Source organism: Lactuca sativa, chromosome 8, assembly GCF_002870075.4.
Source record: "Lactuca sativa cultivar Salinas chromosome 8, Lsat_Salinas_v11, whole genome shotgun sequence".
NCBI classification, from domain to species: Eukaryota; Viridiplantae; Streptophyta; class Magnoliopsida; order Asterales; family Asteraceae; genus Lactuca; species Lactuca sativa.
This window is the reverse complement of record NC_056630.2, coordinates 153601990-153674078: the sequence shown is the minus strand read 5'-3', so window position 1 is coordinate 153674078 and position 72089 is coordinate 153601990. Positions and strand designations below refer to the sequence as shown.

At 36.9% G+C, this 72089-nt stretch overlaps 2 protein-coding genes and 2 pseudogenes across 2 annotated transcripts; all 4 read right to left on the bottom strand.

Annotated features, from left to right (window-relative positions):
* Positions 1-6366: 6366 nt before the first annotated feature.
* LOC122195425 (carbamoyl-phosphate synthase small chain, chloroplastic-like) lies at positions 6367-8683 on the bottom strand (annotated as a pseudogene).
* Positions 8684-13634: 4951 nt separating this feature from the next.
* LOC111900125 (glutamate receptor 1.2) lies at positions 13635-21420 on the bottom strand. The gene is made up of 5 exons (XM_023895998.2): positions 21089-21420; positions 19760-20979; positions 19350-19638; positions 18875-19251; positions 13635-13951 (listed from the first exon to the last, which is right to left on the bottom strand). Exons 1-5 carry the CDS (start codon positions 21384-21386, stop codon positions 13652-13654), a joined length of 2484 nt encoding a protein of 827 aa, XP_023751766.2. The 5' UTR covers positions 21387-21420; the 3' UTR covers positions 13635-13651.
* A 6882-nt stretch (positions 21421-28302) lies between these two features.
* LOC122195424 (glutamate receptor 1.4-like) lies at positions 28303-63512 on the bottom strand (annotated as a pseudogene).
* A 4589-nt stretch (positions 63513-68101) lies between these two features.
* On the bottom strand, positions 68102-71439 carry LOC111900122 (uncharacterized). The gene is made up of 9 exons (XM_023895995.3): positions 70943-71439; positions 70159-70308; positions 69803-70017; positions 69574-69644; positions 69317-69476; positions 68990-69167; positions 68625-68783; positions 68455-68543; positions 68102-68363 (listed from the first exon to the last, which is right to left on the bottom strand). The coding sequence occupies exons 1-9, from the start codon at positions 71280-71282 to the stop codon at positions 68268-68270; spliced, it is 1458 nt and encodes a 485-aa protein (XP_023751763.1). The 5' UTR covers positions 71283-71439; the 3' UTR covers positions 68102-68267.
* Positions 71440-72089: the final 650 nt, after the last annotated feature.

The following is a 72089-nucleotide window of genomic DNA, read 5'->3' as shown; positions in this document are numbered from 1 at the left end:
CTGGAACATCGGATCGAAGTCTGAAGCTGACTGGGACCTTCGTCCCCTACATCGAACCGAGTCCGAAGCTGACTAGGACATCTAACCGAAGTCCGAAGCTGACTGAGACATCGGACCAAAGTCCGAAGCTGGCTGGGACCTACGTCCCCTACATCGGACCGGAGCCCGAAGCTGACTGGACCTCTGTCCCTTACATCGGACCGAAGTCCGAAGCTGACTGAACATAGCATAAACATATCAACTGGCATAAACACATAAATCCTGTCTGAACCACGAAGGCATCAAACATACTAATCTACTACATCGGATCGAGGCCCGAAGCTGACTGCTAGCTAAGCGGGCCGGTATTGTGGCCTTAGACCCGTTCCTACTGAAAGGAAACTCACCTCGTGAACTGGCTACTGCATGAATGGCTCTGGAAGCTAACTGCTGCTGCTCCGGTATCTCCCCGGCTACAAGTCCATAAACACACTCAATCAAATACTAAACACTACATTGGGGTAAAATGACTCTTTTACCCTTGGTCAAAGTCAACCCACAGTTGACCTGACTCGCCGAGTTGGGCCGCCAACTCGCCGAGTTGGGCCGCCAACTCGCCGAGTCTCTAGTTCTCATTTCACAACCCCACTCGTGGCTACTCGTCGAGTATGGCATCGACTCGACGAGTACTCTCTCGATCCAAGAACTCAGACAATCTGCATCCGACTCGCCGAGTCATATGAACAACTCGACGAGCTGTTCTTGAGCTTAAGAAGATTGCCTTGGACTCGCCGAGTTGTATGAACAACTCGTCGAGTCCCTCCATTACTGAGTCTGCTCTCCAACTCACTGAGTCCACTCTAGTACTCACAGGCTTCCACTCGACAACACTCAGAAAGGGAAAAAAAACGGGACTCGCGACTTGACTCGCCGAGTCGTTCTTCCGACTCGCCGAGTCACATCCATGCAACTACCCTAAACTCGATTCTGCTTGAATCCAGCGCATACAAATGATAGATCTGAGTCCAATAAGCTGATCCACCACATAAAGTTTCCAACTTTACGTGTGCCTACACATGAAAAAGGAGATATATGCTAAAAAGGCACTTAAAAGAGTAGATCTAGGGTTCTTATGCAAGGCATCTCCAAAAAGGCAACAGATTCGGGCTCTACAACTCCTAAATGAACAGATCTAGGGATATCTCGTCTCATAAAGGCATCCATACAACTATAGGGCTTAGAAAATGCATCAAACTAGCCCTAGAAGATTTCTAATGGAGATTTAAAGCATAAAACAGAAGGAACCCGAGAAATACCTCAATGAACTCTGATTTTGCCCTTGGATCTTTACTCCACACCTCTTCTCCTTGCTCCTTTCTTCTTTTTCTTCTTCAAGCCTTCAAAATCCACACAAAAGCACTTAAAACCAACAAGGGATGGATTAGGGTTTTCTCACAGCTCTCTAAGGGTGAAGGAGGCGAGTTTGGGGCACAAAGCATTGCTTAAATAGTGAGCAACCCGGGGATTTAGGGTTTCTTCCAGACAGGCAGACTCGCCGAGTCCCGAATATGGACTCGTCGAGTCGCCAACTAACACGTGCACGAAAACTCGACCTTACTCGATGAGTCAGGCCATAGACTCGCCGAGTCCCTCAATAAAACTTCTAAATAAAAAACCACGAAAGCATCATACCAAAGACGGGGCGATACACTTTTATCGTGAGAGTGATGGGCGCATGTCACCTTTCCAATTAACCACAAAGTACAATTGAAATGTTCAACAACCTTCTCACTCTTCTCAAGAGGTTTGTTTCTTAAATGCCAACAAATTTAACCATATACATGCCTCAATGTTGGAGAAATTATAAGTGGAAGAGTGAATCGAATTGAGTCTTTTGGTTTGCCTATTGAAATTGATCAATCTAAATTAGTAAGTTGATGTGTTTATTATATTATATAATATAATAATCCTACATTCATTTCATTGAAAGTATAAATATTAAATAACATTTTTCTATGCATGTAAAAAAAATAAATATCCAATTTGCTAGGCATGTAGTGATTTGTCTAATATACCCTTGCCTTTTCATTTGACAGGTTGATGAAGAGAGACAAAGAATCTCTTTAGGAATGAAGGGATCATATTTCAATAATCAAACACAAGAAATTCATAATTCTGATTCAGATTCAGATTCGGAATCAGACAATCTTATTCCAACCGCGACCCCGGAATCACTGATTCCATTCTGAAACGGGAATCATCCAGCATTAGCTAAAGTGGAATCCAGGGCTTCTGTTCTTCCTCTTGAAGTCACTTTAGATGAAGAAGCGGATGAGTCACCCATGGAGGAAGAACAAGCTCAAATTCCAGAGCCTCTTGATGAAAAAAAAACCTAAAAAGAATGAAAACAAAAGTAAACGAACAAAAAAGAAAGAAACAGATGAAAGGTATTCACATAGGTTAATATTTAATAATTAATAATTAATAATCTCTCACTACAAACAGGGAAATATCGTAATTTTAACTTTTTTGTAACAGGGAAAGCAAAATTCGGGCTGCAGAGGAGAGACTACTGCAGAAAGATATTCCAAGAACAACTGATGATTATGAGAAGCTGATAAGAAGCTCCCCAAATAGTAGCTTTATCATAGTTGATTACAAAAATTATATAAATTTACAGTTTTGTTGATTGTTGTTTAGGGCGTTAAGGACAATTAATATAAGAGAAGAGTCAGAGAAGCTGCATGTTTGGGTTGCATACTTTAACTTAGAAAACAAATATGGGTTCCCACCAGAGGATGCAGTGGTAAAAATATTTCAAATGACATTGAAATTTTTATTTAAGAACTATATGCTTAGAGCTTCTAGTTAAGAAGATGAAGGTGCCTTAGTTATTGTTGTTGATTCTATTTTTTTACTTATATGGTTATGATTTATATATATTTGTTGGATTTTGTAGTTTTTATTTAAGAAGTATCTTAAATTTGAGAAGTCACATGGGGATGAGGATAAAGCTGAATATGTTAAGGCGGAGGCTCTTAAGTTTATTAAGAAGTTCTGGTAGAGATGAGGAAATACTAGCACAACATGTTCCCAAAACAAGAGTAATGCGGGTATACTCTAGAATGGCAAAACAGTCATTTGAGAAAAGTGGCTACAAGTTTGTCAGAGGAGAGAGAAATGAGAATAAAAAGAAAGGAGTGTTGTGAGGTCAGGTATGTGTGAGGTGTAAGAATTGTAGTGTGGCTCTCAGTATCATTCGTGATAGAGAGAAGGGGACATTCCCTGGTTTATGATTTTGGTTGCTTAGAAATACAATCATTCAGTTATCTTCTTTATTTTATCAAGCATTCATTACTTTCCATTGATCTATTATTTCTTTACGCTACAAATCTTCTCTCTCTGTTTTACTACCTATCAAGTTATCTTACTTTTTTTGTTAAGCATGTCATATGTACAAAAAGGGAAAATACATCAGTAGTTTTTTTTGAATATAATAACTTACTATCTCATTTGATTCAGGGGTATATCTATAATATCATAAATACTTTATATGATATATTTTTTTTATGGTGATTTATCAGAAACATATATTTTTTTGTGACAAATACAGAGCATTTTACTAAAATTCCAACAGATAGCACTAGCCGAAAAAGTGGAAGATAGGAGAAGGAAGGCTTATATGGGTTAGTCTGGACTTTACTCTAACCCAACTCAACAGGTAACAAAGAAAAGGATATTTATGTCTTTTCACAACACAAACATCTCCATGTTTATTACTCTAACCCAACTCAACCCATAATTCTAGAAGTAGTTATTTTGCTATTTTGGTTGTTTAGCTTGGATACGAAGAACTTCATTTGCTAATATGAAGCTTTCTGGTTATCTTTCCATTTGAATACAATCCATTCTTGTCAATACAACTATGTGCTTGTTTGTTTACAGTTATGGTCTTGTACGTGTTCCGTTATGTAGTGACCTTTCAAAGGGTTTATCACATAGGATTCAACCATGGTATATTTATACTTTTATAGACGTTAATACAATATCTTTGAAAATACCCCTACATAGATTATTTGTAGTTTGAGTTGATTCATAAAAATGTTTGAAGAAATTTCTTCAACTTTTATGAAATAATGCTTCATGTTTATGTGTTTTCAATTTCATCAGTATTTTAGTTTCTAATCATTATTTGTTTCATTCCTACTACCTTTTTAAATGCACAATAATATATTTTTTAATTATTATTTATGAAGGGGAATAGCAAGGCACTGCAATTACCTTGGAGATCTGTTATTGGCACTATCCTTTAGCTTACCCTGTGGGATTAGGTAAATTTTCAACAATTTAAATTTATTTATTTATTATACCATTCTACTTAAATTTAAATTTATTTGTTTTGACTTGAAAACTCAACTACTGTATATGATATTATAATATGAAGCATGTGATTGCCGTTCTCCAGTTCCATATTTTTATCCAATTTATCTTCTGATTCTACTGATCTGGCGAGAGAGAAGAGACGAATCCAGATGTGCACAGAAATACAAAGATGTGTGGGCAGAATATCGCAAGGTTGTTCCATGGACAACTAGTGTTCTTTGTGGGTATGTGTTTGAACTTTGATGCAACAAAATTTGAGGTTTTATTTCTTATTTGCAATTTGTATGTTTTGTTGATTTTAGTGGATAAAGACCTTGTAGTTTGTTTCGTGTATTTTGTACATCAGGTAAAGTTGATGGAAGAAAGGAATATGAAGCCACTTGATTCAAATCTTGCAGCATTATCAGCAAGATGCAGTAAAGACTTGGAGTTGAATTTGGCTAAGTCATTCTTGAGTGAGATGGGCCAATGTACAACTGTTTATCCATATAATTAGCTGCTTGGAGCATTAGTCTTAAAGAATTATGAAAGGCAACATGCAACTTTACTTAGTTAGAATTTGATGTACAAAGTAGATTAGATGCAAATTTAGATATTATAAGAAATAGAATTGTAAGACATTAAATTTTATGCAATGGATTGTATTTTTTGTATATGATATTTTATTTCTATTATGAGACATTAAATGCAAATTTAATTTAAAAATTAATAAATATATAAATATATTTTTTTAGAACATTTAAAATTATGATACGCAAAAATCTGTATCATCTTCATTTATGACATGGCCTTTTTGACAGGGGCTTCCTTGATACGCATTGTGTGTCATAAACACGCGCGTCGTAAGGTTACGACATGCAAATGCGTGTCGTCTGCCTTTATGACAAGGCCTTCCTTGATAAGCATTGCGTGTCATAACCACACGTCATAAATGCGCGTCGTAAATGCGCGTCGTCTCTCTTTATGACAGGGCCTTTCTTGACGCGCATTTGCGAGTCGTCTGAGCATTTTACGACGCGCAATGAGCCTCGTAAAAGGCTGTTTTTCTAGTAGTGAAACTTATTGCTCGTTACCAATTATTAACTTAATAGAACGATTGGGTGCCCTAAAAGTTAATTAACTGCACAAAAATTCAATTCATGAAAGCGGCCAATCAAACACAAATCTAATTTAAGGGTGCTAGTTTAAACAAAAACATAATCACTAGAATAGAATCACAAATCAAACATCAAATCATATGCTTCAAGTCAAGCAATCAACATGTTTTGAACAAGAACTAGAAACTAGGGTTTCTTAGCCACACATGGCTAAGAACAAATCAAACAAGAATAAAGATGGAAATAATGTGCAATTACAACTTACAAATACTAGAAATAATGTTTCCAAATGATTACTAATCAAACCCTTGCAAAAACCTTCGAAATCCCCTCTCAAAATATGGTCTGATTTGATGTGTGTTTGTAAAAATGGCCCTCAACCCGTAATATGAAAGATAGGAAAAACTGCCAAAAATTGGTTTTTCGGTCGAACACGGCCCGTGTTGATTTGCACTCAACTGACACGGCCCGTGCTCAGCATGGTCAACAGCACTCAACAGGTAAAACGCTCAGACGACACGCAAATGCGTGTCAAGGAAGGCCTTGTCATAATGAGAGACGACACGGTTTTGTGCGTCGTCTATTTACGAAGCGCATTTACGATGCGCAATTACAACACGCATTTATGGTGCGCGTTTACAACATGCATTGCGTGTCAATGAAGGCCCTGTCATAAAAGAAGATGAAATACATTTGCATGTCATAAACTTACGACGTGCATTTAGGACACGCATTACGTATCATTAAAGTCCCTGTCATAAAAGAAGATGACACGCATTTGCATGTCATAAACTATAGCAACCATTTACGATATACATTTTCGACACGTCTTTACAATACTCATTTACGCATAATACAAAAATATGGAAACAAATATATCCAAAACAATCAATTTCATCCAATAACATCATGTCAAAAAATTGTAATACACTTCTTCTGTTTCCACATGATACCTGTTTTCATCATCAACACATTAGTATTCAAAAAGGCTTCAAGCATCATCAATCTATGTTATAAAATATTAAAATTTAATACAAATGTAGTAAAATACCTTTCGCCAAGAATCCAGGCTTCAATACAGCCCATACTTGTATAAAATATTAAAACAAGAATCCGGGTTTCATAAATAAGATGTAATTCCTTTCCATTCCATTCAACCCACCAAACATGCTTGGATTTTATTGAAAGATTAGCATCAAAAAGTGTGAAACCAACCTGATCTAGATTCAAGAACAAGAAAAATAGTAACCACATAAGCCATTGTAGCACCCTACTTTCATTTTTTTTATTGTGCCATTGTACTTCTAGTTTTTTTTCCTTAGTATCTGAATGACATTGTTATAATAGGGTATTTTAAGTACAACCTTGTGATAGGAAAAAATGAAAGTAGGGTGACATAATACACAAAGCAATACAAGTACAATGATAAGGAATTATTTTTAGTTGTTATTTTGCAAGGTCTTAATTTGTAAAAGTTGTTGCAACTTGCGAATGATAAGAAAGAAAGGCATGGAATATTACCAAGGTCTGAATCGTGGGGTCCAGGAGAAGCTTCCAGATGGTATTGAAGAGATGAGCTTTTGTTGAGGGAAGGCAAGACCTGCACAGATTCCATCATTCAGATTCACATGAGTCACTTCCACTCCATTTATAATTGTGATTTACATGATGCATGCAAGCTAACGCACATGAGCCTAGTTAATTCAGATTCAGATGATGCAGTTTACCTTTTTTTTGTCAGCTTCACAGTCAGAGAAATAAAAATAAAATACGCACACAAACTAAACCACATACAAGAAATAAAGTGAAAGTTGAGATTCAAAGTTGTAATGTTTTTTATGGATTTTATTGTATTGTATGGTACAAAAAAACAAGTCTACGAAAATACCTAAAATAACCCTTGACTTTTGGTTATTACATGTAGTACAATACATAAGATAGATACGAAACAACATCACTTCAAAATGGATCTTAACTTTAAGTGTATCTTCTTCTTCTGTGTCCTGCAACAACACACACAACAGAACAAATAACAGATTTAAGTGTTTACAACACAAAAAACAAAACTTTCCATATTCAATATATATAATTATATCCATCCTACAACAAAAAGGTAGAGAGATTAGAGAATAGAGATTACTTAGTGTTAGGATGTTTATTGTTTCGACAGAACATGCTGCCACATCCGCATCGAAACGCCTTCACGGGATGTGTCTTGTCATCAAAATCAATGCCATAATCCTGCATCATATTCATATTCAATGCAATAAAAAGCAACGTTGTGTTTTATAGCAAGTATTTTTTTTTTATATCTACCCAAATAAATTTAAAGTAAAGTCTTGTAATAGAGAAAATGCTATAATAAACAAATCGATGAAATTAATTGCTTAACATAAACAATAGAGTGGGATCCAGAATTCCCAAGAACTAAATATCTAACTCACCCATGTCAACTCTTCTAGGGCTTTCACCTTTCTTGTACGTAGTGAAGAAGGCAAGCTGCAATTACCACAAAAAGATTCACTTACTCCAACATCGATAATAGTAGTATATATAACAATAAGTAAAATAAACATTTAAAAAGTGTGTTAATTTACATACATGATAGTAGTGAATCTGAATTGACTGCACAACTTCCATCATTCAGATCAACCGCATAATTGTGATTCTGCAACAAATGTATCCCCCCCATTAATTAATAATATTTATTAATAAAAATAATTATACTGTATATAATACCTGGGCACTAATCTCAACAATTCTATTTCTGAGGTTACGAACCAGATGATCTCCTCCATGATGACCAAACTTCATTTTATATGTCTTCCCACCCAAGGCCTGACCAAGCAACTGATGTCCCATGCAAATCACAAAAACAGGATCATTTCCGATAATAGCCTTCACTGTCTCAACAGCATAAGGTACAACAGAAGGATCACCTGGTCCATTGCTGAAAAGTACCCCATCTGGTTTCATTTTAAGAGTCTCAGATGCTGGCCATGTTGAAGGAACAACCGTGATTTTACACCAGTAAGATGCCAATCACCTCAATATATTGTGCTTGATTCCAAAGTCATATGCCACAACCTTCATTTTCATTTTTAAACAGGGATTTAATAAATTGTTGTGTTTGGATGTCATTATAGTGATTGGGTCCATTTATAAAAGAAACTCACATGAAAAGTGTCACCATGTCTTTTGTTGGAGTTACGATCCCATTCCATATCGGTTGTTTCTTCTTTTTCTTATCAAGTCATGTATGGAAAAAATACCCGGTTGAGAAATGATGTATAGTATAGAAAATACATAACATCTGTTTCTTTTCTAAACCAATTAAACCATCTAAATAAGATTAGATGACCATTTTACCCTTACATTTCAACAAAAAAAATTCACAATATTCTTTAACATTAAGAATATTATCAATTTTAGCATGAGAGAGTTGGGAGGAAAAAGAAGAAGGGAAATGAGTTATTGATTGGTGCCTTAATACATTAATCTAGTTTTTTTTTTTCCTTTATAGATTAATTGCTTAACCCCTTAATTAAAATCATTAAGTGAAAAAGAAACAACTCCGTAGACAAGACACACTGCCAGCTGAAAAAGTTATAGAGAACTCTTGACCTAATATTATACATTCTCAAAGAGAGATAACTTAATTTATGAATGCAACTCAACATAAAAATTAGTAATTATGGTTTCGGGGCTTACAAAAATTGATACATTGGAATTTTTTTGAGGGTTGTGTTTATGGGAAAAAAAGTTGAAAGTCTTTCTTAGCTAACACCATATGCAGCCTGGAAAAGTAGAAAGACACAAGTCAGTCAACTAAAAGTTTTAGGATAATTATTTATGCTCCAATTATCTCTTCACACAAAAAGATTGATCAAAAGTTAAAGAAGCGTACTTTTATTCGCAATTCTACTTCTTCGAAAGCATACAATTGAAATGGCATGTGTATCATAGTGATGTTAAATTAGCCTTTCTAAATGGCGAGGTAGAAGAAGAGGTGTATGTCCCTCATCGTTGTTAGGAAAATCTGAAACACTTTAAGAGCACACTTAGAGGATTGGACTACACTACCTAACTTACACTAGGACACATATTGCATTTCCATTCAACAAAGTTTCAAGGTTATTGGAAGTGTTGACTTTGGGATTTGGCAGACAATATATAATTATAATATAGTATACATTAATAATATATAACTTTTAAAATACCTTCTGTTTTTGTGCATTGAATCTCAAAGAAGCTAGAGAATCTGAAGCTAGCTTATAATCTACACTATCATGAATGTCTTCAAGCAAGTATGTTGTTACATGATGTGTTCTGCCTTGTGCATGAATAACAGGGCAGTCACCAAAGTAATGAGAAAATAGTTGTGAATCGACTGTTGCTGACCTGGAAAACAAATTAAATTATCAATAAAAATATTCATGAGTTATGACATTTTGTAAGTTTCGGCATATATGTGATCATACATACATAAGGATAACTTTCAGATTTTGTGTGCTTTGAGCAGATTGCTTCTCTATAAAACTCTTCAAAATAATTAGTAGAAAATCACCCTGTTTAGGAAATAAAATTTTAAAAAAAATTAGACAGAAGAAGTTATAATCTTACTAACTCACCAAATAAATGATATACAAAATTATAATCTCACTAACTCACCAAGAGAGAACGTTCATGCACTTCATCAGCTATGACATGAGTTATATCAACAAAGTTTTAAGGTATTTTACAAGTTATATATTATTAATGTATACTATATTATAAATTAGCCTTTCAAGGTATTTTACAAGTATCAGACTTTAGATTATTTGCTTCTTACAAGAGACGCTAGAAATTAAATCCATACCTGCAGAAAAAGCCAAAGAGAAATGAAATGGAATTCAATGACAAAAACTGAATTGTATTTAAACATATATTATGATGGAATCAAAAGGATTCCGATGGAATTCAATTCCGTCCATTTAGCAACCAAACAAACATGCCATGGGATGGAATCTGGAATTCCCTTCCATCCATTACCATTAGTCAACCAAACATGCCATGAACCAGATGACCTCTAAGTATCTTTATTTAATATGAAATCAAATAAATTTATAGCAATAACCAAAACCAAAAGCAACTTTTTTTTATTCAAGAATCAAGACACCTTGTGTGCTAGACCACTATGAAAAAGCTTCCATGTAACATGAAGCTTCCATGGTATCATACCACCCGTACCAATGCAAGGTTGCTTATCAAGCGTGTCAATCCAAAACCTTCAACAACAAAAAAAAACTATACGATTTAGATTTTATCATTATTTACATTTTTGTTGAAGCATTCCATAAATTCAAAATCTTTTACATAAAACATTTAAGAATCTTATATCATTGTTCTTAAAGGTACGTTTGTTACAAATAACATGATTAGAATTTGGACCAACTTTCTAAGGCTATTTTTATTGATGAGTCGTTTTTATACATGATTTAGAAAGAAATAATAAAAAAGGGGACTTACAAAGGTCCAATTTTTAGCTTAATTATCAAGAAGACCATCTTTAACAACTACGTCAACACCAACTCCGGAATGGAAGAGTTCTCTTCACTGTCTATGAAAACAGCAACCACACTGGATTTAAGTTTTGGCTTTGTCTGCCCAAGCTTCTTCATGAGCTCGTCTAGCTGTAGCGAACAACTCAGGTGTAGGGGTGTCAATCCCCGTATAGATTTATACACAACTGCCTTGCTCTCCCACCAGGAGACTCTAGTTATAATTACAGGACTTAGAGTGTATGCTAGGTAGGTACGGTAAAGATAGAGTGTATCATTAGAGCATTAACAGGTTTACGTGAACTATGACTCCTTTCTTGTATCATGGAATAATTACACTTTTTGGAAATTTTTGACATGAATTTTATGAAACGTGTTTTATGAGTTTCATGACATGCTATTTACGACAAGCAAACTTTCTGTGAAAAGTTTGTTTTGCATTCACTTTTGTGTAACTATTTATAAATCTTCATATAAATAATCAATGATAAATATGTCTAGTAGTAAACATATCAACAAATTCTTGGGTTTTAAACCATCCAAAAATAGTGATGACAAGTTTGCGACTATTTTACTAATAAAATTATTGAAGTAAAATATCAGACTTTGTAGTTTGTTTAACACCTTTGTACCGTTTTGAAAATTTTGAAACACAAAATATTTTATTTTGGTTCGACTCTAATAAGTCACGATTTTTATAACACCACAATTGATAACCTTAATATTTTATTCAAACATTTATGTAAATTTCGAAATGTGAACATGCATGTCCATGAGTTAAACATACATAGACATGCACATTGTTATCTTTTCGACATAATTGAGTGATTAAACCATGACCACGAATTTTATGTAACAAAAATGTAAACAAACATATACATCACAATTTTATATTACTAACGTATGATAAAAACTTGTTTACCTAAGACTTTGTTCCATTTTCAACACATAACTATGATGCATGCAAGTATCCAATGGATAAACTTATTCTTGCATATATGAAGCTTGTAAATCACGATTTAATGGTGTGTTAGCAAGAGGTATTCAACATCATAAGCACAAATCTCCACATAAACATGTTGGTGCATGCAAATATACAATGGGTAAACGAAACTTGACTTGTATCCCCCCCCTCGAAAAGCATGAAAAACACGAACAACATGCGGGTATGAAGCTTGCCTTGGTGATTTCGTGTGGTAGTAGGAAGGAAATTGAAGAAGATGTTGAGCCTAGCCTTGCACAACTTGAAGAACACTCGAATGTTGCTAGTGTTCTAAGGATTCTAACACAAAAAAATGGTGTGTAAACAAGGAGTTTGTAGCATAAAGACATTTAGAAATACAAGAGACACATGATTTGCTTACCAATTGACTAGGATTTTATTGAAGTAAAACACCCCCTTGTGATGGCTCACGAAATTTAGAGAGGAAAATGTGAGTGAGTTCTTGAGTGTAAAGTGAGTGGGAAGATTTTTGGTGTGTGTGTGAGGGGTCTTTGGCCGATCTTAAAGAAGAGAGAGGGAAAAGTTGGCTTGTTTGCATGGTGAATAATTAGATGCATGGTTTCGGTGTACGGAATGTAAAAGCATGCATAGTGTAGTTGTTTGTTGGGCTATGTAATGTAAAGCAATTAGGTGGCACTCTTTTGTGCAATTTCTTTTTCCTTTTTTTTGTTTGTTTGACTTGTGCCAAAACCGATTTTTCCTCATTTAGAGGAGGGGTTTTCGGTTATAGGGTGGCCGAAAACACCCCTCCATGAGGTTTTCGGTCCTTGTGGTGTGGCTTTCGGTTTCACTATGCCCCAAATAAAAGAGTTTTCGGCCAAAGGAAGGCCCAAAGAAAAAGGTTTTCGGTTCTTGAGTGTGTATGGGCTTTTGGGCTTAATTTGGCCCAATAAAAGGGTTTTCGTTCCAATAAGGCCCAAAGAAAAGGGTTTTTGGCCTAGGGTATTTGGGCCGAGAACTCTAGCAAAGGCCCAAAAACTTGTTTTTGTTTAGCTATTAGATCGATTTGGGCTTTCATGAGGTTATTACTACTTGAATCTTAGTATATGCATGCATGTACATATAACATTGCCATTTTTTTTTTTGGATTTCAATAGTTTAATGCAACAAGGTTACACAAGGAATTTGTTTGTACATGAATCACAATCTCAACCCTAAATTTTCTAGTTATGACAAACAAAACCTAGGATTAATTTGAAAAATAAGTAAGAATGCTATTCACATGGTGGTTGGTAGTATTTTTTGGTATATTTGGAGGTTTCGAAATGATAAAGTTTTTGCTGGTGGAAAGTTGTAAACAAGAGAAATTTTAGATTCTATGCGTGAGTTATCTTTTTATGGTTTACTAATACAAATAAGAATTGCTCTATTACTAATAAAAATAAGAATTGCTCTTTTACTAATAGAAATAAAAATTGCTCTATTCGTTGTTGGCTGTAATGTCCTTTAAACTCTTTGTAACCTTCTATTCTCACTAGTTTCTTGTTAGAATTTTTTTATATTAATTTGGTTGTTTAAAAAAAACCGAATGTTGAGCAACAATGTCAAAATTATTAATGGAAGTGAATGGCATAAACAAACGAGGCGATTCAAACACAAAAACTCCCCCCCCCCCCCCCCCAAATCCCCAAATCAACTTAAGAATTTCTTCAACCCAAAAGATCACCTTCTAAATCAACAATAGCTAAATCAAACCTCTCCATGAAATTGAGAAAAAGTAGCCAAAGTAAAGAGATGAAAAGGGTTAATGTAGAAGCAGTTGCATTGATAATAAAAAGACCACTGAAGCTATCAAGCTTCAAGTCTTTGGGCATCGTAGAATTTCGGGATGGAAGAGATAACTGATTCTTAAACCATTTGTTCTCCAAACTTCCCAGAGTTCCATCTAGTCGTATCCTGGCTATTTCTCTTGACACTTCTTCAATAAGAGGCGAACCCTTTTGGAAGATCTGAATAAGATACATGTCAACATATATGTGTATGATAGTATGAAACACGCTTGTAATTCATGTTCTACTAAGGAAAATGTAAAGTTATGTTTAGAATACCATTTAAGAAAAATGCTCGAAGTATTTTTAATATATCTGAATACTAAGTAAAAAATATAGTAATTTTATGGAATTGACGACAAAAAAAAGACGCAATTATTTTGTTACGATAATATTGGAAAACAATGCTCGGGTGCAGTTTCCAATACAATCTGGAGTACTAAAAAAAATAAAGATGTTGCAATATTTATGAACTTGGCTTGAGAAAAATATCGTGTAAAATAGGATTCTATTTATCGACCCGACCTAGTTTACCTTAATTCTCTTTTTAGACAAAATTGCAGAAATAGTACCTATGATATGTGGAAAATTATCATTTTGGTCCAACAAGTTTTAGAGTTGCACCAATAGTCCAAAATAAGTTTATTGTTGTAATTTGGTCCATTTTTCATGAAAAATACTTAAATTGATGAATTTATCCTTCTTATTTTGTTTTTCATTTTTCTTTTTATACAACAATAAAAAAAAGTAAAAAAGAAATATAAACACCACCTAACCCAACACCCCTCCCCTTCTCTTTTCCAGCTATAAACTTTTCCCCATTCTTCAAATTATTGCCTTCCAGTAAACACCACCACCAATCAACACCATTGCCACCCATCCCATAACCATTCTCGCTGGAAACAACCACCAACATCTGGAACCATGGTGTAGATATGGATCAGTTTGTGGTGATCTTCATCACGATGTAGAGAGACAAAAAAACAACGATCTGGTAATCCTAGCGTCGTCGTTAGCACCGTCATCTTAATCAGAAGCCCTATCGCCGCTATCATTTATTTTCAGATGATGTAACCCTAGCGCCACCATTATATATTTTAAGGTGGAACCACCACCACCACCAACATCTGGAATCATGTCGTAGATCAACCCAGATAGGTACAAACTCGTGTATTTGCACAACTCTAATGGTCGTGAGTGCTCGAGGGGTGATCCAAATCTCTGACGATGGTCTAGATCTCCAACGAAGGTGAAGGCGACTGCCAGCGAAGTGAAAGAGATTAATGGGAAGTGGGTTTACAAACGGTGGTGTCATCATTAGATTCGTAGTTTGCAAATGACTGATGATGAAAAAACCCTAATTTTCTAGATCTCGATTCGTTTTCTCTGTAGTAGGAATCAATTATTTGGAGTCGTTGTTTCTAGAAGGGTTTCCTGATCGAAGGTTGGTGGTGGCGTAGGCGGTGGGGCTGAAGATGAAAACCCAAATCTGATTGTTCATTGGGTTTGAAAGATTTTCTGATCGGAGGGTTTCTTTAACTGTGATGGCTGTATAGACTACGGATGAAAATGGGTCCAAACCCGGAAAACCCAGAACCGGTTAACGGGATTTTATAGAACCGAAAACCGGACCGGTATATAGGAACCGGTTCCGGTTCCGTTCCGGGTATGGTTCCGGGTAAAGTGGGTCTATAATCGGAAAACCCGGAAACATCAAAATGGGTAGGTTGGAACCGGATAAAGTGAGTTTAGAACCGGAAAACCCGAAAAAACCGGAATTTTTTGGTAATTACTTACTACTTAGTGGGTTGAACTTTGAAAATTTTCATATTAGTATCCAGACTTTGGGGGACTATAGCTTATTGAATACCAAACCACAATTAACAAAATTAGAGTCTAAAATACACTCTGGAAAAACCCGCATGTCAATCCGACTTTAAACGAATGAGATATGTTTGTGTTAATATTTTCATATAATACAAAGTACAAAAATAAATAGCTGAAAAGTTGAAAATTTTCAGTTTTGATATCCCGACTTCGGAGTACTGTAAATCATTGAATTTTAAACCAAAAATGACAAAATTATAGTCTAAAATCATGTATAAACTGTAATCTAGAAGTTGAAAAAAACGACATATCAATCCGACTTCAAACGAATTAGATATGCATGTTTTAAAACTTTCACCGAATACAAAAAAACTAAAAAACTAAAAACTTACAACTTTGATATCTCGACTTTTGAGGACTGTAAGTCAATGAATATAAAACTAAAAATGACAAATTTATAGTCTAGAATCATGTACAAACTCTAAACTACATGTTGGAAAAAACCGTATGTCAGTTGGAGTTGAAACGAATAACATATGCATTTTGTAAACGTTTCACAAAAACCGGTTCCGGTCCTAAAAGTGGTTCCGGTTCCAAAAACCGATTCCGGTTTTTAGACCCGGTTTACCCAGACTTGATGGACCCAAACCCGGATTACCCGGAACCCAGATAAAGCCAATTTTTAAACCCGAAACCGGACCCGGTTCTATATATTCCGGTTCTAACGGTTCCGGTTCTGGTCCGGTTCCAGTTCCGGTCTAGTTTTCCGGTTCTAAATCTCATCACTAGTATAGACTAACGACAGTGGTGGCATTCATATCTTTCGATGTTGGTAGTGGCGTTCATAAGTTTTAGCGATTCACCACCTTCGTTGGAGCCGGAGGTCCGATATAAGAGTATGTAATGTAAAGAGAGATAGAAGGGTGAGGATGATAACACGATTTTTTTTATAGTTATTGTAATTTAGAAAAATAGAAAATAAAAATAAAAATGGCAAAGTCATCATTTTAAAAAATATTCAAAGCAAGCTGGACCAATCTCGCAACAAAATCAAAGTTTTTGAGCAATGGTGTAACTCCAAAATTTTTTAGACCAAAGTGACAATTTTCGACATACCATATGGATAATTTTGCAATTTTTTCCTCCTTTTAACACGTATCATCTTAACTGGAAATATAGAATACATAATCATGTAACGACTAATGGCACAAACTTTACAAAGTTTATTGCATTCAAAATTTAAAAAAATTGTCCATACGGTTTGTCGAAAATTGCCAATTTCGTCCAGAGAGTTGTCGACTAATACTACCGGTCCAAAACATTGATTTTGTTGCAAATTGCTAAGGTTCCGTCAGAGATATAAGAGTTTTCCGTAGGCGATGCCGAAGAAAAAAAAAGATGAAAGATAGAAAAACAGACGAAGTAAAGGAAGAATGACAGCTATGGCAATGGTTTTCGACATGTAACGATGGCTTCCGACAGACAATAGTGGTTTCCGGTAGATGGCGGTGGTTTCTGACATAATGGAGTAAGAGAGTGATGGGTATTATGTATGTTAAACAGATGGCGGGTGTGTATGGTATTAGATGTGAGTTTATTTTTATTTTTATTTTCTATGTTTTTTTTAATTAAAAATTAGAAAAATAATTAAGAAAAAGAGAAAATCATATTGATAGGAGCAAATACATCATTATAAAAAATCATTATAAAAAGTTTTACAATTTTCTAGACCAAAACAATAGCAAAATAAAAGTTTTGGACCAGTAATATTAGTCCAAAACATTATGATAAAAAAATGGCAATTTTTGATAATACCTTTATTACAATTCTTTTTATTACATATTAGGGTGTAAAACTTGTATATTACACAGGTTGATCAATAAAAATAAAATATTAAAATGTAAATAATAAATAATTTTTAAAATAAAATTTTAAAATAAAAAATTAAGAAACATATTAATTGCAATTTATTATAATATTTATTACATTTAATACTTTACATATATAACTATAAGATTATGTGACTTTTTGATTTAAAAAATTGAAAAAAACCATAAATTGACATGTGAATATTATTTATTTAAAAAATATCACAAAATGACAAAATGACAAGTGTTAAAACTTTTTAAAGATTGACATGTGGCAAAAAAACCTTCATGTAGTAGAGAGGATTTTAAAATAATCTAAAGGTTTTGTTTATAGTTAGAATTCCAACCAAACCTAATCTAAGTTTAACCAGAAAAACCAATTTATCTTTTTTTTTTGGCATCCAAAAAAGAATAGTAAATAAGTTCGATTGAAAACATGGTTCAATAGATCCAACAAACCAATCAATAGGGCCAACAAAAAAAAAGTAATGGTGGGACAAAACCCAATCTAAAACTGGTTTAAAATAAAAAAGTTCAGAAGTAGAAGAGCATATTTATAATTGATGTCTGATCTTTTGTTTAACCGGTATGTAGGTAGTTTCATGCGTCTTAGGCTGAGGTGGCGTGGCTCCCCACGCATGAACATCGCCCCAGGGATGGGTGGTTTGCGTGCGACGTGAGGCGGAAGACGGATGCTTTGATTGGTCAATTCAATTTTGGAGTCTGTTGGAGGCAATACTAAAAAAAAAGATCTTTACAAATTGTTGGAGGTGTTCTGAATGGAGGAAGCGACCTCGCTTAATCTAGGAAGAAGACATATTTTTCAACAATTCTCAACTTTGGTCCCTCGGGTTTGGATCAAAAGCAGAACAAATTTCTTTTCAAATTTTTTTCTTAAAAGTGGTTTATAAAATTTACAAATTCCATCTTAGACTTTTATATTCCTATTACTATTATTATTATTATTGGTATTATGATTATTTATGTTTTTATCAATTAGGTTTTTTATTTAATTTAATTTAAAAAAATATATTTTGATCATTTTCTATGTCTAGTAGGTTGGTTGTGAAGCTGACAGGAAGCAGATGTGCCAACACTTTTCAGTGGGTGGGTGTGACCACTCCCCAAAGCCTCATGTTGGAGGCGATAGGCGACTCCCACATTCCCAAAAAATCTAAATACCATCTTTTTTTAATGGCTGTTACTCTAATTCTAAACTAAAATTGGCTTTTCTAATAATAAAAACCAACACATTAGCATTTAAAATTTCCCTTGCATTTCCTGAGATCTATTTCCTTGACGAAACTCAACCTTCCTACTTTACTAGTCTAACGTCATAAATTATTATATATATGTAAGTTTATGTAAACTAGTGCAAGTGATGAAGAGGAAGGGGTGTTTTACTTACGAAGGCAAAACCAGAAGTGATTGGTTGAGAAGAGACCAAGGCATAGTCACCAGGGTACTTGCTAAGAAACATCTTGATGTATGGAATTTCATCAACAATGGCATCAGCTTCACCATCTTTCGATAAAGCATGAGCATAATCCTCATATGAGTAGTATGCCCTTCGGTAGTTATCTTCAAAGTGCAGGTTGCTGACAGTCACTCCTCTCATAAAAGAGCCTCCATGAAACCCCACAATTCCTCCCTTGGACGCTGATTCAAATTGCTCTACTGTCAACAGTGACGTCAGTGTTGCAGTGTAGCTCGTGAACATGACTAGCACTACGAGTAACCAGACAAACATTACAAATTTTGACCGACTCCTCGAGAACTTCTCTCCTACAATACAAACGCAAATTAATCATCGTGAGATCTTGATTAAGTTCTATCTCAGAGAGTAAAAATTAACATTTCAGAGAGAAAGAGGGAGATCGAACTTTGAGCAAAGAAGATGGTCAATAGGATGGTCCAGAATACTGTTCCAATTTTCTGATCGGAATTTGGATTCATACGTTCAACAGCCCAAACAACAAAGACAGTGTAGAAAAGAGAAGAAATAGTAGTTATCCATAGACGAAGTTCCATCGGCTGCAAGAAGAACCACTTGTCATTTTTCTTGATTCTTGCTAGTGTTCCTACACCCAAGTCAGTGTAAGTTGCTGTAAAGTCAACATACACAGATCTGTTGGCCAAGATTGTTGAATCACCCACGACTGCATCAATTTCCTGTCCGGAAGCAAATCCATATATATACTACCAAATTAGATGTCTTAATTAATTTCCAAGTAAATCATATGTTTCGATCGTGTTAAATTTGCATTCATGAGAAACAAACATATATATGTACCTCATTATACACCTTCTGTACAAGATTGTCGTAACTTGCATTCTCAAATACAACGAACGTGTAAGGCACTTGATATGGCAATGCACGAATGCAAGTATTAAATACATCTATGGAGAACCCAGTGGCAGTTGTAACATTGTTCTCAACGTCATGATCTACATCCATGAAGTACTTAAAGTTTTTTATCTTCAACACACCAATTTTTAACCTTTTACTGGAAGTTGCTCGTAACACCCAACCTTTTGGAGCAGTTGTAGACCCTCCGGGCCAGACAACAGCTTCAGAGCCTAGACTAGGATATAAACGATCGATGTTAATATGTGGGTGTGCTCTCCTGATTCCTTCTGATAATGTCCAATATCCTACTCTCCTCTCACCATTGTCGACTGCATTCATAATCTCATATCCATTGGACATTACTTTTCCTTTACTAAGCTGAAAATCACCACTTACGCCCTTAAATCTGATTTTCAAAACTTCATGTAAGAGCATAGAACCATTATGTGGGACTCCAACCTTCTCTACAGACTCGGCAAGTGCCCAAATTATATCGTATGCCCATAAGGCAGGCACAGGCACTTCTTTTGTTACTGAGGTGGAGTTCTTTCTGTGAAAGAAATCGTGCAGCCTGTCTGATGGTGGAACATACGACCTAAAACCTAGTGCCCCTTGTGACGACTCAACGACAGTAAAGTTCGTTGATCGCAAGAGGTCAACTGTTTTTTCAGTTAAAATCCATGCATATCCTTCACTAACCATTCCAAACCTTTTTGCATTTAAGATAAGGCTAGATGCTAGTGAAGGTGACACATGTAGGATAATTACAGTTGCATGAAAAGTCATGATCTTACGTAACTCTTGGGTGATTTCATCATGGGTGGCTGAGGCAGAAATCGCACATCTGTAACTGATACGAATGTTTTTATCTTGGAATGACTCAGCCAGATACCTTAAGATCTCCATGCCATCATCGGTGTCCTCATGAATAAAGATAACATCCATCCAATTATATGATTTCACAAGAGCAGCAATGCTTTTGGCCATACTGTATTCATCTTGTTTGATTTGGAACAAGAATGGGTGTTCCCTTGAGGACGGACTAGCAAAAGAAAATATAGGAACTGCAGCTTTATCAGCAGCCAAGGACAATAACTTCGACGGAAGATGCGTTTCTGGGCCTATGATAGCTTGCACCTTCGCTTTTTTCAGCAGATTATATGCTGCTCACGCAAGTAAAGAAACAAATAAAAAAATAAACATAAATTAATATATAGTCTATGTCTATATCAAAATGAGAGTTGAACGAAGTAAACTAGATAGAGAGCGTACCAGATGAAAGAGCTTTATCTGGGTCTCCCTCGGAGTCCCTAGTGTGAATAACTATCCTTGTTTTGTAACTGTGACGAAGAGCATAAAAATCAGATATCGCCATGGTAATGCAGCTGTGAATGGCCTTCCCCATTGGTGACTCCATATCTAGAATGATTCCCACGCCTATTAATAAATCATTATTTATGTTCATGTTTTGGTTTTGTGATGAATTGGAGTGTGCACATAATGCATGGTTTAAAAAGCACGACAGTATTAGAAGGCAAAGGCTAATCTTGTTGTGCTCGCTGTGAACCATATTTGCTGGTAGTTTCTTGTTATGAACTACTTGTACATCTATATCATAAGCATACAATGCACAAAATGCACTAATAACGTATGTGTACTTATAATAGCAACAAGGTAGCATTTTGAGCTCTTCCAACATATGATAATAAGTTGACAATTAGAACATGCAAAGGGAATCTGGAAGCAGTCCAAGTCAATCTAGTCAGAGAAAGTATTAGGGTTTTCTTTTGTTAAAATCAGCCCACTTGATAATATCTTAACGCATCTGGCTGGGAAAAGATAATACCAAAAGAATAAACGACATGAAATCAGAGCAACTTGGTATAATCAATAGGGTTGGCAGACTATTAGAAGTCATTTATTATCCTTATGCGTCACCATAAAGCTTTTCAGTTCAGGTCACAGACGTGGATCATATGTTATGAATTCATTGAAATACTCCTCCTACACGTAAAAGCATAAGAAAATTAATTACATGAAATAACTTGGATATCTCTTCGGTGCTTGTTCAAATGGCTTAATATGTATGTATATAAACGGAACCATATACTACGACTCTACAAGAATCAAGAGTGTGAAACAATAACCCCACTAGTTACCGGCCGCTATCTTATAAAAATGATCAACACTTGAAGAAGCCGTAGTTACTATAGAAAACCAAGCACACACCCATATTAAGACACCTCATATTTTACGTTCCAATACCAAGTCTAAGATTCATAACTCAGTATATATATATATATATATATATATATATATATATATATATATATATATATATATATATATATATATATATATATATATATATATATATATATATATATATATATATATATATATATATATATATATATATATATATATATATATATATATGTTATTTTGAGGAAATCCCAACCATTTAAACAACCCAACCTCGGTGGATCTAGAATTTCTTTAACAGTCAAAAACATTGTTAACCGTCAAAAAAAAAAACTCTTGAAACCGTTTTTCCATTATAAGTAAAAAGTGAATTTGTGGATCTAAATCAATATCCAAAAGACTACGATTATAAAACTAGCAGCAGTGTTGGTTAAGATAGAGATAGTTCCCTGACAATAACATCATTGACCCTTGAACTAAGCATGCCAACTCATTTCAGCTTATCGAGCTGACATTTTATCCATATATAAATGAGTGTCTTCATAATGCCATACCACATTCCCATTTAAGATATATAATTAATAAAGTCTCTAACTTAATCGAGTATAGCATGATAAAGTACTTACTAAATTGACACCACTCTTTTAACAAGTCATAAGTTGTTAGATATGTACTAAATTTGGTGTTATTATTATTATTATTATTATTATTATTATTATTATTATTATGGCTCTATTTATTGTTAGGCATTTTTCTCTATAAAGGCACACTCATGTATAAAATGAAAGATAATTAACCAATGAGAAAGCAAGGAGATAAGTAACATGGTATCAAAGCAGGTTTTTACCTCTCTCAAAATTAACCTTGATCGAGCAATCTCTTCCCTCTTAGTTGGCACTCACATATTTGACAGTTAGTTGTTTAGTTGGTTAGAAAAGAAAGGGTCCGGCTTGATCGCAGCGTATACACCCGTGTTTTCCATAATATATGATTTTAGAAATGAACTCTGATAATTGTTTATTTTGAAATATTTTTCAATGTTTAGATGAAATTATACTAGTGTTTTGAATATAATAAAAATAAAATTTTTACCATTGATTTTTAGGATGTTACACACACTCCCGCGTTAAATATATAATCAATTCTCAACCACCTTTTAATTTACTAAAATGCAGCTAACGATTCGTATGCAAAGTTTTTTTTTTTTTTTTTTTTTTTTTTTTTTTTTTTTTTTTTTGCAATCAATGAACATGGAATGAAGAAAGTTTTGTCCCATTTTGGTAGATTTGGCGCACTTTTAGAAATCATGTTAATATGAAGTTCATAAATCCCAACATAGGTACACCAAGGAAAGTAAAACATAGACACCTCAGTATTGTTCGTTTATCAAAAAAAGGCATTGGTGCGCATTCATTGAAGCTATACAATCTGAAGCATTCAAGGTTACAAAATTGATCTAAATTAATGTTAATTATGATCATGATAAGCAATTTCGTTATAAATCATTTGATGACATTCTTTTATTTAATACTCTATGTCGAAGGCCATGTCTGATAAGGGGAAAGTCGCATGAACAAATTCCCATTACCCATATATATATACTTGCAACTTAATTGTCTGATTTCTTCATCAGTTAACCATTCTTAATTTTAATAGGTGAATGATAAAGTAATTGGTGTGGATGAACTTCCCCACAGTCTTTAATGTGGAGGAAATGACGGAAAAATAAAGAGAGAAAATATGATCAAGAAGAAATGAAGCTTTTTACATAAGAGTTGGTATGTAGTGTCAAAGCAACAACTTCTATATTTTTAGTTGGTGTTTGTTAATTCTAACTGATAAAGAACAAAAAAAAATACTATATTTATTGGACATACATTTTTTCCAAATCAATCATGAAACCGCAATTGAAAAAGGAAAAACCATTTTTGAACCAACCACAGATGCCCTCTCACTGGTCTTTCACAAATATCATGGTGGATTTGTAAAAAGGGTTAGCACGGGAGTCACTCCAACCAGATATTGGTATCTACCTTGAGCCAGATCCTCATCAAAAGAAACAATTGCTTTCCTTCAACAAAGCCTATACGAGTAAATAAAAACAAATTAACATCTGAGGTGGCAAGTTGAGTATCTGATGAGGTTGGCGCCTCTTATCTTAATCATACGGACTCTCCAATAACTACTACTCTACCTCCAACAAAGGCTTCTATAGAAAAGGTAATTAAATGATTTTTTTAAGATAGTTTAAATATAATGGGTTCCTACTTAATGCTTTCATTGCATATTGTCATCCCAAAAAAGGAAAAAAAAATTATGTGGGTGCATCAGGATCTCAAATACCCCAAAATAGGCCGAATACCATGTAAGTTAATAAATAAAATAATATGTTTTGTACACTTCTTTTCTAATATTTTTAACTGTCTTTCGTAGACTAAACATGGTAAACTATTTTCAAGAAAGTCTAAATGACAGTGAAGAAAATGTTACATCTAAATATGAGGAGCCACAAGCTGTGAATTCAACAAAAAAAGGGATACCAACACCTCAACCCAAGACACTGCAACAACATAAAAAAAAAGTACGTATATTCGACATGTTTACATAGATATACATGTTAGTTTATTAAACTTATGACTTTATACCTTTATTAATAATATGTGCATCTATATGTAAAGAATAAAATGTTCATTGTAGTGTCTGACCGTAGAAACAACATTGTGAAGGGTCATGTCATCTATTTTACCGATGAAAACCTGCAAATACATGGAAAACCACTGACGGCTAATTACTATAGAGTTTTTGTGGATGAAGCAATAAAGTCATCCAATTGTGTGCCAAACGGAGAGAAACATCTGTTAACAGTTAATGATGCAATATGTTGTTTTGTGAATTGGAAAAAAAAATTGTAACCCTTGATCCTTAGGTATTATTTTCATAGTTTATATTCACTAATTATACATTATAATTTTTTTTAAAACGATTTTGTTAGTTAATTACATACACTAATTGTGCATGTTTGTTTTAATGCATGTTTAACACTTATTTTAATTTATGTTCTTATAGAATTCGGATATACATATAGTTGAAGTAAATAATGGAATACAGCCTAAGAAAATACAACCCAAGAAATAATAGTCTATGAATTACTGTCAAGCAACCACGCTAATGAGTGCAACACCTACTTTTAATTGAAGTAGAGTTTAGTTTATCATTCTATGTACGTATTTTATGTAATAAATTTTCAATTATTATTAATAAAAAAAATAGTATTTTATTACATTATATTTTATATTTCCGTTTTTGCGCATCAAAGTAATGAAAGGTGGTGAATATAAGTAATTAAATTAAAAAAAAAAAAACTATTCAACAATATAAATAATAAAAAACATAATGTAACGGGTTAAACATGTCGATGTGTATAAATAATAGTAATGATAAACCATTAAACATGTTAGTAAAGATAATTAAAACTTAATTACATTTGTGTCTCTAATAGTCAACAATGAATACAATAATATGTATAAACGGTCACCATAAGTAAACATTTATCAATCTATATAAAAAACCACATCACTATTACTATTGTATGCTCACCATTTAATTGTTTGTGAGTAAGTAAACGTGCACAATATTCACGAACATGTCACTAAAATAGATCAATAATTATAATAAAATAAATAACATTTTCATATAGATCATTTTTTGTGACATCTTAAACTTCTATTTGTCGGTGTATGTAAATAATAGTAATAGTAAACAATTAAACATGTTAGAAAAGATAATTTATCCTAACAGCTTAATTACATTTGTGTTTCAAAAAGTCAATAATGGTCACGATAATATTTAAACGGTCAGCGTAAGTAAGCATTTATCACTTTATATGAAAAAACACATCACTATAATTATTTTATGCTCACCGTTTAATTGTTTGTGAGTGAGTAAACGTTCACAATATTCACGATATAATATTAAACATGTCACTAAAAGTGATCAATAATTATAATAAAAGAAATAATATATTAGTAGAGATCATTTTTTGTGATGTCTTAAACTTTTATTTTTCGATGTACGTAAACAATAGTAATGATAAACTATTAAAGATGTTATGAAAGATAATTTATCATTATTGCTTGGTTACATTTGTGTCTCTAAAAGTTAACAATAGTCACGATAATATTTATAAACCGTCATCGTAAGTAAACATTTATCACTCTATATGAAAAAAAAACACACCATTATAACTATTTTATGTTCACCATTTGATTGCTTGTGAGTGGGTAAATGTTCTCAATATTCACGATATGATATTAAACATGTCCCTAAAAGTGATCAACAATCATAATAAAAGAAATAGCATATTAGGATAGATCATTTTTAGCAACGTCTTAAACTTTTATTTGTCGGTATATGTAAACAATAGTAATGATAAACTATTAAACATGTCTGGAAAGATAATTTATCATTATAACTTAATTACATTTGTGTCTCCAAAAGTAACAATGGTCGCGATAATATTTATATATAGTCACAGTAAGCAAACATTTATCATTTTATATGAAAAAACACATAACTATAAATATTTTATGCTCGCCGTTTAATTGCTTGTGAGTAAGTAAACATTCATAATATTTATGATATAATATTAAACATGTCATTAATAATGATCAATAATCTTAATAAAAAAAATAATACGTTAGTATAGATCTCTTTTGGTAACGTCTTAAACTTTTATTTGTCATTGTATGTAAATAATAGTAATGATAAACAATTAAACATGTTACGAAAGATAACTTATCCTTACAACTTAATTACATTTGTGTCTGTAAAAGTCAACAATTACCGCGACAATATTTATAAACGGTCGCCGCAAGTAACATTTATCACTATATGAAAAAAACACATTACTATAGGTATATTACTAATGACTATTCAAAATAAGATGGATATATCTTCAAAAATACCCTACCATATAATGACGAGTTTGGCCTATAATAACGGGTTTTCGTAGGTTATACTCACCATAATTGAACGACAACATAACTTATCTTCAATGACGCAGCATTTTCTCTCATGTTTACAAAAAAATACCAATATAAAATGTCTATAATATAGGTTTTTTATGTAGATAAAGCCCAATTTTGTACTAGTGTAAGTAAGAGGCTAAATGGTGTTTTATATTAATTATATATGTTTTTAAAAGTTTAAATTTATTGTAAAAGTTGGGACGTTACATCAACCAATGCATTACCTTGAATTTGATACATACAACAACTTGACTTCATACATATTTAATAAACCTTTGCATCAAAAAAATGTACCTAGAAAAACGTTTCCGTTCCCACCCACCTTAACTACTGCTATATTCTAAAGTCTTTTTATGGTTGTAAGCAAACCCGAAATTACCACCATTTCCCTAAGGCACATTGGAGGGTCAACCCACCCAAGGAACCCACATCTCCCCCACCATAACTAAACAACTCTAAAATTGCCTACTTGGGTTTGGGTTACAATCGATCCAAGAAGTAACCTTGATTGCTTGAGCTTCACATCTGCAAATTACCAGTTTCTTAAGTTTTGCACAGAGGAAGAAGTATTCAAGAAGAGGAGGAAGCATATGGTTTAGAAGTTAAGGCCTTTGCAAGCTTATAAAGAAGGGAGGTCAACTATAATGGCGAAAATACCCTCATGTGCGGAGCATGTAAGGGCAGTTAAAGGCTCCAATCTGAAGGAGTAAGCCAAAATGACCAACCATTAAAAGTTATTAAATCATATGGACCAACGTTGATAACCTAAAAAGTTAAGGATTGAACTCGATTTTTTTCAAAACCGTAAGAACCATTTTTGAAATTTTTTCTAAATAATATTAGGATGGTTAATTTATAATTTTTAAATGTTCTAAACTAGTTATTTATTTATTATTTAATTTTCCAAAAATTCTATTTTTACCATTTGGCAAAATTTCCAAGCCTGAAAGGGATGTTAGATGAGACATGTTGGTGAAAATATAACAGGCCCGACTAATTGAATGGTGACCAACACTGCCGGAAATAAAAATGGAAATGAATGGTATAAACACACAACACAATTACAAAAAAGTGAAAACAAACAAACAAACAAACAAACTTATATTAGTCATCAAATCAACGGAATTGGTTGATAATATTTTGGAACTCTCTTAAACTACGAATTAGGTCAAATAAAGTGACCAAAATGGTTAGAGTAGAAATGCCTACACTAATAACAAAAAGACCATCATTTTTATCAAGTGTCAAGGCCAACTAAGGCATTGTAGAATTTCTGGATGGAAGAGGTATCCGATTCTCATACCACTTGTTCTCCAAACTACCTAGCGCTCCGTCTAATCTTATCCTTGCAATTTCCCTCGACATGTCTTCAACAAGTGGCGAACCTTTTTGGAATATCTGAAAAAGATACATTTCAACCATGGCGTATATAACAATATGACATACGATTCTAATTCATGTGCTATTAATAAAAATGTAAAGTTATGTTTAGCATATGGTTTAAGAAAAATGTTTTAAAGTGTTATTATGTACATCTATGAAACATTCTTTGCTATAAAGGGACAAAAAGGGAATATCATGCATAGGTGAAAGTGATGAAGACGAAGGGGTACTTACAAAGCCAAAACTAGAAGTGATAGGTTGAGAAGAGACCAAGGCATAAGCACTAGGGTACCTACTAAGAAACATCTTGATGTATGGAATTTCATCAACAATGGCATCAACATCACCATATCTTTTAATAAAGCATGAGCATAAGCCTCGTATGAGTAGTATGGACGGTGGTTCCAATTTTCAAAGTGCATATATTGTTGACTGTCACTCCTTTCATAAAATCGCCTCCATGAAACCACACAATTCCTCTCTTTGATGCCGATTCAAATTGCTCTACAGTCAACAATGTAGTAAAAAATTCACCGTAGCTCGCGAACAAGACAAGCATCACGATGGACCAGAACGAACATTACAAATTTTGATGGATTACTCGAAAACCTATCTTCTACAATACAAACGTCAATCATTGTGGGATCTTGACTAAATTAGTATTTCGGAGAGTAAAAGCCTCTTAGAGAGAAAGAAAGAATGAGTACTTTGAGAAAATAAGATGGAAAATAGGAAGGACATCCGGGATACTCTTCCAAGTGAAATTTCAGAATCTGGATTTGTAAGTTCAATAGCCGAAACAACCAAGGCATTGAAGATGAGAGAAAAAATAACAGCTAGCCATAAACGAAAATCCTACAGCGGCTTCAAGAAGAACCACATACTCATGTCTTTTTTCTTGATTCTTGCTAGTGCTCCTACACCCAAATCAATGTAAGTCGCTATAAAGTCAACATACTCAGATCTGTTCGCCAACATTGTTGAATCACCAATTACTGCATCAATTTCCTGTCCAGAAGCAAAGCCATAGACTACAAAGTTAGATGTCTTTCCAAGTAAATTATATCTTCCATGCTTTAAACAAATTTAAATACATATACCTCATTGTAGACCTTCTGTACAAGATCGTCAATACTCACGTTATCAAATGAAATGAATGTGTATGGCACTTCATATGGTAACGCACGAATGCAAGTATAGAATACATCTGCGGAACCCGGTGGCAGTTGTAACATTTTTCTCAACATCATGATCTACATCCATGAAGTACTTAAAGTTGTTTATATTTTGAACACCAAATTTTAACCATTTAGTCGGAGTTGCTCGTAACACCCAACCTTTTGGAGCAGCTATAGACCCTCCGGGCCAAATAACAACTTCAGAACTTAGACTAGGATATATTGATATAAATGGTGGATGTTAATCTGTGGGTATGCTCTCCTGATTCCTTGTGAATATGTCCAATATCCTACTCTCCTCTCACAGTTGTCTACAACATTCTTAATCTCATATCCAATGGATATTACTTTTCCTTCACTAAGCTGAAAATCACCACTTATACCACTACTAGAAAACAGGGTGTTTTCTTACGAAATTAGTGATGGAATTTTTCCGTTGGAAATTAGTGACGGAATTCTGACAGAATTGTAACAAACATAAAAACCCTAATTTTAGTGACGGAATACTGACTATTTAATGACGGAAATAATTTCCGTCGGAAATCCGTTAGTAAATACCGACGGAATATCGACGGATTGTAAACAATATTCTATACTTGGGCTGTCCATCGCTATTTCGTCGGTAATCACCGACGGATTTCCGACGGAAATGCTTTTTTAGAAAATAAATCCACTTTTTTATAGTAATATTCTATAAATAGTTCAATTATTAATATTAGTATTACTAGTTGTATAATACTTTATTTTTATAAATAAAACTATATATATATATATATATATATATATATATATATATATATATATATATATATATATAGCAATGTACTAATAATAACATACTATACTTTTTATTCATTATACTTTTCTTATTAATTATAACCAATAACAAAAATACTTATACTATAATAATGGATAAAAAAGTGTAGTATGTTGTTATTATGAGTACTTTGATTTCTATAAAGGGTAAAAAAGTCAAAGTATGTTGTTATTTTGTGTATGTTTCTATAATGGACAAAAAGTATAGTATGTTGTGATTATGAGTATTTGATTGCTATAATGGGTAAAAAAAAGTCAAAGTATATTGTTATTATGAATACGTTGTTATAATGGACAAAAAGTATAGTATGTTGTTATTATGGATTAAAATGATTGTTATAATGGATAAAAAAAACTCAAAGTAAGTTGTTATTATGAGTACGTTGCTATAATGGACAAAAAGTATAACATGATATAATGAGTACTTTGATTGCTATAATGGATAAAAAAATGAAAATATGTTGTTATTATAAGTACATTGCTATAATGGTTTTATTAACTATTTATGCTTGTCTTACCATTTTTAGATAGAAAGATTGCGCAATGAAATGGCTAGCATACGTGAAACTGAAGCACAAAGAGAAGCACAGGACGCACAAAGGGAATTGGAAATGGAGGAGATGCGAAAAAAGCATGCCTTGCTTGAAGCACAAATGATGGATTTTTGCAAGAAAAACAATTTCTCCGAAAACCTGCCACAAGGAAATTAGTTTATGTTTCTAATCTAAAAATTGGTAATCGTATTTTGTGACACCTTTTAGTTATGTTCAAGCAATTGGTAATCGCATCCGGAGTATGATGTTTAATTAGATATTTTGGAATACTAATTAGTGTATTGTTAGACGGTTAATTAAATATGGTAATCGTATGTGGTGTGATCGTATTTAGTGACACTTTATCGTACTTCATTTTTATATATTCACTTTAGCTTACTTTTTGCATTTATGTGGAAAAAAATTGGATTTTTTTATTTTTAATTATTTTTTTATTTTAAAAAATCATTTTACCAACGGAGTAGTCATGGAATAGTCACAAACGAAAAGGTAAGAAATTCTGTCAATAATCCGTCACCAAAAACAATCCGTCGGTAACCCGTCACTTACGATTCCGTCGGTAATCCGTCACTTATGGTTTCGTTGGTAATCTGTCACTAAAACTATCCGTCGGTAATTATGTTTCAGTCTGTAATCCGTGACTAAAACTATCCGTCGGTAACCGTTACAAAGAATTTTCCGTCGGTAATCCGACACAAATAGTATCCGTCGGTATTGCGTCGTTAATTTGGTCAAAGAGGTCCAACAAATGGCTGGTCGGAAATTCCATCGGTATTCCGTCACAAATAATTACCCACAGGGCTTTTTACGACAAACCGGTTTCTATCAGAATTCCATTGGAAATCTTGTTTAGCGACGGATATGGCCGTTGGAAATCGCCCAATTTTCTAGTAGTGCACCCTTAAATCTGATTTTTAAAGCTTCATGTAAAAGCATAGAGCCATTATGTGGGACTCCAACCTTCTCTACAGACTCCGCAAGTGCCCAAATTGTATCGTATGCCCATAAGGCGGGCACTGGCACTTCTTTTGTAATTGAGGTGAAATTATTTGTGTAAAAGAAATTGTGCCATTTTGTTGTTAAGCTATGCAGTCTGCCTGATGGTGGAACTTACGACCTAAAACCTAGTGCGCCTTGTGATGACTCAATGACAGTAAAGTTTGTTGATCGCAAGAGGTCAACTGTTTTTTCAGTTAAAATCCATGCATATCCTTCACTAACCATTCCTAACCTTTTTGCATTTAAGATAAGGGTAGATGCTAGGGAAGGTGACACATGTATGATAACTACAGTTGTGTGAAAAGTCATGATCTTACGCAACTCTTGGGTGATGCTATCATACGTGTGTGCTTATAATTGCAACAATGTAACATTTTGAGCTCTTCAAATACATGATGATAATAAGTTGACCATCAGGACATTCAAAGGGAATCTGGAAGCAGTCCAAGTCAATCTATTTGTTAAAATCACTCCACTTGATAATTTCTTAAAGCAAGATAATACCACATAGATCAAATGATCTGAAAAGCATTATATAATTAAAGTAATTGTCAAATACAATATATCACCGGTAAATAATGGTTGTGACATAAGTAGCCTAGTCTTCGTGCATTCATCGAGCTCAGTGTTCTTATATAGAATGCCAACTACTGGCATCATTATCCATGGAACCAAAAGGATTTGCAGATTGGCTGAAGCCAAAGAAAGCAAGTTTAATCGACTAGATTAAGATTTGAACAAATCGATGAGTGTAATGCAGGAAAAGGTGCCCAAGAACTCCTACCTACACAAAGTATTCAGTGATCAGATATTAGCAAAGTATATAATACATACAACAACAGTAACATTAACATGAATATTTAAAATCAAACATACAGTAATATTAACGTACTTCCAAATTGATCAACATCTTAGCCAACAAAATTTTCTTCTCTATGTCATGCTTTCCGCATATAAAGTTATTCCTATTTTAGAATTCTCTATCAATTAAAAAGTCAAAGTAATAAACAAAACATTGAAAACTAATCATCACAAGTTGATATTCAGTGGAGGTCTTTTATAGCATTTCAAGAAGGGATTTCATATCAATAAATTATTCCTAATTAAATACTGATTTTATACAAATATTTTATAGTAGTAAATATAGCTTACAAATTAATTAACATACTTCCAACTTAAACAAAACATTTAAACTAATGATTACCTCGAGGCTTCTTTTAAAACTAACCATTCCTATTTTCTATCAATTAAAAGTTCAAAGTAATGAACGAAACATTCAAAGCTAAGCTCGTAGCACAAGTTGGTAGCAGAAAGATAACTAAAACAATAAACCCAAAAACTGATGTTTAGGGCACAGATCAAATATAAACCCATCGTGCTCCTAAAAAGTTTCTATATTTTTCTTCATATCAGCAAACCTGTATGAATAATCACCATCTCTTACCATCATATACTTGGTTTAATCCATAAAAACAGCTTCATAATCTAACATCAAACTGGTTAAAGAAAATAATTATATCATTGTAACTATGATAGTATAATGCCTATTTTTTCACATTCCAATTTGTTAACATCCAGAACGCCACAGTTTAACTAATTTTTCGATACAGATTGTATTAGCAATTACATAACTATAAACACATTTTGTTCAAACAACTAATGCTCCTTTTCTTTTTTAGTATATTATAAATTAAAGAAAGCTACACAACAGCATTAACATCTTTTGGTAATTATATTTCAAAATACCATTATTTGGAATATACAATTTTGCAGGTACCATGGTTTTAGTTAATAACTCGAAAATAAAGAGATCTCTTTCAACAATAAGTTATAATATTTATAAAAACATCATCAAAGACTTCATGTCATATATATTACATAAGGTCAGATGCCACTCCATCCATTAATCCTTTAAAGGATATAATAGTATATTTATTAGCCACAGATGACATACAATATTTAAAACAAAGAAACAAAAGAAAAACAATATCTTTTAACCATAAATATTATTTCCCACCTTGAGAACTCAAAGGGTCACCAAACAAATCAAATGGCTTTGCAGAATCCTGCTCATCCCTTTAAAAAAACCAAAGAAAATGTCAAAATAAAGTATATAGGGAAGAAAATTAAATTAAGTACAAAGTTTAAACAACTATACCCAATGGAAACACAAGAACTTTTCCCTTTTAATCTCAGCAAGTTGCTCATAGTTAACCACATACTAATTTTAAACAAACAACAAAGTATAAATAAAAAACATAAAGATAAACCAACCTAAAACAAGACATAAAACTTACGCCTGAATCAAATATAAAAGACACAGAAACAACTTTTTTTGAGTTCAGTGCAGCATCGATGCTCAAATAAGATATCAAATTGCAATACTTGAAAAGGAAATCATTTTTTTTTGGAAAATTTTGTTTTGGTGAATGAAAGACCAACAACAATCACAGACATAAATCAAATGAGTCAAATACTCTTGAAATCCATAATGTTTTCCTTCGTTGGAGGTGCATATGAAATACATTAAATATCCGTTCCAGATATGTATGAAGCAGATTGAAGCCCTTGTCCATCGAATTCAATTTTGGATTTTCTTGAGTAGTCAATTCAAATATTGATTCAATTACCTTGCTGATTTATTGCGATTTTGAAGGAAATTTTATATTTATGTCCCTAATTTCTGCTTTTATGTACCACACTCCGAGCACCACCACTTCATTTTCCCACACAAGATTTTCAACTTGCCATTAATTAAGGTGTGGATGTCGAAAAATTACCAGAAATAACTTGGAATCTAATTATAATGCCTGTTCATAGCTTTTTATAAAACAAAACCATATCTCTAAAAGACTTAAGAATGTGAAATAAAAACTCCACTAGCTAGTTACCCACTACATGATCAACAACACTGGGAGAAGCCAAACTATACTTATATAAAAAGGCCTGCAAAAACCAAGTACACCCATATTAAGACACCTCATATTTCAAACTCACTAAAATATCTGTGTTTTCTTGAGAAAATACCAACCATTCCAACAAACCCAAGCTTGTTGGATCCTAAGCAGTTAATATCGGCGATTTCCAGGTGATTTCCAGGTGGGATATCGGTTATCGGTACTTTACAAAATAGCGGTGTCAAATATCAGTCCAAAATATCGGACCGCAAAAATCGGTAATATTTACCGATATTTCCAGGCGATTTCTAGGTGGGATATCGGTTTAAGTAATTCTACTTGCTTTTTTTAGTGTGAAGTCATGGCCTTAAGTCTTATGGACTTAACTTAACTGAATCTGCTATTATGTTAAGTACTTAATTGTTAGTTTTAGGTCATAGACTCATGTTTTAAGTATTAACCGATCTTATTGTTATGTTAATTGTTACATACTTAAGTGTTAACTTGCTAGTTTCTATAGGTTTGACAATGTTGATGTGTTAAGTACATAATTCTTAAATGATGATGATGATATTAGAGTTGATGTGGATGATCTAGATAAAATAATTGGATGCCTTGGTTGATGTGGACTTGGAGGAAGATTCCATGGCTTGCGTAAGATTATGTTTCAAACATTGACAGTTTTGAATTTTGACTTTTTATATTACTTTTATATAGGTTTTATGTTTATATATATTAATTATGAATGATATAAAAATACCGATATCCCACCGCGATAACCTATATCCTAAACATCGGCCTTTGACCGATATTTGATTTTGGACCGCTATAACTGCCTAAGTTGGATCAGCTAAAAGTCTAAAACTACAGATGAAGATAATGATATGTCATATATTATTGATTATATTAGAGGAAATTGATAAATGATCTTTGGTTTTACATATTTCAAAGATTTCACGTTTCATTGAATCACTAACTAGTATTATTGATGGTTTTGTATTGTTTAAATATAGTTGTAGAGAATAGTGAACAACTTATAAATTTGTGTTCATGCGCGATAAGGTGAACAAGCAACTTATGATGATTAGTGTATCTATAATCGTAGTGTGAGTTAGCCTTTACAAAAGGATCGCACCCTTTATTGCAAAGGATCTTCAACGACCATGCACTAATTACCTCTTTAAATGGGATCAAGTTAACAAAGAGAGAAAAATGTAGACAAATTACATTTTTTTTCAATATTTAATATGTAACAGTTCGTCCTCTAGTAAGTGAAGTCATTAAGAAGAATACGAAAGTGATCGACTTCCAACCAAGATAGTTTTCAACATGTGTTGAAATTGGACCATCTGAAAAACCTTTTATTAGGGTTCAAAGGAGTTTATGAAGTAAATATGGAGCTTCAAAGCATCATAGTGAAACCTTTTAGATTACATCATTTCGTATGAACATCCCCTTTTCTCGATAGCTTGATACAGATAATGATGAAGTCATTAAGAATAATATAAAAGAGATTGACTTGGTATAAACGTGCTCATTTAGGCTTATGAAGTGAAAATATTAACCATGCGAACAATCCACACCTCCCAACAATCACCACCACGTGATAAATATAGTGTAGTAAACTCTCGCAAATTACTAGCAATATTCACGATTATTATATATGGAAGCGTCATTTGCCATGCAGTTATTAAATTAAAATGTGAACCAATCGCTTTCTTTGAAAGAGTTATTAATAACCATGTTGTATATCATGCAAGCAAGCGGTCAATGTGTATCTCTATGTTAATGGAAACCACAATTCATTTGCAAAGGGTTCATGTTTCCAATTTTGTTGTGCGTTTATATAGTATTGAATAGAGATTATGGATTTTCTAAACTTATGTGCAAAAAAAATTCTTGATCAATACATAATGATACCTATACTAAAAAACTTTTAGAATAACCACGAATGGTGTAATATGTCAAAACCTACCTTTCACGTCATTACATCTCTTCTTTCGGCCATGACCCTAATGGATTTTGGGCATGAACAACGTAATGGATTTAGACCTTAATCCATTAAGCCTCTAACTTATACTCTCTAGAAGGCTTCTAGGGACATCAAAGGCTGATAAAAATCTAAACTTTGGATTAGTGTCTAAGTCCATAACTATGATTGGTATGTACTTGACCCGATTTGGCATGGTCCATTTGGGTTGCACTTCACCGGAACAATTTATATGGATAGTCTTTTGAGAATAGTACGTTTATGATTTGTATTAATATATTATAAGTTCTAATATATTAATATGGAATCATATAATCTAATTAGTATTGATCAAGAATTAATTTAGAATTAATTTAATGATCAAAAGGAACTAATTAAATATGGAATCTTATATATAGTATGGGCCAAGTTCATTTAGGGTGGGCCAAGCTTGCATGGATAGTCCATAGAGTTTTTAACCCATGGATCCTATGGAAATGAAAGGTCATGGGTATTAGGGTTTACGTGGATGAAACCCTAATCCTCCATACTATATAAAGAGGTTCTTGGCACATGGCACTAGTGTGTGTGTGAGTAAACAAGATTGGGCCAATTTCTAGTGTGGTTACTATTCTCTCAAGTTTTCCAAGGTGTTTTTGGTGATTTGTGATTCCACTTAAGGCTTCCACGCTATTAGGGCTAAGCTCTTAAAGTTCAAGACTTCAAGCTACATAAAAAGGTATGTTATCTAACTAGGCTTTGGTAGTATAGTTGTTTCATATTATGCTAGTTAGGATAAAACCTTGGAATATTGAATATTTGCATTAGAGAAAACATAGATCCAATGTTTATAGGGTTGCATGTACACACCATAGGAGTGTTAGAATGCTCAAAACCCTTCAGTGGTATCAAAGCCTAGGCTTGTTTTCAATTTGTAACAACGTAAATTTTTCCAAAACAAATTTTCATTTTTAAATCATACTTCATTCACACGATAATCGTAAAACATAATGTATCATTGTATCATAACAAAACATGTCCCCATAATCTAACTGACAAAACTCTATAAGTGTGTACGGATCATGTCGGCGCCTTCCTGCGATCCTCACTAGTACCTAAAACACATAACATAACCACTGTAAGCACAAATGCTTAGTGAGTTCCCCAAAATACCACATACCACACATACGCCTTTCCAGGCCATAACTCTGCAGGATATTCCAATCCATATGTCTTAGTGGACTTCTGTCCCGAATCCCGGCAGACCTTCCGGTCATACCCGTATCGACCTTCTGGTCCGTAACCTCTTGACCTTCCAGTCCATAACATACATAATAACACACACATATCACATAAAAACATACATCTCATAGCATATAAGACCTTCCGGTCACACACAGGTACCCTTCCAGGTACAGTATAGTGAGAAGACTCACCTCAATGAAGTCAGATAAACTCTCGTGCTCGACGTCCCGACTTAGCCTCCTCCTATTATTCAAATAACATCCTGATCAGAATTCTCTCTTGATCTCATCCCTACAACTGGGTAGAAGGCCATTCTACCCTACCCTGAACTCTCCTTAATCAGTCTTGACCAAAACCCTAAAGTCAACGAAAGTCAATGGTCAAATTTTGACCCGACTCGTCGAGTGCACATGGGCGACTCGGCGAGTCCATGCGGGTTCTTTGAATCCTTTCAGCCTCTCTTGACTCGTCGAGTCATCCTTCCACTCGACGGGTTACACCTAACACGAATCGCGGGGCAACCCCGACTTGACTCGTCGAATCCACTTATGGACTTGGCGAGTTGCCGCCATGCTCAAACTCAAATGACCTTCTGAGGTCAGATCTGTTCCTCTAATCCATAGATCTAACCTCCCCATGCTCAATAAACACGTAAAGGTTCGAACTTGATACTCATGCAACGTCCAAATGACACTACTTGATGATTTAGTCCCAAATACAACACTCTAAGTCCATTTCTTCCATAACTCAACATAAAGCTAGATGGATAACATCCTCTGGACCACTATGGGTCCAGATCTGAAGTCTAAACATGATAAAGGACCATATTCCCAACAAATCAACCCAATAAAGGGTATAGGAAACCCTAGATCCATGGATTCTTTAACAAAACAGAAAAAGGATCGATATGCTACCTCAAGGATGATGTCCTTTGCTTGCAATCCACAAATAAGCAACCTCCTTGGCCTCCTCTAAGCAGGAATCAACTTCTTCTTGCAAAACAAACCCACAAAGTTCCAATAATGGCTTCTTCTCTCTCACAAGCGCTCAGGCACTATTAAGGTTTCTCTCAAGGGTCTGGTAGCTGCAAATGGTGGCTATAAGGGTCCTCAAATAGGTCCCAAACCCAAGAATTTAGGGTTTCATTAAACAGTGTGGACTCGCCGAGTCCAATCATGGACTCGTAGAGTCCTTCATTAAATCAGACCAAAAATGCGCTATCCCACTCGGCGAGTCAGAGCACCTACTCGCCGAGTTCCCCTCATCAATTCAATATAAATACTTAACATAGGATACCTGGGAATCTGGATGTTACAATTCTCCCCCACTAGAATCAGACTTCGCCCTCGAAGTCCTGCTCAACAAACAACTCTGGATGCTGCTCCCGCATCTCCAACTCTGGCTCCCAGGTCAGCTCGGACCCTTTCCGATGTTGCCACTAGACCTGCACCAGTGACACCTCATTGTTCCTCAGAACTTTGATCTTCCGATCCTGGATCGCGATTGGCCTTTTTGCATAATTCAGACTCGCATCTACCTGAATATCCTCCAAAGATACTATCGCTGACTCGTCGGCTATACATTTCCTCAACTGCGACACGTGGAAGGTATCATGAATCTGGCTCAACTCCGTAGGCAACTCTAACCAATATGCTACCTTGCCCACCCTTGCGGTCACCCTAAATGGACCGATGTACCGGGGCCCCAGCTTGCCCCTCTTCCTGAATCGGATCACTCCTTTCCAAGGAGATACTTTCAAGAGTACAAAGTCCCACACATGGAACTCCAGCTCGGATCGTCATCGATCCGCATAACTCTTCTGACGACTCTAAGCCGTTAGTAACCTCTGTCTAACCTGTTGTATCTGCTATGTCGTCTGAAGCACTATCTCAGTGCTACCCATCACACGCTGCCCTACCTCTCCCCCACAAATGGGAGTTCGACACCTCCTCCCATACAACAGCTCGAAAGGAGGCATACCAATAGTAGAATGGTGGTTGTTGTTGTACGAAAACTCAGCTAACGGCAGATACATGTCCCAAATTCCACTGAAGTCCAACACACATGCTCGGAGCATGTCCTCGAGCGTCTGAATCGTCCGCTCACTCTGCCCGTCCATCTGTGGGTGGTAGGCGGTACTGAAATGCAACCTCGTACCCAACTCCTCATGGAACTTCTTCCATAACCTGGAAGTGAAACGCACATCTCGATCGGACATAATCGATATCGGTACCCAATGACGCGATACCACCTCCCTCACATACAATTCTGCCAACCTCTCGGCAGAAGAGCTCTCACTGATAGTAAGAAAATGTGTGCTCTTTGTCAGTCGGTCGACGATCACCCAAATTGCATCGACGCCCCTCGCGGTCCTCGGCAATTTGGTGATGAAATCCATGGAAATATGTTCCCACTTCCATTGGGTAACCTCAAGCGGCTTCAACTTGCTATGCAGACGTTGGTGCTCGGCCTTAACCTTGCGACAGGTCAAGCACCTCTCAACAAACCACGCGACATTCCTCTTCATATAGGGCCACCAATAATCTTTCTTCAGGTCCAAATACATCTTTGTGGCCCCGGGATGGATCGAGAATCTCGATCTATGCGCCTCCTCCATCAGAATGGTACGTGCCCCGCCTGCATATGGCACCCAAATCCGACCTTGAAAGTGTTGGATAAGGTGTCTAAGTCCATAACTTATTTGGTATATAATTGACCCGACCCGGCATGGTCCATTTGGGTTGCATTTCATCCAAACTATTTATGGATAATTTTATGAGAGTTATACACATATATTTATTAATATATTGTAAGTTATAATATATTAATATGAAGTTATTTAATTAGTGTTAGTCTTAAATTAATTATGAATTAATTTAGAGATTAAAAGGAAGACTAATTAGATTGTGGGCTATTGGTTTTATATAGTGTGGGCTAACACTCATTTGTTAATGGGCTAGGCTTGTATGGAAGTCCATGGATGATCCATGGAGCTTTTAACCCATGGATCCTTGGAAAGGAAAAGACATGGGTTATTAGGGTTTCACCCTAATCATGTACACTATATAAGCATGCTTATGTTGCATGAAATGGCCACTAGTGTGACTAGTGTCACTAGTGTGTGTGTTTGTGTGTGACCGACTTTATAAGTATGTATACACTCTCTCAAAATTTTCCAAGTGTTTGTGGTGGTTTGTGATTCCATTTGAGGCATTCACACTATTGGTGCTTGGCCCTCAAACTCCTTAAGAATCAAGGTCATCAAAAAGGTATGTAATCTCATCTAATTCTTTTATGTTTAAAAGTACCCCATGCCATGTTAGATAGGTTATGAACCTTGGAAAATTATTATTTTGCATGTATTTAGACAAACATAGATCCAAGGTTAATTAGGGTTGCATGCACACTTAGGAAGTGTTAGATTGCTCAAAACCCAACAGTGGTATCAGAGACTAGGCTTGCTTGTTTGATACTTGATGCAAAATAGTTGAAAAAGTCGAAAAACTTGTTGTCTGCCTGATGAACTCGCTGAGTCCATGGGGGGACTCGCTGAGTTCATGTGTATCTTCAACCTACTCGCCGAGTAGGTTCATGCACTCGACGAGTAGGAGCCACAGAGTGCAGATTTTCGACTTTTGATGCTGGAAATGGACTAGAAACATTACCCTAAACTGTTTTGGTGTTTCAAAACTTGTTTTAGTTGGTATAATGGTTGTTCTAATCCATTTACAATAGCATATATCAAAATTCCATGATTTTTATGTGTTCATATAATTCTTGAAATTTTGATGATCATGTTCATGTTCTTATGAATTTAGAAGATGATAGGAATTATTTGTTGAATTGTTTAGAATTAATTCTTGATCATTTATGTGTTTTAATGGAGTCCATAATTTGTCCTCAAGTTATGGATATCCAAAGGTCACTTTTATTTAACACACACTTAAAACACATAAGTTACATGAAAATGAAGAGTCTTCATTTTTATGAACCTTTAATTCATAAGTTATGAAATGAAAAGTCTTGGATGGTTACAAAAGATGAAGAGTCTTGTCCTTAAGTTATGGAGGTTCAAGAGTCACTTCATTAATAAATATATAAATAAAGTGTAACCTTAATTAATTCCATAAGTTATAAAAATAAAGAAAAGTAATTCTTTTATTAGTTTAAAGTCTTCCATAACTTGTCCTCAAGTTATGGAACTTGAAGAGTTTTTGGATTAAAACTACTTTAAACACATAAATCATGGAATTAATTAGTTTTGAATAGTTTCAAAACTTGCCCTCAAGTTTTGGAATTTGTAAAGTTTCACACACTTTAATAAACTTTAATCCAACACTTAGAATTTTAAAAAGTTAAAATTCAACCCTTATACTATTTATAACATTAATGGTTAATTATATATATATGTATAAGAACAAGTCGTTTTACCGTTAGTAGGCCTCATTAACGAAGCCGGTCTATAAGGTGGGTATAAGGTTGTTGCCTATAAAATGGCGACTTAATGGGTGTCCACTCTCACCCACCGCCTGCTTGACTGGTGGAGGGTCGTTAGCCGAACGAGTAGGACAATGACTTTAAATTCTCATTAAAAGTATAATGATTATTATAAAGTAACTAAATGTTTTTATTTAATTCCCAATCTTAGTTACTTTAGGAAAAATGTGAATTTGGTGCTAGCCCATGGAATTCACACTTTGTACCTTACCAAGTCGTTGGTGGAGCGTGTGTGGTTAACCAGCACACTAACTTGGACTAGTAAGGATCACGAAGGGTGACTTAATGTTTGTCATAGATCAATGGAGCGTGTGTGGTTAACTGGCACATTGATTAGGTGATAATATTAAGGGTACCAAGTGAATTGGTATGGTTATTCACACCTTGTTTTGTGATCCTCGGCATCCCAGTCACAAAATTTGAAAGGGCACACTCGAGATTGAAACATGCCATTGAAAAGTTCAATGAATCTCAAAAGATCTAGGAATTTCAAATCCAATTAAAACCTAATAAATTATTTCGTTTTTCATGGTGGAAATTGGTGAATCGTCATTCGCCTACCTTCAAATATTTTATAGCTTGGATTACGGCATCCCTCTTCCAAATTATAAAATATTGTGTTGGGTCCTAGCCTTAATATTTCATATTGGGTGTTATATTAAGGATTTTGAATCAACTAACTTGATTTTCTCCCATTATAGATGTCTGGTTCAGACAACTATGATCTTCCCAAATCTCTTGAAGATGGTGTACCTCAACATCATGCTTCACTTCCTCCACCTCCTCCAATTATTCTCCCTCACCCACAAGTTCTTGAAAAGTTTAAAGTCACTCAATCCCTATTGGCAAGCATAGTCTATTTGTGGTAGGGTCTGAATTTACCGAATGAAGAAAGTTTTTCATCACCCAAGTTTCAATTGGACAGAAACTTGGAATCATACAAGTTGTATTGTATGATGAATGAGAATTTTCATCTTTGAAAATTAAGACTAATTCTTTGATCACATGTATATGTGAGTCAGTTGAAGGACTAAGGAATTAGGTACACTGGGTGTGCGTTGGTCAAGGTCCACCACAAAGATTGATTTGTCATGATTTACTAAAGATTAGTAAATATGATTATACTTATAGGGTTAAGTATAATTCTGTAACATTGGAAAGGTTACAATGTGTGACAAAACAAATGAGAAGAATCAAATTAGGCAGAAAGATAAAAGTTTCTCAAATCTGAAAGGATGGGAGAGTACTTTAGTATCGTATTTCATGATCATCTTAATGATTATGAAACCATATCACAAATTCATACTCTAAGGACGTCTTAGTGCATTGTTATGGCTAAGAAGAGAGGTCATGAATTGTTGGATTGGTTAAGATCGAGAAGATGAGTAATACTTCGTTCCAAAACAATTCTTAGAGTCATACTCCAAGATTGTAACTTTGAGTGACATAAAGGAAGATTTATTAACACTAGTCAAATGTAAGAGTAAAATGTTTTCTACTATTGTACATTTGAGATTGGTAAGTTGTGATGTCTTGGATGAGACAAAGACCAACTAAGACCAATTGTGTGAAGTGTTAGTCTTGATAAGAATCCACACTGTCCCTTGAATATTTGTTTTGTCAAGGAATGGTTCTTGATTGGGGAAACTTATATGTCAAGGGGACAGTGGGAGCCTTAAACATCCTGAAAGAGTTTCAAGATTTAATCAAGAGTAAAACCTGTAATTTATCACTAGCACGCGACTTAAGGTTTGCAACCTATCGTGTTGACATAATTCTTATTTCTGTACCTACTTCAAATAAGTTGAATTTGCATGTGAGTCATCAGAGTTCAACTTGGAAGCATTGGTGGGCCTTGTGCTACCAAGGTGACAAGAAACTAAGATTGAACAAGTTTAATCCATGTAAGGCTGAATTTGTCACTAACCTGATCTTGTGATTATGGTTTTGACGAATTCACATGGATAGGAACTCATACACTATAAAATCTAAGTGTCATAAGGTTTCTCTCCGATTCATGAAAATGATGGTGAGGAAACGCTTTCACTAAGTAGATTTTACGTAGATATCAATTGTGTTATTTGCATTTTCAAAAGTCGTTAGTGGAGCGCGTGTGGTTAACCGGCACACTAACATGGACTTGTGAGAAATGGCAAATGCCTAAGCAATTGAGACTATGATTACGGCATCCCTTTTCATAGTTCTTGAAATTGCTTAGACACACATGTGAGCTATCTAAGAAAGGGTGTATGAATCTAAATTTCAGAAGTCCTGCAGATTTCTGGAAATATGTCAGAGCTAGTGGGAGCATAAGAGTTATGCTGATAATCATCATGTTAGTGGGAGCATGATTATTACGTTTAGTGTTGCAAGTTGACAATGTTAATTATAGAAAACAAAGTTTCAATTCGTGAAGTTGCAGGGGTTGAATAGTTGTTTTGCTATAATTAAGGGAGAGGAAATTATAATTCATTTCAATTCTAGAAGCCTAGATTGAGATTTTAATCATCTTTAGTCAAGGACATATATATGAATTTTATGTTTGAATGGTTCGACTTAAGGAAATTCTATATATATTGCGTTTTCAAAATTCGATTATGATTACGGCATCCCTCTTCATAGTTAAATTTTGAAAACATGGCAAATAAAAAATATTGTAGCAAAAGACTGGTCTAGTATCATGTCTTTATGTCAAACATCATGAATCGTGTCCCATATGCTTCGGATATAGGATCGATTGCATGTGCTATAATATTCATCTTTTCTAAATTTTCCAAATGCTTAAGGCATTGAGAAGGGAAAAGTCTAGAATTGGATATGACTAAAGTGATTAAGCAATTGTCGAGGACAAATCTGAGGTTCGCAAAGATTGGTTGCTCAGGGACAATTGGAAGTATGATGTAAGTTTTCGGAAAGGACCATATTTACATATTCTAAAAAGAGGTAACTCTTGTTCGGAAGTGATAGTCAAAATGGGACTATGGAAATGTCTCCATAGGTGGAAGTTATTCAATCTATGTAAGATTAGAAAACCTTAATGCAAGAAGGATGTTCAAAGCAATGTACTTTGAATATGAGACTTCCGTTCCATAGAAGTTGACCTTCTTTGGAATACTCTGTAATGACTGGTGACAAGGTTTTGGTGACTTTGTGCATAATCATTACAAGAGGAACATTGCATAAAAGTTTAAAATCTAACAGATTTTTTGGTAAATGATAGGAATCGGGGATTCTTACATTTACAATAAGGATTTGGGATTGTGAAATGAGTATCATTGGAATCATGTTCAATTGATCTACATCACAATGTAAGGATCATAGACAAACATAGTGTGCATACTTGGAGTATGACATAACTATTGTTTAGAAAAACAAAGTGTACATGCTAGGAGCATGGGACAACTGTTGTTTTTTATTCAAGTCTTAAGTTGATTGTTTGAAACATTATACAATGAATAATGTGTAATCAATATGGTGATAAATAAAAGGTGGTTCTATTTATATTCAAAAGGGTTCTGAGACCATATTGGATTCAATTATTATTGTGTTTCACTTTGCATGTTTTGACTTCCAAAATAGCTAGGTTATTCTTTCCGAATGACTAAGTTATTTAAACACTCCACAGTCGTTCATATGTTGGAAGTAGGTATGAATCAAGACTGTCATGAATCGAGTTTGTAGATGGCTAAATGGGTTTAGTCATAGCAATGGTTGCTACAACATTCATGAGTGCTCATAAGTTATGAGTATTGGAATAAACCCACGCTCACTTGTATCACTTCATGGAATTTATCTCGAGTGATCGTGAGACGGTAGTATCATATAAATCTTCAAACCTAGAGATATGAGTTGTTACCTATGAGTTGGTTGTGCATTGATTGCACGTAAACGCATCAGTAACTTGATGTTATAAAACGTGCCTTTGTGTACAATTCAACAAGTAGTAGAACAAGCATATAAGTCGAAGTTTATCTGTTCCTTCTAGAAATAGAAGCGATATCTGGGCCCCTCGATGATTTTGTTGTGACCTATGTACCAGCCGGTCAGAACTAAATTGATGTGTTCGATTAAGTTCTTTGTCAAACAAATCGAAAATCGGGAAACAAACTGCTGGACAATAAGTACGACGTTGTTCCATGTATTTGTCCGGCTGATATCATCAGAACAAAGGAGTATATGATCACTTATCTAAAATGGCGCTTCATAGTTCAACAGAGTTTTCGAGAGCTACGATTGCTGGTTGGTTCCTGAAGTAACATACGCAAATATAGTTATTAGACTTATCCAAGTGGGAGTCTGTTGGATAAGGTGTCTAAGTCCATAACTTATTTGGTATATACTTGACCCGACCCGGCATGGTCCATTTGGGTTGCATTTCATCCAAACTATTTATGGATAATTTTATGAGAGTTATACGCATATGTTTATTAATATATTGTAAGTTATAATATATTAATATGAAGTTATTTAATTAGTGTTAGTCTTAAATTAATTATGAATTAATTTAGAGATTAAAAGGAAGACTAATTAGATTGTGGGCTATTGGTTTTATATAGTGTGGGCTAACACTCATTTGTTAATGGGCTAGGCTTGTATGGAAGTCCATGGATGATCCATGGAGCTTTTAACCCATGGATCCTTGGAAAGGAAAAGAGATGGGTTATTAGGGTTTCACCCTAATCATGTACACTATATAAGCATGCTTATGTTGCATGAAATGGCCACTAGTGTGACTAGTGTCACTAGTGTGTGTGTTTGTGTGTGACCGACTTTATAAGTGTGTATACACTCTCTCAAAGTTTTCCAAGTGTTTGTGGTGATTTGTGATTCCATTTGAGGCATTCACACTATTGGTGCCTGGCCCTCAAACTCCTTAAGAATCAAGCTCATCAAAAAGGTATGTAATCTCATCTAATTCTTTTGTGTTTAAAAGTACCCCATGTCATGATAGATAGGTTATGAACCTTGGAAAATTATTATTTTGCATGTATTTAAACAAACATAGATCCAAGGTTAATTAGGGTTGCATGCACACTTAGGAAGTGTTAGATTGCTCAAAACCCAACAGAAAGGTCATCAGCCCTTGACTATCGGTAACAAACCCGGGTACCTGACCAATCACCCGCTCCCTCTTACGGTTCTCCGGTCTCACGGCCTCAGCCTGGGCCTCCCGAATGGTGTCCAGCACCGGAGTCATCACTGACAATCTCATACAAGTGCCTCGAATCGGGGCACTTTCCGCTCTTCAGCTCAGCGCGTCAGCTACAACATTGGCATTGCCCGGGTGGTACAGGATCTCACAATCATAATCCTTCACCACGTCCACCAATCTCCTCTGACGCATATTTAGGTTGGGCTGATCCATCAGGTACTTCAAACTCTTATGGTCTGTGTATATGGTACACCGAATCTCATATAGATAATGACGCCAAATCTTGAGGGCAAACACCACTACCCCTAATTCCAGATCGTGGGTGGGATACCTCGTCTCATGAGGCTTCAACTGCCTTTATGCATATGCTATCACATGCCCCCTCTGCATAAGCACCGCACCCAACCCTGATATCGATGCGTCACAATACACCGCAAAATCCTCCATCCCTTCCGGGAGAGCTAACACTGGGGCTTCGCATAATCTCTGGCGAAGTGTCTCAAACGAGGTCTGTTGCTCCGGACCCCATGAAAAAGCAACACCCTTCCGGGTCAACCTGGTGAGTGGCACGGCGATCTTGGAGAAATCCCTGATAAATCTCCGATAATAGCCGGCGAATCCAAAAAAGCTCCTGATCTCGGTGGGCGATCTCGGCACCTCCCACCTCATGAATGCCTCAATCTTGGCCGGATCGACCAAAATTCCATTCTGGTTGACGAGATGCCCCAAGAACTGGACCTCCCATAACCACAACTCACACTTGGAGAATTTGGCATAAAGCCTCTCCGATCCCAGAAATCTGAGGATCTCCCTCAAATGCTCCTCATGCTACTCTCTAGATCTCGAATACACCAATATATCGTCGATGAACACGATCACCGAACGATCTAGCATCGGTCTGCACACCCTGTTCATGAGATCCATGAACTTTACCGGTGCATTGGTGAGCCCCGAAAGGCATCACCACGAACTCGTAATGCCCATAACGAGTCCTGAACGCCGTCTTCTGAATATCCTCATATTGCACTCTCATCTGGTGATATCCAGACCTTAAATCAATCTTGGAAAACCAAGACGCTCCCTGCAACTAATCGAACAAATCATCGATCCTCGGTAATGGATAACGGTTCTTGACCGTCAACTTCTTCAACTCCCGGTAGTCAATACACATCAGGTGTGAACCATCCTTTTTCTTGACAAAAAGGATCGGTGCTCCCCATGGCGAGCTACTCGGTCGAATAAACTCCTTCCCCAGCAGCTCCTGAAGCTACGAGGATAACTCCAGCATCTCTGGCGGCACAAGGCGATAAGGTGCCTTGGCGATAGGCGCTGTCCCCGGAACCAAATCAATGCGGAACTCTACCTGCCTCTCGGGAGGCACACTCGGCAATTCCTCAGGAAAAACATCCGAAAACTCACGCACTATCGGAACGTCATCAATCGAACTTGGCCTCCCAACGGCCTCTCGTGTGTCCATCACATAGGCTACAAACCCATTGCAGCCCTGCTATAAACTCTGTCTCGCTCTGGCAGCCGAACAAAACGCCGACCCACATCGGGTACCCTCGCCGTACACCGTAAGTACTCCCCCACTAGGGTCTCGTATCAACACCAACTGTCACTCACAGTCTATCGCAGCCCCAAATCGGCTCAACCAATCCATGCCCACTATGACACACACGTCTCCCATTGCTATCAGAACCAGATCTATCAGAAACTCAACACCAAAGATCTCGAGTACACATCCTCACATCACTTCCGTAGCATACACCGCTCGCTCATCAGCTATGGAAACTCGCAGAGGTCGACTCAACGCCTCTCGACTGCTACTGATGTGTCGACTAAATGCTATCGACACAAAAGATCGACTCGCACCCGAGTCAAATAACACTAAGGTAGGTACAGAACTCACAATAAAAGTACCTACGCATATCATCATATAAGCACAAAATCTCAACTCAGCATAAAAACATAAATAAGAATACATACCAGCCAATACATCAGGCGTTGCGCGGACCTCCTCCGTTGTCAACTGGAAAGCTCTCCCACGAGCTTTCGGTGCCTCGGCCTTCACTGGCCGAACCTCGATAACCCTAGCAGTAGGTGCAGATCCCTGTGTTGATCCCTGATGTAACTGCGGGCACTCGGCCTTCCGATGGCCAGTCTGGTTGCAATGGAAGCAAACCATAAATCCCTTGGGGCAATCCTTGGTGATATGCCCCTCCTTGACACATTTGTAGCAAGCACCCGATCGATACACCCCATCATGCCCCTTGCGGCACTTTCCACAAGTGCGACCCTTCTGGCCTCCAGATCTCGTATCAGCGGACTTGGCCCACTTGGCTGTCGGCTGAGACTGTGTCGGCCACCGATCCATCCTCTGAGACTCAGCCTCCTCCCTGGCCTGAGTCTCCAACTCATCGACCTGAATATCATCCAAGGATACCACCGCATCCTCATCCAATACACACTTTTCCAGTTGCAAAACATGGAAAGTGTTGTGAATCTGATTGAGCTCCTCAGGAAGATTCAATCTGTAAGCAACCTTGCCAACCTTGGCAATCACCCAAAAAAGGCCCAATATATCGGGGGCCCAACTTCCCATCCTCCTTAAACGTATCACGCCTTTCCAAAGTGAGAACTTCAATAATACCATGTCGCCAACCTGAAACTCCAACTCGGATCAGCGTCGGTCTGCATAGCACTTCTGCCAACTCTGAGCGGTTTGCAGTCTCTACATGATCTGCTGAATGAGCTCTATGGTCTAGAGGACCACTTCGGCCTGCCTCATAACCCTGTAACCAACCTCTCCCCAACAAACCGGGGTACGACATCTTCGCCCATACAAGAGCTCGAAAGGCGGAGCACCAATGCTGGGGTGATAATTGTTGTTGTAGGAAAACTCCGCAAGAGGCGTGTAGGAGTCCCAGCTCCCATCGAAATCAATAACATAGACCCGCAATATATCCTCAATGGTCTGTATCGTCCGCTCACTCTGGTCGTTGGTCTGCGGATGATAAGCAGTACTAAAGTGCAACCTCGTGCCTAGTTCCTCATGGAACTTCTGCCAAAAACGGGAGGTGAACCGAACATCACAGTCTGAAAAAAAATGGAGACCCGAACCCAATGGCAAGCAACGATCTCACGAACATACACATCGGCCAACTTCTCAGTCCAGGAACTCTCCCAAATGGCCAAAAAGTGAGCACTCTTGATCAATCGATCCATGATGACCCAAATAGCATCAAAACCCTTTGTCGTCTTTGGCAACTTGGTGATAAAATGCATCGAAATCTGCTCTCATTTCCACATAGGAACCTCCAGAGGCTGCAGCTTGTCATGCGGCCTCTAATGCTCAACCTTGACCATCCTGCAGGTCATGCATCTCTCAACATACCAGGCTATCTCTCTCTTCATACATGGCCACCAATAGCCCAATCTCAAATCCCAATACATCTTGGTGGTCACCGGGTGAATAGAAAAACGAGACTTATGAGGCTCCTCCAGAACAATTTTCTTGATCCCACCAGAAACTGGAACCCACACCCGACCACACCGGGTCAATAACCCTCGACTATCCACGACAAATCTGTCAATCTCACCTCGGATCCTCTCTTTCTTCCAGTTCTCTTTCCAAACTCCTTCAGCCTAAGCCTCCCTGATCAATCCCAAAAGCGGATAATCAATTGATATCCTCATACATGTCACCTTATCTAAAGATCCAACCGACTTGCAGCTCAAATCATCCGCCACTACATTCGCTTTATCTGGATGATAAAGGATCTCGCAATCATAATCCTTAACTATGTCCAGCCACCTGCGCAGCCTCATGTTCAGGTTCGACTGATCCATAATATACCTCAAACTCTTATGATCGAAAAGGTCATCAATCCACGGAAGGGGATAACGGTTCTTCAACATTAACTTTGCCAACTGATGGGTTTGAGCCATAAGAACTTTCCTATGTGCACATGCAAACCCTAATGCTTGGATCTAGGTTTCTCTAATTGAACATGCAATGTATCCAAGACTTATATTGATAGATCTAGTGTAAACATTCAAATTATAACATATGAAATCAGATCTAAAGGAATACCTTGAGTTACTTGCTTGAATTGTAACGACCCAAAATTCAAGACTAAAAATTTCTTTTAAAAAATTTCTAAAACCATATTTATAAAAACGTATCATAAATCATAACATAACTTTCGAGTATTAGATTCAAAACATAATCTCATTATCAGAGTAAAACATTTCCCAGGCTAACTGACTATGGTGTGTGCACTGCAATCTCTCCGAGCTCCTCTTTTGAAAACTGAGTACCTGAAACCAAAACTGAAAACCGTAAGCACGAAGCTTAGTGAGCTCCCCCAAACTACCACATACCATACAATAACATATAAAACACATATTGGGCCTTGCCCACTGCATCGGACCGAGGTCCGGACTAACTGGGGCCTTATCCCCTGCATCGGACCGAAGTCCGGAAACTAACTGGGACCTTGTCCCCTGCATCGGACCAAAGTCCGGACTAACTGGGGCCTTGCCCCCTGCATCGGAACGAAGTCCGGACTAACTGACTGGGACCTTGTCCCCTGCATCGGACCGGAGTCCGAACTAACTGAGGCTTTGCCCCCTGCATCGGACCGAAGTCCGGAACTAACTGAACAGAAAAAAACATAAACATATCAACTAACATGAACACACATATACTGCATACTGCATCGGGCCGTAGCCCGGAACACATAACACATAAATCCTGTCTGAGCCACGAAGGCATTAAACATACTAACTACTGCATCGGACTAAAATCTGGAAACTGCTGCTAGCTAAACGGGCCGGCATTGTGGCCTTAGACCAGTTCCTACTGGAAGGAAACTCACTTGAACTACTGAGCTCTACCGATAATCCTCTGGCTGCTACTCGACAATCCCTTGAGCCGCTGCTCCTCTAGCTCTTCGAGCTATCAATATCAATATAACCCTTAGTCTGAAAGTCCTCTAAAAGTCAACTAAGTCAACTCTGGTCAAGGTCAAAATCCTGGTCAAAGTCAACCTTCCAGGTCAACCCTACTCGTTGAGTTCATATGCTCAGGGTCCTTCTATTCTCGACTCGACTCGCCGAGTCAGTCCATGACTCGCCGAGTCCAATGATTTCCGAGTCATGTCCTATCCAACTCGCTGAGTCTCCACCCGACTCACTGATTCGAGTCTCAACTCGAAGGGTTTGGGGTTTCACGACCCGACACGCCGAGTCCACGAATAGACTCGCCGAGTCCAAGGCAATCTTCAACCAACTCTTCGAGTTGTTCTTCCAACTCGCCGAGTTCATGCCCATCTTCATCCAACTCGCCGAGTTCACCCATTTGACTCGCCGAGTTGCTACATCTCTTAATCCATGCAGTGGCTTTTCGAGCCAAACAGGGGTTCCAACTCATAGATCCATACTTCTAAGGCCTATTCCTCATGTAAAGTGGAAAACTTTACGTGTAGCTAAAGAGATCTAGGCTCAAAACACATTCAAACTAGGGTTTATGGCAAACATACTTCTCCAACATACCAAGGGCTGATACTTTAGGGGATTCTAGACCAAAACAAGCATGGATCTGAGGTAGCAACCTCAAATCTGGACCTCTAGCTCGAAATGGTTACTTATCATGCCAAAAATGTCCAAAACTCACACATGAGAATAGATCTACGTGCAAAAGGGAGTTCAAGCAACAGCTTATTACCTCCAATTGGTCTGAAATGTCTTCCCAAACCCGGATCTACAGTCCCTTCTTGCACCTCCAAGGTCTTTCTTCCTTCTTCAAGCTTTAATGCACTCTTCAAGGCAAGATCTAGCTCAAAAACGGATATGGTGGCTAGGGTTTGGTGTTCTGGGGTAGAGAGGCCGTAAAGGAACCCTAGGGAGGAGAATGAGACGTTTAAATAGGCTCCAAGTCTCGGATTTAGGGTTTTCCTCATTCAGACCCAACTCGCCAAGTTCACGAGCCGACTCGCCGAGTTGGTCACTTACTCGATCCCCCGGATCCCGCTCCGACTCGTCGAGTTCCTCCCTGGGCTCGACGAGTCCACTCCTTGACTTAGGGTTTCTTTCCTTTTCTTGGCCTTTCTGATCTTGGGTGTTACATGAATCTTCTTGTCTTTGGAGCTTAGAGTCACAATTGTCACTCCTCTAATGGCTTACAAACACCAACTAGCAAGAGGATGATAATAGAGAGAGAGGAGGGTGAGAAAATCGTCTCTAGGGTTTCTTGCCTTGCATGAGTGTCGATTTCCTCCAACCAATGAGTCTATATATACTATGAGCTACTAGGGTTACACCTTAAACCCTAATTGAATAACTTAGGCGCTAAGCAATCCCATAATCCCTATAGACTAGGCCGTGGACGATTTCTAGGTTTCTTCAAACCCTAAAATCGTCCACTCTCACATCCATAAAGATTCATAGCCCAAAATACAACTATCACACATTTGACAGTTTATGCCCCTTTATTCAATTAACCTCTTTAAGTCACCAAATTAATTCCTAATTAATTTATGACTTATATTAATCAAATAACAATATTATTACTCCTTATATTATTCTCATAATATATTAATAATATTTCTTCTCTCATTATAAATCATCCTGTCAAGTTGCTATGGTGAAGGCAACCCAAAAGGACCATGCTCAACCGGGTCAAATACTTGCCAAATATAGTTATAGCCTTAGACACTATTCCAACAGTCTCCCACTTGGATAAGACCGGTAACTATATACACAAGCACAATCCGATTAGCAATCGTAGCTCTCAAAGACGCTGTCAAACTCTGATCTTATCAGTCCTGTCCTTTAGATAAGGGATCGTACAATCCTCTGTTCAGATATCATGCGGACATTATCATAGTCTAGCATTTAGTTTCTCGATCTCAGATTTATTCGACATAAAACTTAATCGAACACATCAATTTAGTTCTGACCGGGCCCGGCACATAAGTCAAATCAAATCATCGATCGGCCGAGATATCGCTTTTACCCTCTTAGGATAAAAGTAACAAATAAACTTCGACTTATATGCATTTACTTATTCGCCAATCAATCATACACAACAATGCGTTTTATAACATCAATTTACTGACGCGGTTTCGCATCATCAATGTACAACCAATTAACAAATAACAAACCATATATCTAGGTTTTAAGACCATATGATATTGTCATCTTGCGATCACTTACAATATACATATATACCTTAAAGTGATTCCAGCAAACGCGGGTTTGTTCCAATGCTCAAAACTAGTTCATAAGCACTCATGAACGTTGTAGCAACCTTTTGCTATGTCTAATACCATTCAGATAATCTACATACCAATTCATGACAATCTTCTTTCATATCTACTTCCAACATATGAACGATTGTGGACCATTCGAATAATTCGATTATTCTTAATAACTCAATTATTCAGGAAGTCAAAACATGCAAAGTGAAACAATAGTTAAACAATTAACATAAGACAGTAACTTTACTTATAAATAATACTCCTTTATTTAATCATCAAATGTCAATTACATTTATCTATTATAAGTTTCTAAAACTATCTAATCTAAACTAATATCATCCTTCAGCCCAATACTCCTAGCATGCTGCAAGTGCTTAACCCTACTCAGTCCCTTCGTAAGCGGATCTGCTGGGTTATCTTCTGATGATATCCTCTTAACCACGAGATGTCCTTCTTCTACTCGATGTCTAATAAAGTGATATTTTATGTCGATATGACGAGATCTACCATGATCCCTCGGTTCCTTGGTCAAGGCAACCGCTCCTTCATTATCACAGAAAATTTCCATAGACTCCTTTATGGAATGTACAACTCCAAGATCACCAATGAAGTTCTTCAACCATATTGCCTCCTTTGATGCTTTGCTCGCTGCAATGTACTCTGATTGGCACGTTGAATCAGCTACGGTTTCCTGCTTGGAACTTTTCCAAGTTACTGCTCCTCCATTCAGAGTAAAGACCCAGCCCGACTGCGAACGGTAGTTGTCCCTGTCGGTCTGGAAGTTGGCGTCACTATACCCTCGCACCTTTAAGTCATCAATCCCTCTGAAGACTAAAAACCATTCCTTGGTCCTCCGAAGGTACTTAAGGATATTCTTGACCGCAATCCAATGAGCTCTGCCAGGGTTCCCTTGATATCTACTGACCATGCTCAAAGCAAAGGCTACATCAGGGCGAGTACAAGTCATAGCATACATGATTGAGCCAACTGTGGAAGCATAAGGTACTCGGCTCATCTTTGCTATCTCGACTTCTGTACTCGGACTTTGAGTCTTACTCAACTTGGCATTGCTTTGTATCGGTAATTCTCCCTTCTTCAAATTTTCCATACTAAAACGTTTCAGTACTTTATCTAAGTAAGTGTTCTGACTAAGTCCTATTAGTCTCTTACTTCGTTCTCTCACTATCCTTATTCCAAAGATATAGGAAGCCTCTCTGAGGTCCTTCATAGCGAAGCACTTCCCGAGCCAGGACTTAACCTCCTGCAGTGTCGGGACGTCGTTTCCTATGAGTAGTATGTCATCGACATACAAAACGAAGAAGCTAACTATACCCCCACTGGCTTTGACATATACACATGATTCATCTTCGCTTCGTACAAATCCAAACTCTTTGACTTTCTCATCAAAGCAAAGATTCCATCTGCGAGACGCTTGCTTAAGCCTATAAATGGACTTCTCAAGCTTTCACACTCTATTTGGATGCTTCGTATCGAGAAAACCCTCTGGCTGAGCCATGTAAACATCCTCAGCCAACTTCCCATTAAGGAAAGCGGTCTTGACATCCATCAGCCATATCTCATAATCATGAAATGCAGCTATGGCCAACATTACCCTAATAGACTTTATTTTCGCAACTGGTGAGAAGGTCTCATCATAGTCAACTCCGGGAGTTTGAGTAAATCCCTTCGCAACCAATTGCGCCTTATATGTGTGTGCATTCCCATCCACATCAGTCTTCTTCTTGAAGATCCATTTGCACCCAACGGTCTTACGTCCGAGCACATTATCAACAAAATTCCAAACTTGGTTGTCATACATGGATTGAGTCTCGCTGTCCATTGCCTCTTTCCATTTTGCAGACTCTGGGCCTGCCATGGCTTCCTTATAGCTATTAGGTTCATCTAGATTTATTAGTGTACCATCACTAATATACGTTTCCCCTTCAGTAGTAATATGAAAACCATAAAACTGGGGTTGAACTCTAACTCTTTTGGAACATCTAAGAGGTAAGGACTCGTCAATTGGTTCAACCGGAGTTTCCTCCTCGGGTTGAGTGTCAGCGGTAGAGGTTCCTTCATCACTCGATTCTTGAATCTCTTCAAGTTCGATCTGCCTCCCACTGTCTCCTTGGCTTATGAGTTCTCGCTCTCGGAAAACCCCTCTCCTCGCAACGAAGACAACATTGTCATTCGGTCTATAGAAGAGATATCCAAAGGATTCCTACGGGTAGCCGATGAAAATACATCGCTCACTACGAGGTTCGAGCTTGTCGTGAGTATCTCTTCTTACGAAAGCCTCGCAACCCCAAACCTTGATATGTGCCAACGAGTGATCTTTCCCTGTCCACATCTCGTGAGGTGTTTTGGCAACCTTTTTAGTAGGCACTCGATTAAGGATATGGGCGACAGTCTCTAAGGCATACCCCCAGAATGAGATAGGTAGTGAAGCACGACTCATCATAGAACGAACCATGTCTAATAAGGTTCGATTACACCTTTCTTCCACACTATTCAACTGTGGTGTCCTAGGTGGCGTCAATTGCGAAACTATTCTGCATTCTTTGAGATAGTCGTGGAATTCAAGACTTAGGTACTCTCCTCCTCGATCGGATCGAAACATCTTGATTTTCCTACCCAATTGATTCTCCACTTCATGTTTGAATTCTTTGAACTTTTCAAACGTTTCTGACTTGTGCTTGATCAAGTAAATATGCCCATATCTACTATAATCATCGATGAAAGTCACATAAAAGCGGTTCACATCCTTTGTGGTGGATCTAAAGGGTCCACATACATCGGTATTTATGAGATCCAATAAACCCTCACCCCTCTCACAAGTACCAATGAAGGGTGACTTGGTCATCTTTCCAAGCAAACAAGACTCACACGTGTCATCTTCCCTAAGGTCGAATGACTCCAACACTCCATCCTTTTGGAGTTGGGCTATGCGCTTCTTGTTGACATGTCCAAGACGACAATGCCACAAACATGATTTATCCATACCATTGGAAGAATCCATGCATAAAACATCATTTCCTAAGTTATCTACAATCATAACAGTCTCATAAATTCCATTACAAGGCATTGCTTCAAAATATAAAACACCATTTAGATAAGCATAAATCGAACCATTCTCATTATTAAACGAATATCTAAATCCTTGTCTAAACAAACCATGAAATGAAATGATGTTTCTTGCCATATCTGGCGAGTAGCAACAATTATTCAAATCTAAACTTAATCCATTACTAAGCACTAAAGAATACACTCCAATCTTGGTAACAGGCGACGATCTTCTATTTCCCATGATTAGATTTATTCTTCCATGCTCCACATCCCTATTTCTTCTTAGTCCCTGCAATTCAGAACAAATGTGGTAACCACACCCGGTATCAAGAACCCAAGAAATAGCATGAGATGTATCATTAGATTTAATTGTGTAAATACCTGCGAAAGACGGCTTGATCTTTCCATCCTTGATGGCTTGTAGATATTCTGGGCAGCTTCTTTTCCAATGCCCTATTTTGTGGCAATGGTGACACTCTGCCTCCTTCGGGTTAGGGTTGGGTTTAGCAGGATCAACCTTGGTCCCGCTAGAAGAGGAACCATTTCAGGACTTTCCCTTGCGGTGGCTCTTCGACGGAGCCTTCCTCTTTTTTCCCCTTCCCTGCCCTATAGCCAAAACTGGAGCAGCGGGTGGATTGGGAGTTTGTGCAACAGACTTGTCCTTAAGGTTGCTCTCAGCAACCCTTAAGAGCCCTTGGAGCTTGCTTAGGGTGACCTCTTCCTTGTTCATGTGGTAGGTCATCCTAAATTGGTTGTAACACGGAGGCAAGGAATGAAGTACCATGTCGATAGCCAAGTCTTCCCCAAAGTCGACATTCAACTTGCGAAGACGATCGACATACGTTTGCATCTTTTGCAAGTGTACGGTTAGAGATTCTCCATTTCCCATTTTAGTATTGATCAGGTTAGTGAAGATCTCGTAACGTTCCTGCCTCGCGTTTTGATGGTATCTCTCCAATAAGTCTTGATGCATCTCGTACGGATACATGTCCTCATAGGACTTTTGGAATTCGACATTCATTGTGACTATCATGATGCAATGAACTTTCGTTGCATCACGCTCATGAGTCTCAAAAGCAGTCATTTCAGTCAGAGTAGCGATTTCTAGATTGCTCTTTTCAAGCTTCTCGTCAAGGACATACTCCTTGTCCTCGTAGCGAGCAATCGTGCGAATGTATCTTATCCATTCGCTAAAGTTCGTTCCATCGAAAGTCACATTTTAGCAAAGGCTCATTAACGTGAACGAGCTAGCAGCAGCGTTGTTTGCGTTCGACATCTACAAGTAGAAAAGGAAAAAGTTTGATTAGAATTGAATCCCTAATTATCACCCAATATGAAAAATTAGGGCTAGAATCCAACAACATTATTTACACATTAGAAAAGGGATGCCGTAATCCAACGTGCAAACAATTTGAAGGTAAGTGAATGACGATTCACTAATTCTCCACCATGAAAACATAACCTTAAGTTTTAAGTGAATTTAGAATTCCTAGATTTCGATGAGATTCATTGAACTTTTCAATGGCATGTTTAAATCTCGATATGCCCCTCTCGTTTGTGACTGGGATGCTAAGGATCACAAAGTGGGTGTGAATAACCATGCAAATCCACACGGTGCCTTCAATGTTACAATCACCTATTCGATGTGTCGGTAAACCACACACACTCCATCGAACCATGATAAACAATGAATCACTCTTTGCCTCCTTTGCTTAGAACCAATTAGTGTGCCAGTAAACCACACACGCTCCACTAACTTCTTAGCAAGGGTACAAAGTGTAATTTCATGGGTTTGCATCAATTCACTTTTCCTAAAGTAACTAGGATTGGGAATTTGAAAAACATCTAGTTACTTTGTATTTTAATATTATACTTTTAATGAGGAGATAGGGTTTCCCGATCATACCCGTTCGGCTAACAACCCTCCACCGATCAAGCAAGCGGTGGGTGTGAGTGTACACCCATTAAGCGTAATTTTATAGGCAGCAACCTTATACCCACCTTATAGACCGGCTTCGTGAATGAGGCCTACTAACGGTAAGAATAGAATTTTAATTATATATATATATATATATATATATATATATATATATATATATATATATATATATATATTAGTCTTGTAATATTATATTAGTATAGGGTTGAATTTTAAACTTTGTAAAATTCTAGGGTTTGAAATTTAAATTGTCCAAATTAAACTTTTAATCACAAAACTAAATTTCAAAACTTGAGGATTAGTTTTAAACTTTTCAAAACATAAGGGATCAAATAACAAATAATTTAAATTAACCATTTAATCTCATAATTATCGATATTTGATTTATTTAAATGTATCTTGCAAAACAATTCACCAATTTAATTAAAATAATCAATTAATATCATATAAGGAAATTATTATTCAACTAATTGGTAAATATCTTTTGTTAGGTCAAGAATATACTCACATATATGTTAAAATTCGAATTTTATTGACCTATAAAGATTAAGGCAAGTTTCCATAAGAAAAACAGCAAGAAATCCCAAAACTAGCTCCATCTGACGCTCGAACTCGCCGAGTACCACAATGGACTCGCCGAGTTGAGGCCTACTCGCCGACTCCACTATGGAACTCGCCGAGTTCATTAGGCAGATGGACAAAATCGAGTTTTGCAATCAACAAGCAATCAACCAATGCATCAATTCAATAGAAATCAATCAAGTCTCTGATACCACTGATGGGTTTGAGCCATAAGAACTTTCCTATGTGCACATGCAAACCCTAATGCTTGGATCTAGGTTTCTCTAATTGAACATGCAATGTATCCAAGACTTATATTGATAGATCTAGTGTAAACATTCAAATTATAACATATGAAATCAGATCTAAAGGAATACCTTGAGTTGCTTGCTTGAATCTTCTTGTCTTTGGAGCTTAGAGTCACAATTGTCACTCCTCTAATGGCTTACAAACACCAACTAGCAAGAGGATGATAATAGAGAGAGATGAGGGTGAGAAAATCGGCTCTAGGGTTTCTTGCCTTGCATGAGTGTCGATTTCCTCCACCCAATGGGTCTATATATACTATGAGCTACTAGGGTTACACCTTAAACCCTATATGAATAACTTAGGCCCTAAGCAATCCAATAATCCCTATTGACTAGGCCTTGGACGATTTCTAGGTTTCTTCAAACCCTAAAATCGTCCACTCTCACATCCATAAAGATTCATAGCCCAAAATACAACTATCACACATTTGACAGTTTATGCCCCTTTATTCAATTAACCTCTTTAAGTCACCAAATTAATTCCTAATTAATTTATGACTTATATTAATCAAATAACAATATTATTATTCCTTATATTATTCTCATAATATATTAATAATATTTCTTCTCTCATTATAAATCATCATGTCAAGTTGCTATGGTGAAGGCAACCCAAAAGGACCATGCTCAACCGGGTCAAATACTTGCCAAATATAGTTACAGCCTTAGACATTATTCCAACATCAACTCACGGTAATAAATGCACATCCGGTGTGAACCTTCCTTCTTCTTGACGAACATTATTGGCGCTCCCCACGGAGAACTGCTCGTTTTGATGATCTATGTCCCTAGCAGCTCCTGCAACTGAGATGACAACTCCTGCATCTCAGGCAGTGCCAAGCGGTACAACGCCTTGGCAAACAGGGCCGCACTTGGCCCAAGGTCAATCCTGAACTCGACCTGCCTCTCGGGTGGCACACTGAGCAACTCCTCCATGAATACATCAGCAAACTCCCTAACCACTAGGACCTCTGAAATTGAAATTTGGTCTCCAACCCCAGTGTCAACCATATAAGCCAAATAACATGCACACTCATGCTGAATATATTGATGATACCCTCGCTGTCGAACAAAACCTTGAACCAAACCTGGTGCCCTCTCCATAAATAACCAGTTCTCCCCCACTTAGGTTCGAACTACCACCCGTTAGCCCTCATAGTCTATCATGGCACTAAGCCGACTCTGCCAGTCCATACCCACCATCACACAGACATCCCCCATAGGAATAGGGATCAGATCGATCGGATAAGGCACTCCGAAGATCTCCAAAACACAACCATGATACACAGATGACGTAGAAACCTCGTGTTCGTTGGCGATAGAAACCCGCAACGGACACTTTAACTACCAAATAGGCATCAAACTCTCTACTGAATGAACAAGATACAAAGGACTGAAATGCACCTGATTCAAACAACACAAGAGCATGCAAAGAGTTCACTAGGAACATACCTAATAGAGGTACATATATAAGCATAACACAAAACATAATCAACAGAATAATGGATAAAAACATATCAGTCACAACATCTGGAGCCGTTCTGGCCTCCTCGATAGTGACCTGAAAAACGCGACCTCGAGCCCTCGGGGGATCCACCCTCCCCTGGCGCCCATCGGTGATCCTCAAAACAGTTGGCGTCGAGGCCTGCGACGGCTTAACGGCGAGCAATGGACAGTTCACATTCGCATGGCCAACCTAATCACAATGATAGCAAATCATGAAACTCGGAGTTGGACCGGCTGACGACAATCCCTCGCATAATGCCCCTTGTTGCCACATTCATGGCACATATCTCCTGATCGACAGGCCCCATCATGAACCTTACTGCACTTCCCACAAGTGCGGTCTCTCTGAATCTCAGATCTAAAACCAACGGCCTTAAACCACTTTGGCGTTGGCTGCGACTGCGTCGGGGCCGATCTTTGCTGTCTTGTCTGAAGCTCTATCTCAATCTCACGCCGTCTGGCGGCCTCCTGCATCTCCAATAAAGAATCATATCGTTGGGTGGAAACATACTGCATAATATCCGTCTTGAGCATGCTCAAGTAACGGGTCATTTGAGCCTGCTCAGAAGCAAAGTCATGGCAAAACATGGCCCTTTCTGTGAACATCCTAGTGATCTCCATAACCAACTCAGTCCCTTGCCTCGGGTCCAAAAAGTCATGGGCCAACCTCTTACGCTCCACCTACTTATCTAGTACGGAATATCTCTGAGAACTGCTCCCAAGACACAGCAGCTCTCTGCTCAGCAGAATATGATCCTATAATACGTCTCCACCAATCCTTCGCTCTGGACCTCAAAAGGTTCAGAGCGCACTTGACCTTCTGGTCAGCTGGGCAAGAGCAGTTGAAAAAGCATCCCTCAACATTAGATAGCCACCTCATGGCTATGATCGGGTCCTGAACTCCATCAAAAGCCAGGGGCTTCATATTTTTAAAGTCCCGATACTTATAAACCCGCCTAACACCAATCCCTACAGCCGCGAAGGTTGTGGTGACTGTAACAACAACAGCCTTAGACAAAACAGCATATTTGTTGTCAAAAAACTCCATCATCGCGATCTTGATAGACCCAAAAAGCTCTGGTATCTGCCTCCGGACAATAGTCACAACCTCCTCATGGAGAATCTCCATAATCATGTCCTCAGACACAGCTGGCCCACCCTAATTGCTAGCTCCCGATCCAGTCTCGTCATCACCATACTGAAAATATACCAGGGAGATATCAGATAACATGCATATCATAACAGGGGAACCAACTCCCAACAAAGTCCTAGGGGTTGTGACTTCCTTGTTACATGTACGGGTCATGTGCTTTCAGTAGTACGGGCACATACTACCTTCCACACCTACCCGTATTTGTCTCAGAGAATCATCAAAAAAAACCTTAAGGATATGCACTAGCACGCTCATAAACTCATGTCAAACACTCGTCATACACATGCGCTCCATCCTCACTTCCTAGAGGAACACTAAACATAACGCAACTGGCCGGCTGACCCCACACAACTCACCCTATCACTAACTGTCACACGACACTCCATTGGTATCAGATAACTATCGCATGAATACAATAACATGCCGCACAGCTTAAACAATCTTAAAGTGAAAGATTCAATCCTACAACAGTTGGACTCAAACAAGAGTTGCACAGCATGACCAAATCTCTTATCCTAAGATCATTTAAACCATGTAGCATGTGACTTAGCGTATGCACTCAATAGTCAATTCACACGCGAAAGAGTCATACAACAATCAATCAAGTATTCTATAAGAGATAAGACATCATATATCAGGCAATTCTATCATATAGTTTTTGAAGATGCATATCTTATTACTAGTATGTTGTTCTAACATATCATAGCATAATCTCAATTAACTATGTGGTAATTTGGGGTTTACTTACTAGCTCCGGTTGATTGTACACATCACATCCTCCTTGATTATTTTGAAAATCATTTAAAAATTGCTTTAAAAATCATTTTCCTTAGTTTGAGACTGGACTCACACAAGTGTTCCTCCAATTCACCCAAACCAAGACTCTGATACCAACTTGTAACATCCACAAAATTCATGAAAAATTTAAACTTTTAAAAACAATCCACAAATTATCATTTTTTACAATATAGTTTTCAAAAATATGAGGAGGTGTACGATCACGCCTTCGCCTTCCCGCGGTCATCTGAGATACCTAAAATATAACCCAAAACTATAAACCTAAAGCTTAGTGAGTTACCCTAAAGTACGAACATAACACATAACTACAATAATAAAGGCAAATAGCATGCATACAGAGCCTTCCGTCTGACTGGAACGCCCTACCGGCCTACAGTCTATCTGAAACGCTCACAGAACCTTCAGCATGATTGTTCGTCTCACCGGACCTTCAACTTGACTGGTACGCCCCACAGGCCTACAGTCTATCTTGGACGCCCTGGGTCTCTTGGCCTTGAGCACATAGCAGGACCGCCTTAACCCAACATACCATCACATACCAACATATGCCATATCAAGCAATAGCTAGCATATATTGACAGTCATACAGATCTAACAAATCACTAAGCATAGCATCATCCTATATACCATGATACATATCTAACAGATCACTACAACATACAAACATGCGATAAACCAGGATAACAATCCAAAGGGGCCGGCCTTGGTGCCTTCGAACCAAAAATACAGTGAGGAAAACTCACCTCGCAAACTGAACAAAACTGATGAGGTCTGACTCTGAATCTCAGCTCTCTAACCGATACCTATTTCCACCAAGTGACCAATTCCATCAAAATCCCAAAAGACCCAAAATACCCTCAAGGTCAAACTTGGTTAAGGTCAAAGTCAAATTCAACTGGTCAAGGCCCGTGGGCGAGGCCCGAGCGAGAGTGGTTAGATAAGTGGGACTAGAAGGATAAAGGCGGGTGAGACCCGTGGGCGAGGCCCGTGAGTTTTAGCAGCACAGGTGGGACCTGGTAGGGACCTTAGTGTCAAGATAGGGGATCGGGGATCCCAGGATTGTAGTGCCTGAATGGCAGAATGGATTGAGCAGTTATAGGTGGTCGAAGTTTCTTCGGAAGTCGCTGCGAGCGACTAGGATTTGTGTTGGGACTAGCGACCGGTGGGAGCCGGTAATCCAGATATTGATAGATTGGTAGGGACCAGGGTGGTCTCAGTTCATCCGGAAGGCAGATAAAGAATAGCAGAAATTTTTAGTCAGTAGCAGTGCTGGTAAGCAGTCTATGGTGAAATTCAGTTAGTTGATCGTGGGGTGCTCGACACCAAATTATAGTAGAAAGAAATGCCCAGTGGATATTGGTGATAATGACCCGTATTGGAGGTAGCGGGAGTAATGGAATTGGTGAAGATAGGACCTTCACAGTGCCAGAGGAAATAGTTGGTTATGGAGCATCACCTTGAGAAGGCAAGGTAATCGCGCAAGGAAAGAGGGGGGTGAACCCCTATGGGTTCAGTGCAGTACTCGGAGAGTACCAGAAGGATTGTCAGTTGAGTAAGTTGTGTTTCCAGAATGTTCAGGGTCAGGGTTGAGCCGAGATTATTATCCGCAAGGATTAATGTTAGGCAGAGTGACCGGGCGAAAGACCAGCGGTGGTAGGCAGCTGGTGTTGGATCAATTAGTAAAGTATTGGAAGCATATCGCAGGCGGTTGGCCATAGCAAACTTCGAGGACGAAGTTTAGTTTAAGTGGGGGAGAGTTGTAACACCCAAAGTCAGGAAGGCCAAGAAAGGAAAGGAAACCCTAAGTTTAAGGGATGACTCGACAAGTCCAAGGAGGAACTCGGCGAGTCCGAGTGGGATCCGGGTCAAGGAGTAAGTGACCGACTTGGCAAGTCGGACAAGGAGACTCGGCGAGTCTGGTCTGAACGAGGAAAACCTAAATCCGGGACTTGGAGCCTATTTAAACGTCTCATTCTCTCCCCTAGGGTTCCTTTACTGCCTCTTTCACCCAGAACACCGAACCCTAAGCCCCATTGTTGCTCATTCAAGCTTCCAAGCCATTGTTGGGCGATTTGAAGGAAGAAGAAAGAGGGGAATCATTGAAGCTTCAAGGATTGGCCTTAGATCTGGAGTTTGTGGAACCTTTCTGAGTTATTGAAGGTACTAAGTCGTTTCCTTCATTTAGATCTATTCTAGTTGTGAGTTTTGGGGCTTTTTAGCCATGATTAGTTATCCATTTGAGTTAGAAGCCGTATCTGGAGTTGCTACTTCGGATCTAAGCACATTTTGGCCTTGTGAAGCATAAAGTAACTGCCCTTGAGCTGATTATGGAGCCTCCTTGCCTTAAACCCTAGTTTATGGTGTATTTAGCCTAGATCTCCTTCTCTACACATAAAGTTTGCAACTTTAAGTGAGGAATAGGCTTGGGAAGGGTAGATCTACAGTTTGGAGTCCATGCATGACTTAAAAGTCCTCTGCATGTATGAAGATCTGAGTGGACTCGGCAAGTCCTTTGAGTGGACTCGGCGAGTACCATGAAGATTAGGAGGAAGTCGACGAGTGGGATGAACAACTCGTCGAGTAGGATGAAGATTGCCTTGGACTCGACGAGTCTGTTCTTGGACTCGGCGAGTCAGGACGCGAAACCCCAAATCCCAAGATAGCGGGTGTGGCCCAGTATGTACAGTATGTGGTTATGCATGGTATATGGTAGGGTGGGGAACTCACTAAGCTTCGTGCTTACGGTTTTCAATTTTGGTTTCAGGTACTTCCGGTAGCGGAGGGAAGAGCTCGGGGTGATCGCATGACACACACCATAGATTAGACAGCCTGGGAATGTTTACTCTGATAACGAATATGTGTTTTGGAAATTAATACTCTTATTATGTTTTGGATTGATAACTTTGCTTTAAGTAATGTTTTATTAAAAGAAATTTTTAGTCTTGAATTTTGGGACGTTACAGATGTAGAGGCTGAAAAGGTGAGGAAAGATGAGACATAATTTTGCTTAAATACCACCCAAACCCTAAAAATTAGGGTTTTCCTCCTTAAGGTAGTTCGCCCCGCGTACATAAGTGTACACCCAGTGTACTAGGGCACGTGTGTGCCAGCATACACACATATACGCATGACATACTCCTCCTGTTATATTTACGAAATTGCCACTAGGACTTCAAAACATAACTTTTTGGACTTAGGGACCAAAATGACATGAAATAGAATTATATGGATGAACTTAGAAGTACCTGAGCACCGTGATGTTACATAATTAAAAATACTTCAAAATATTCTAGCAAACGATAAACCAAAAATGATAAACTTAAGACTTTAAACATGGAAAGCATCCTCAAATTTTTTAGTTTTTTATTTTTTTTAACTGGCAAATATAATATACTTCTAAACTAACACCTAATTTCACATATGTCAACAGCAGGACTTGAACCCTTGACCTCAAAGAGAAAGTACATCACCTGATACCGCACCGCTGGGCTAGAAACCCTTTGATGTATCCTCAAAACAACGAGTAATAAACCAGAGGACCAAGTTTGTAAACCAATCCACTAACACCGTATCAGAAAATACATGATTAAACCTCCTCAAAAGTCAACCATGTTTATTACTTTCTACCCAAATATGATTTTGTCCACTTTGAGAATTGAAGGATTACATCCCATACTTTTCCTAGAATTTATGACCTTATGGGTATGATCTAGACATATTTAATGATTGTTTTTTCTATTTAAATAGGTTGTGTTAGTAGCAGAAAATTATCAAAAAACAACGTTGCTACAATTAGGTAAATTTTCAAAGTACAATGTTGTAACAGAAAGAAGTGAAACTAGGATGCTATAATAAACAAAACAAACAAAATTACATTGCTATTTAATATTTATTGCATTTAACTCACACCCATTAACAAAATATCACCTGCTATCAAGAACAATGAGCATGTAATGCATAAGGTGCATTATCAACTTTGCTAGGATTACCCAAAACCATATCAGCAACCATTTCAGCAGTTCCAAGGGCCTGTAATTAACAACCAAAAACATAAGTTTCATTATTTCTAAATAACAGATCATAAAAAATAGTCTATTAAAATATAAAATGAATTAAATACCAGAGTCAATCCTTCTCCCTCATGTCCTGCAGCAAGGAATACATTTGACAATCCAGGAACAGGCCCAATCATAGGCTTGCCACCTGGCACTGAAACCAATAAAAAAATATATTTAAATCAATTTAAATCAAATTTAAGAATTTTAATACGTTAATTGCTATTATGCTTACTATAGGGTCTTAACCCAACTCTGACTTCTCTGTTTTTCTCCAAATCTTTTAGTAATAATTCTCTTAAAGAAGGAAAGAACTCTTTGGCACGTTCCCATATTTTATTAATAATTTCTTCATTTATTTCCGTATTAAATCCAACAAATTGTCGGCTGCTTCCTGCAAACAACAAACTTATAATCAAAACGTGATTTGTTTATTATAGCATCTTACTTTCATTACTTTATATCACAGCATATTATACTTTGAAAAATCTACTCAAGTATGATGTTATATTGGGTAGAATTTTTAAAGTAAAATGCCTTGATATGAAAAAAATAAATAATAAAGTATGTTGCTATTTCTTGCATTTACAATGTCCTTACCAAGAACAAGATTTCCAAGTGTATCCATTGTTGCAGTCATTGAAATGGATGAAGTTTCAGCTCCAGAATCAAGATTATTAGGTTGCAAAATTGCATCTTGATGACCAATGTAGCCTACCTCCATTAAACCATGGTTTAATTTAAAGGAATTAAAATTCTCTATCACCAGTAGATGACCCTGTTAACCCAAAAAAATAAATAAATAAATCTTTCAATTTGAATGTTATTTACTTTTCCAAGATTTTGGAAACCTTGATATGGACACAAATAACTTGTTATAAAGATCAAAAGTTTATAAAAAAAAAAAAAAAAAAAAAAAAAGTGGACCTTTCGAGGCTTTACAGGGATATTTAATTTAATATCTGAATCCCTTATGAGGTCTTGCATCAAAGACCCTGTCCAGCATCCAGTGGAAATTACTATGGCTTTCTTGCTATACAATGAATATTTTGGTGTCTGAACAGCTTCAACCTCCCCATTGCCAGACCTAAAAAGATGAATCATCTATAAAAAAAATGACATCTTTACCCCTTCAAAAAATGAGCTTTGTAAGTTGTCTTCAGCAAAAATATTTAGTGTGTTACCTTAATAAACCAGTTACTGGCTGATTGTAATACTCCCCATATCTTCCTTCACTTGCATACTTTCTGTTCTCCTGTGTGATATTTTCAGTGATTCTTTTAGTAATTGAATTGTATTACACATTTGTTGAGGAACAGTTGACTTAAAATGTTTTGTTTCTTTTTTGGACTGAATGAATTGCTTGAATAAAAGAAATGACCAATTTACCCTCTGTCAAGAAGTGATGCTTACCTTTTCTATATATGCAACTGAACGCCGAGCATCAAGTTGGTAATCATTGGGTAGAAAGGCGGCCCCACCTTCTTCTCCGACTACAAGAACAGGTTCTATTTCCTTTAAATCAATGATAGACAAGAGCTCTGCCTTGAGTCCAGCTTTAGATAGCTTATCTACCTTCTCTTTCAATACAGCCATTTCATCTGAGGTTTTACCAACCAACAAGCTTCCTGTTTGTGTGTATACCAATCTATTAATATTGTGTTAATATACAGGGGATGTGTTGGGGTTTGACAGTTTGTCAAATGTCTTATATACCCTTCGAAAATGAGAAGATAGGGGAGTGTTTAGGAGAGATATGTGTAGTGTACCTGTCTTCTTCCAGCCAAGAACTTCTTGAGGATCCATTCCTTGATACTTTATATCCTCTGCAAATTTCTCCCATAGTTCACGGCTTCTCATTGCTAGCTCCCATTTCTCACTTCCTGGAACCTTATGCACCATCCATATATAGCCCTGTCCTAAAACAAATTCAAATGTCAATTAGAATGGTGATGAGATCATAATATGAATCATGCTTTAGGAAGAATGTTGTTATTTCCACAAGCACATAAATTCAAAGTCTTCTTTCTTCTTATAAGTTCCCTAACCAAAGTATTGTAAATGCTTTAGCAAATAACAACCCAAGTTCATCACCATCATTACTGGTTATTTAAATCCAACATGAAACAACAGTGGGATTGGAATTCAAGAAAGTGGCATCAAATTTGCATAGAAGCTTTTGGAAGCAATTAGCTAGCTCTTTGATGCTGTGATGTTAGTATAAGCTATGATCGAGGTAATTAAACTCTGGTTCGTTTCTTCATAATCTGTTAACGTTTAGGATTGGTATGTTCATATAACGATGAATTTCAGACTGCAATCAGATCTCATACAGAAGAAAATTCTTTATTTCATTAAAATCTAACTCATTCCAAGCTCAATAAGTTGGCTGTAATAAGTGAACCAAGTTCCAGTGATCAATTGGTATTTACTGAACAGTGACACTAGCCATAACAGTAACAGAAATCAGCAAACGGATGTATATAATCAACAGTGCTTAAAACGATATAAACTAGACTAACAGATCACGGAGGAGGTAATCAGTTAATGCACCTGCACCAGTGGCGCCGGAACAAGGGACGGCGGCGTCAACCACGGCGACAGACAAATGCGAACCAATGAGAAGCTGCCGGGCGATACTCAATCCAATTATTCCAGCGCCAACTACGACGACGTCATACGAGTGCGAAGCAGGAGATATTGACGACATTCGGACGGCAGCTACTTTGTTTCTCCTGTGTTTCTCAGCTGACGTTAATTTCGTAAGAAAATTGAAGCCGGAGGGGCTTGAATTGATAGCAACACGACGGAGCAACTGCCTCCGAGGGGAGACGAAGATACCGTCGATTAAGCGGTCAGGGTTTGGTGAAATCGAAAGTGAAAGAGACGCCATTCTTTAAGCTTTTTGTTTGCTACTTGCTAATTGTTTATTCCGGTAGGATTGACTATATGCTGATTGGGAAGATGCTTCCTCCGGTTTCACGTCCGGTAGTGCAACAACGATCTATTTTTCAATAGGGATTGACAGTGACGAAACTTAAGGGTTGTAGATGATGTCAGCTTATATTCTTTGTACACTACAACCGTTAAATGGATGTCTAGTCGGACATTTTATTAGTTTTAAATTTAATTTAACCATTATATTTGTATACATGTCATTTCTTAGTCTTCGGATCAAATTAAAACTAAATTCTAGCCTTAAAATTCATTATTTTATGGTTATCTAACCTCAAATTTTGACCTTTATAATTCACTATTTTCTACGTGCTAACCTATGTGTAATCGATGGGGGCATTCGATAAGGTACTCGTCGGGGTATCGGGTATGACGGTATGAGTACATTTTTTAGTTTCGGATTTGAGTATGGTATATCATGTCTTGCTATTGTCACTCCTAATAATGATTGTCATAATTATTTACTCTAAATGAGTTAACATTCGGTATTTTCACTATGTTTAGATTGAAGACCTAAGGATGATGCATACCGGATAGCGATGATATTTTGAAGGTCACGGTTTATATGTTAACATTTGAAGTATGTTATGATATGGAATTGTCAAAACTTCGTTCTTAAAAACTAATAACTTTTATTTTGGTATTTGGGATCATTATTTTGTAACTTTTAAACTAAAGACTTTTTGAAATAAAATCAACTAATTTTATAAATTCCTTTAAAGCCTAGTGAGAGGTGTTTCATCAT

Coding starts and splice junctions, on each gene's coding strand:
- LOC111900125 (XM_023895998.2), bottom strand. CDS start 21,386: ATGGTTCACAGCGAGCACAACAAGATTAGCCTTTGCCTTCTAATACTG. Junction 20,980..21,088: donor AGATAAAGCTCTTTCATCTG/GTACGCTCTCTA, acceptor TTGCGTGAGCAG/CATATAATCTGCTGAAAAAA. Junction 19,252..19,349: donor GACCATCTTCTTTGCTCAAA/GTTCGATCTCCC, acceptor TTTGTATTGTAG/GAGAGAAGTTCTCGAGGAGT.
- LOC111900122 (XM_023895995.3), bottom strand. CDS start 71,282: ATGGCGTCTCTTTCACTTTCGATTTCACCAAACCCTGACCGCTTAATC. Junction 68,544..68,624: donor AGTTGGGTTAAGACCCTATA/GTAAGCATAATA, acceptor TATTGGTTTCAG/TGCCAGGTGGCAAGCCTATG. Junction 68,364..68,454: donor AGGGAGAAGGATTGACTCTG/GTATTTAATTCA, acceptor TGTTAATTACAG/GCCCTTGGAACTGCTGAAAT.